This window comes from Coregonus lavaretus, assembly GCF_964263955.1.
Source record: "Coregonus lavaretus genome assembly, chromosome: 7".
NCBI classification, from domain to species: Eukaryota; Metazoa; Chordata; class Actinopteri; order Salmoniformes; family Salmonidae; genus Coregonus; species Coregonus lavaretus.
The window spans coordinates 10,742,894-10,814,982 of record NC_139994.1 but is presented as its reverse complement, the minus strand read 5'-3'; the positions used below and the strand labels follow the sequence as shown (position 1 = coordinate 10,814,982).

The 72,089-nt window shown below is 44.4% G+C and overlaps 1 protein-coding gene across 1 annotated transcript; it reads right to left on the bottom strand.

Annotated features, from left to right (window-relative positions):
- Nucleotides 1-45,284: 45,284 nt before the first annotated feature.
- On the bottom strand, nt 45,285-55,807 carry LOC311132046 (chloride channel CLIC-like protein 1). Its single transcript, XM_084165212.1, has 9 exons — nt 55,221-55,807; nt 54,907-55,014; nt 54,704-54,814; nt 54,305-54,529; nt 51,795-51,935; nt 51,105-51,204; nt 50,684-50,781; nt 48,527-48,673; nt 45,285-48,288 (listed from the first exon to the last, which is right to left on the bottom strand). Exons 1-9 carry the CDS (start codon nt 55,389-55,391, stop codon nt 47,686-47,688), a joined length of 1,704 nt encoding a protein of 567 aa, XP_084021338.1. The 5' UTR covers nt 55,392-55,807; the 3' UTR covers nt 45,285-47,685.
- Nucleotides 55,808-72,089: the final 16,282 nt, after the last annotated feature.

The window sequence follows — 72,089 nt, the reverse complement described above, 5'->3', positions numbered from 1 at the left end:
GACTAGAGTTTAGTGTACACTAGGCTATAGAGACTAGAGTTTAGTGTACACTAGGCTATAGAGACTAGAGTTTAGTGTACACTAGGCTATAGAGACTAGAGTTTAGTGTACACTAGGCTATAGAGACTAGAGTTTAGTGTACACTAGGCTATAGAGACTAGAGTTTAGTGTACACTAGGCTATAGAGACTAGAGTTTAGTGTACACTAGGCTATAGAGACTAGAGTTTAGTGTACACTAGGCTATAGAGACTAGAGTTTAGTGTACACTAGGCTATAGAGACTAGAGTTTAGTGTACAGTAGGCTACAGCCATCTGGAGAAGGATTTTCATTCATCCATTATCCTGTGTTAATTTGTGTGGTGGAATGAATTCTGGTGCTATGCAGTTGGGCTAAAACCACCACTATAGTATTAGAGAGCAATGTATAGCCTAGCCCTAGCATAGTGATCCAACATAATTATCATCAGCTTCTTCTTCTCTACTAGTATACCACTTAGAATGTATTTGGCATGCATTCTCAAAGTGGTTATGCAGGTATGGACATTGGAATGTAGCCAATGCAATGTCTTCATCTGTAACAGCTAAGGAGAAGAAAAACCCCCCTGACATTGACAGCGAGCTAGAGTAATCTACAAGGATGTTAATAAGGTACAACCATGGAACAGGGCTGCGCTTTTGCTGTGACATCCCCATCTCAGAGACCAATCAAACAAGTTGCTCTGACGACAGTAACTGTAACTCAGAAAATAGGTGTCAGTACATTCCTACACACTACTCTGCTGTGTGGTTGTATCTGTGTCACTGAATGGTTTACTGAATGGTACACTGATTGGATTGGTATACTGCAGATGAACAGCTGGCCAACCTGAAACATGAGGGGCAATATGTGAGAGTTTACTTGCTGTTTCCATTTTACATGTTTAGATTTTTAGATTTTTTTTTTGTCATTTAGCAGACGCTCTTATCCAGAGCGACCTACAGTTAGTACATATATTTTTTTTTTTTACCCCCCATACTGGCCCCCCGTGGGAATCGAACCCACAACCCTGGCGTTGCAAACGCCATGCTCTACCAACTGAGCTACATCCCTGCTGGCCATTCCCTCCCCTACCCTGGACGACGCTGGGCCAATTGTGCGCCGCCCCATGGGTCTCCCGGTCGTGGCCGGCTACGACAGAGCCTGGATTCGAACCAGGATCGCTAGTGGCACAGCTTATTTCCACAATGGTAAACAACTTTTTTGTGATATCCCTGTCACGTTTTTTTAAATGTATGTACTGTGTGTATGTGTTTTTTCAGCACTGAAAATCCCCTCCCCCCCAAGTTTTGTCACGCATATAGTATGTGGCCCTTCAATTGATTTCAAAAACTCAATGTGGCCCTTGAGCCAAAAGGTTTGCCCACCCCTGCTATAGAGACTATAGAGTTTAGTGTACAGTAGGCTATAAAGCATGGGGGGGGCAAAGTACGGCCCTTATCCGCCTTCCACTTCAATCCGGCCCGCGAGACATAGTACTTTGTGTATTTTACCATAATGTTATCTGTGTCACTGAATGGTGTAGGTTAAAGTTGCCCCCCCGCCGCTGATCTTGGGTCTGTTTTGCATTTACCTCCACTAATGGTTACGGTTACAATTGGGGGAGGGGATGCTGATCCTAGATCTGTACCTAGGGGAAACTCCCCCCTCCCCCCCGGAGTGTCACTGAATGGTACACCAGAGAGGAACAGCTGGCCAGCTTCAACTACGAGTGCCAACAGGCCTATGTGAGCGTTTACTCAGTGTAAACATTCAGCACTGAAAAACCTCCCTCAACGACACAAACAACTCTTCAGTGATTACACTAGACCTAAACACTATAGTAAGACCGACCGGCTGGCCGTATCAAACTGTATCAGGAGGTTGATAAGTGTTATACAAAATGTATTTCACAGAACTCCATCACACTGATTGTAATCCAATCTTTCTTTTTAATAGACTTGATGCATTTTTCCTGCTGTTGACCCAAACTGTAAAATGATAACTGATGTCTTCTTGTATGTTGACAGGTTTAGTTTAAAAGACTTTGAGGGAAACTTTTGGAAAGTTATTGTTTTCCCTGATGTTTAGGTTGTGGTTGTGGTCTGAGTGCAGGGAGTGAGCAGAAGATCCATCTTCAGCATTACTACCTTTTGTTCCAACAGACTACAAATCATCTGCTAGTTCATGGAACTTGACATGCTTCAATTATAGACAATACAGAATATCTTATCACTGTAATGCAAATATGCTGAGAATGTTAAAAGTGCAGAGAACCTAGAGCCTCTTCAGTTCAGAGGAGACCAGGCTTAATGTGACTGTAATAACTCGCTTATAGCTGGGACTGAGAAGGATTTAAAAGCATTGGAGCTTTAAAATGAATACCAGTATCCATGTAAAATCAGAGAATACAAACCACTCTTGCTAAATCAATGTTGTTATACAAACTATTTGTTACAAAATAACATTAGTAAAATGTATTTGCATAGACATGGGTTAGGTTAGCCTAGTTCAGCTGTCAAGACAGACGTTCTAAAGTTAACTAACTAGCTAAATTAAGTACCTATCAGATCTGAGAGATGGAGTCTCTTTGATTAGATCGCTAACTAGCTAACGTTAGCTTGTTAGATACTTAACTATCTTATTACTCACTGGGAGCTGGATGCCCAGTCAGTAATCTTCGGGAACAAGAGATTTAAACATCAACTAACGTTAGCCACGTTTAGCAAAACGTCCTATAGCAAAAGATAAATCTATCTGCTACAATAGCTTGCTGACTGACCTGCTTGATAGTTAGCTCTGGTCCAGAGCTATTTGGTGCTAGCTAAATTACCTTGCTAGCTAGATTACACCTGATTAGCCAAGTGTCCAAATTAATATAATCCTTACCTTAACATTCCACTACATTCCGTGTTCTTAGAAGCTGCTCAGCGTTTTCTCTTTGACTCAACCTCTGGCTTGCATCTGTCTTCTCGCTCAAGCTCTGACTGCAGCTGTCAGTCAGCACAAGGCACAACCACATCCTCTCCACGTTGATGATTGTCTCTAGCGCTGGCTAGCTGGGGCTGTCACTTTCTGTTCTGGAATTTAAGTAGCCAGCTCTTGTTTTCACTCGATTTCAATTGAATTCTTGAAGCTGTGTAATCAATTACATACCAGACTAAATGTATGTGTACTGGAAAATATGTTTTACATTAAATGTATGTGTACTGGAAAATATGTTTTACATTAAAACCGCTTGTTATTACAGAAATGCAAGTTTGCTGACTAAGCAAGTGTAGTTTGTTGGTCACTAGGAAGTCTGAAAAAAAGAAGATAAAAAAGAACACGTGACCAAAGCATTGCGGGGGAAATTTTCAAAATTTTATACAACGTGGTGTTCACTTGTAACACTTTTTCTGTCACAAATAATACAATAATAACAATGTAGCTAATTGATCTATATTGTGTGTGTGTGTTTGCACGTATGCGTGTGTGTGTGTTTGTTTGTTTGGCCTTATGTGACACTTTACAGGTTAATCCATACCTCTTTAATAATATATACAGTACCAGTCAAAAGTTTGGACACACCTACTCATTCAAGGGTTTTTCTTTATTTTTACTATTTCCTACATTGTAGAGTAACAGTGAAGACATCAAAACTATGAAATAACACATATGGAATCATGTAGTAACCAAAAAAGTGTTAAACAAATCAAAACATATTGTAACGACCCGGTATTGTGTTCTGTGTTCGTGGGTGTGTTATCGTTCTCATGGGTGCTAGCAGGGGTTAAATATGCCAGGACAGATGGAAAGGTTGGGGGGGTATGATGGGTAATCCCGCGGCGTTTTGGAATGCTTAAATAGGGGTTACGGTCTCATCTCTCTCTCTTCTGTTTTGGGACCCTTGACTTGACATGTTATATTTGTGTATGTTCGAGGTTTAGCGGCGTGGGCTGTGGCCTGAACAATAGCCCATTCAGGAATAAACCTGTGTTCTGCCTGTACACCTGGTGCCCGTCTCTCTTTTACTTTATGACCCAGCTGGGTCATTACATTGGTGTCAGAAGTGCTTTCGAACGACGGGATAGATCGAGATTAGGCGAGTTAGCTGTTTCAGTATAGGCCGTGGTTAGCTTTAGCGTGACTCGCATCTACGGTCATGATGATCGGGGCGAGGCGGAAAGTTAAGGAAGAGTCGGACAAAGTGTCCGTTGTGGGCTCGGGTGTACCCGGTCGGGAGGGTCAGGCGATGACGGCTGTAGAAGAGCTGGAGAGCCACATGGCGGAAGTTAAATTGTCAGTCAGCAAGATGGCAGAACGGGCGGGTTTTCCTTCAAACCGCTCGACCAGAACAGACGTCACGGCGACGGAGATATCGACGTCACCGCGTGCGGAAATGGCTGGGCCTCCTTATGTAAACAGAGATGGCAGCGCCCTATTGCCATTAGCCACGGTAGCGGCTAAACTTCCAAAGTTCAATGGACAAGGTAAATGGGAAGTTTTTTTCACTCAATTCGAGTTGTTGTCTAGAGCCGGGAGGTGGTCTGACGAGACGAAAGGGTTACAGCTTGCCCTGAGCCTGGCAGAGGAGGCGTCGGAATGCCTGCTAACGCTAGCCCCGGACGAGAGGGGCGACGACGGTGCGCTAGTGGAGGCATTGGGGGGCCGTTTCGGCAGCGATGCACAGCCCAACATGCTGCGGATTGAACTGAGTAACAAAAAGAGACTTCAGGGGGAATCATTAAAGGCGTTGGCAAGTGATATTCTGAGCCTGACCAGGCAGGCTTATGCAACTATGCCGATTGGGGTGCAAGACGAGCTGGCACGGGACAGTTTTATTAGAGCGCTCTCCCCCACCGAACTGGGTAAGCATGTTCAGATGTCGGACCCAGCATCTCTGCGGGCTGCAGTGGAGATAGCCAGGAAGAGGGAGCTGATCTGGGGTGAGGGATTGAGAGTGGAGGTATCCAGTCAACCAGAGGTGAGAGCAGCGGCGGCCGGGGTGCCGGGGGTCACCAAACCAGAGTGGGTCGACGAGTTGGGCGGGTTAGTCAAGACCGCTTCGCTTGTCATTGAGAGGGGCTCCAGACAACATCGCAGTGTCAGCTCAACTCCCATTGTCTGCTGGGGTTGTGGCCAGCCTGGCCACATTCAGCGGGAGTGTGGCAGATTCTCCCGTCACCAGGGAAACGACAGCGGGTTCTCGCGCAGGGGGAAGCGCGGGCCCACCCCTCCGCCCCCGAACCCACAGTAAGCAGAAGAGGTACCCAGCAGCGCAGGCAAGAGGGTGGGGACCTGCTTCCCCAGGGTGTAGCTGCCACCGTGTTTCCTAGTCCGGTAGTTGTGGTGGGACGTACCACCATTGGGGACTTCTGCAATGTCATCGTCAAGGTAGAGGGGGTGGAATGTTTGGCCCTGGTCGACACGGGCTCTACAGTAACCCTGGTGAGACCAGACATACTACCTGTTGGGGTGCGGGTGGAGCCGACCCTTGTCCAGCTACGGACTGTCACGGGGGAGCTAGCCCCCATGTTAGGGAAGTGTCGGTTGTCTGTGACTGTGGGGGGGAGAACTGTGGGGTGTCCGGTAGCAGCGGTACAGGACCCCTGTATACTGGGAATGGACTTTTTGAAAAACTGTGGGGCTCAGTTGGACTTAGCTTCGGGCACTTTGAGGCTGTCGGGGGGGCCCACAGTGGGAATGTCGCCTTCGGGAGGGCCAGCAGGGGGCAGGGCTGTCCCTCCGTCTTCCTCCAAGCTTGCCGAAACTCCACTGGTCGTCCCGGCTGCTCCCTTGGTCATTGTGCCATCCCAGCAGCTGTCTCCGGCGGCAACGACATTCACTCCCCATAATGGTGCAAGCACAGGCATCCCAGTAGCCCAAAACACACTGGCTCCTTCACCCCATCAGCCCGACGAGGGGAAGGAGGAAGTTATCGACGCCGTTGAGGCTGTGTGGCTGAAAAACTGTCAAGGTCTGGATGAGAGACAACAGAGACAGTTAAAGCAGCTGCTGTTTGACTTTAAAGATAGCTTCGCTTGGGGGGAAGATGAGGTAGGGAAAACGCACCTGGTTCAGCACGACATCGACACTGGGGACAACCAACCCATTAAAATTCGGCCCCGTCGCATTCCCCTTGCCAAGAGGGAAGCAGCAGCCACAGCTATTGCTGACATGTTGCGGGCTGATTTCATTGAGCCATCAGATAGCCCATGGTCCGCGCCGGTCGTCATGGTGCCTAAGAAAGGGGGTAAACTTAGGTTTTGTGCGGACTACAGGGGCCTAAATTCTGTCACCACTAAAGACTCTTACCCCATACCGAGGATCGATGAGTCGCTAGACCACGTCAGAGGGTCCTCGTGGTTCTCTTCCCTTGATCTGCGCAGTGGCTACTGGCAGGTGCCCCTCTCACCTGGGGCACGTGAAAAAACGGCCTTCTCCACGGATAGGGGCCATTGGCAGTTCCAGGTGCTGTGCTTCGGGCTTTGTAATGCTCCTGCCACCTTTTAGAGGCTCATGGACAGAGTGCTGGCGGGGGTTCCGAGAGACGAGTGTGTCGTGTACCTAGACGACATATTGGTGCACGGCACATCGTTTGAGGGGGCACTGGGGGCACTTAGGTGAGTGCTGGAGAGGATCTCGGGGGCGGGGCTAAAATTACACCCGGAAAAGTGCCATTTCATGCAAAGGGAGGTGGCGTTCCTGGGTCATCAGCTGGGTGGTGAGGGTATCAGCACGATGCCAGACAAAGTGGAGGCTGTGAGGGGGTGGCCAATTCCAAGGGGGAAAAAAGAGGTTAAGAGCTTCCTGGGTCTGGCATCCTACTATCGTAGGTTTGTGAAAGGGTTTGCGGGGATAGCAGCTCATTTGAACCACCTTCTCAAGAAGGACACTGTTTTTCAGTGGACCGAAGAGCACCAGCGGGCGTTTGAGGCCCTCAAACGTGCCCTGGTGGAGGCCCATGTCCTGTCCTCACCAGACCCGAACCGTCCGTTTATCCTGGACACCGACGCAAGCAATGAGGGCTTGGGGGTTGTGCTGGCTCAGCGTGGTTCTGACGGGGAGCACGTAGTAGCTTATTACAGCAGAACTTTTGATAAGGCTGAAAAACGCTACTGAGTGACAAGGAGGGAGCTTTTGGCTGTCGTGGCAGCAGTTCGCCATTTCAAGTACTACCTGGGGGGCCTGCCGTTTGTGGTGCGGACGGATCACTCCGCCCTGCAGTGGCTTCTCTCCTTCAAGGAGCCAGAGGGTCAGATCGCCCGCTGGTTGGAGGAGCTGCAACCCTACGACTTCCAGGTGGAGCACAGGGCCGGCCTTCGCCACAGCAATGCAGACACCTTGTCCCGCCGCCCGTGTGCTGAGGACGGCTGTGGGTACTGCGCCAAACAGGTGGAGCGAGAGAGGGAACTGTGCATGGAGGAGGGAGTCACCGCCACGGTGAATCAGCTGAGGGTGACAGAGTGCCGGGAGCTTGAGGCTGTGGACGTCGGGGAGTGGCGGCGTCGCCAGGAGGAGGACGCAGAGCTGCGTCCTGTGCTGGGGTGGGTGGAAGAGAGAAGACGACCGCCGTGGGGGGAAGTAGCCCCTCTATCACCAGTCACCAAAGGACTCTGGGCTAAATTCTCAGTCCTTAGAGTGGCTGAGGGAGTGCTCCAGAGGGGGTGGAAAAAAAAAATAATAATAATAATAATATGCCATTTAGCAGACGCTTTTATCCAAAGCGACTTACAGTCATGCGTGCATACATTTTTTTTGTGTATGGGTGGTCCCGGGGATCGAACCCACTACCTTGGCGTTACAAGCGCCGTGCTCTACCAGCTGAGCTACAGAGGACCACAAAAAGCCAGCTACTGGAGAAATGACGTGGCAGGTAGTGGTTCCCAAAAGGCTGCAAGGGAGCGTGTTACAGCAGCTTCACGGGGGAGTAGGCGCAGGGCATTTTGGGGTCTCCAAAACGTTAAAGCGCGTACGTAAAGGCTTCTATTGGGCCAGGCACAGGAGGGATGTGGAGGACTTTTGCAGGCAGTGCGACGAGTGTGCTGCTAAGAAAGGACCTCCAGGTCAGTCACACGCCCTCCTACAACAATTCCCAGTAGGGGAGCCCATGGAGAGACTGGGGGTAGACATAGTTGGACCGTTTCCAACCACAGACAGCGGTAACAGGTGGATTCTAACTGCTATGGACTACTTCACCAAGTGGCCAGAGGCTTACGCTCTCCCAGACCAGGAGGCAGAAACAGTAGCTGATGCGTTGGTAGGGGGAATAATCAGTCGGTTTGGGGTGCCACAGTCTATACACAGCGACCAGGGGAGAAACTTTGAGTCACGGGTGTTCTCAGAGTTGTGTAGACGGTTAGGCGCGGAGGAGACGCGCACTACTCCGCTTCACCCCCAGAGTGATGGGCTGGTGGAAAGATTTAACAGAACATTAGCACAACAGCTGGCTATCGTTACCTCAAAACACCAGAAAGATTGGGACACCCACTTACCGTTTATTCTTATGGCATGTAGGTCGGCTGTTCAAGAATCGACTGCGTGCTCCCCAACGCTACTAATGTTAGGTCGTGAGTTGCGCACCCCAGCCGAACTGACGTTTGGCCACCCTCCTGATAACGACGACGGGGTTTTGCCTGGCCCGAACTATGTTCGTCGTCTGCAGAACCGGTTAGAAGCGGCTCACACCTTCGCAAGAGAGCAACTCGAGAACGCAGGAATGCGCCAAAAGCGCCACTATGACTCACGCGCTAGGGGGAGGCACTTTGGAGCGGGAGAACGAGTGTGGCTTCACAACCCCACGCGCAAGAAGGGGCGGTGCCCAAAGCTGGACAGTGCCTGGGTGGGGCTGTGCCTGGTGATAGAGAGAGTGGGGGAGGTGACGTACCGGGTGGAGGTTCACCCACGGAGCAGGAAGGTGGTGGTCCACCGGGACCGATTGGCGCCCTACAGAGGGAGGAAAACGGTAGGGAATGGAAGTGAGGACTCTGATGTGAGCACACGGGGACAGTCTAGCGAGGAGACTCTAGCGCAACCTGAGCCTGGAACGGGGGCTGCCTCTTCGGAGGGCGCTGGAAATGACATTGGGGCAGATGAGTGTTCTGGGGGTCCACCAGTGAGAGTCAAGGGGAGGCACAAGAGACTGATGCGACCTCCGGGTCGTTTTAAGGATTTTGTTTTGTAACCCTAGGGGCTAGGGTTTAGAAAGGGGGGGGCTATGTAACGACCCGGTATTGTGTTCTGTGTTCGTGGGTGTGCTATCGTTCTCATGGGTGCTAGCAGGGGTTAAATATGCCAGGACAGATGGAAAGGTTGGGGGGGTATGATGGGTAATCCCGCGGGGTTTTGGAATGCTTAAATAGGGGTTACGGTCTCATCTCTCTCTCTTCTGTTTTGGGACCCTTGACTTGACATGTTATATTTGTGTATGTCCGAGGTTTAGCGGCGTGGGCTGTGGCCTGAACAATAGCCCATTCAGGAATAAACCTGTGTTCTGCCTGTACACCTGGTGCCCGTCTCTCTTTTACTTTATGACCCAGCTGGGTCATTACAATATTTTATATTTCTTCAATGTAGCCACCTTTTGCCTTGATGAAAGCTTTGTACACTCTTGGCATTCTCTCAACCAGCTTCATGAGGTAGTCACCTGGAACGCGTTTCAATTAACAGGTGTGCCTTGTTAAAAGTTAATTTGTGGAATTTCTTTCCTTCTTAATGCGTTTGAGCCAATCAGTTGTATTGTGACAAGGTGGGGGGGGTATACAGAAGAGAACCCTATTTGGTAAATAGGGGACTGCGTGAATCAGGCCTTCATGGTCGAATTGCTGCAAATAAACCACTACTAAAGGACACCAATAAGAAGAAGAGACTTGCTTGGGCCAAGAAACACAGGCAATGGACATTAGACCGGTGGAAATCTGTCCTTTGGTCTGATGAGTCCAAATTTGAGATTTTTGGTTCCAACCGCCGTGTCTTTGTGAAACGCAAAGTAGGTGAATGGATGCTCTCCGCATGTGTGGTTGCCACCGTGAAGCATGGAGGAGGAGGTGTGATGGTGGGGGTGCTTTGCTGGTGACACTGTGTGTGATTTATTTAGAATTCAAGGCACACTTAACCAGCATGGCTACCACAGCATTCTGCAGCGATATGCCATCCCATCTGGTTTGGGCTTAGTGGGACTATCACTTGTTTTTCAATAGGACAATGACCCAAAACACACCTCCAGGCTGTGTAAGGGCTATTTGACCAAGAAGGAGAGTGATGGAGTGCTGCATCAGATGACCTGGCCTCCACCCTCACCCGCCCTCAACCCAATTGGAATGGTTTGGGATGAGTTGGACCACAGAGTGAAGGAAAAGCAGCCAGCAAGTGCTCAGCATATGTGGGAACTCCTTCAATACTGTTGGAAAAGCATTCCTCATGAAGCTGGTTGAGAGAATGCCAAGAGTGTGCAAAGCTGTCATCAAGGCAAAGGGTGGCTATTTTAAGAATCTCAAATATAAAATATATTTTGATTTGTTTAACACTTTTTTGGTTACTATATGATTCCATGTGTTATTTCATAGTTTTGATGTCTTCAGTATTATTCTACAATGTAAAAAATTGTAAAAAATAAAGAAAAACCCTTAAATGAGTAGGTGTGTCCAAACTTTTGACTGGTAGTATATACAGTGGCGAGAACAAGTATTTGATACACTGCCGATTTTGCAGGTTTTCCTACTTACAAAGCATGTAGAGGTCTGTAATTTTTTATCATAGATACACTTCAACTGTGAGAGACGGAATCAAAAATCCAGAAAATCACATTGTATGGTAATTAATTTGCATTTTACTCCTCCTCCAGTTGTTCACCATGGGGGTTGGGTTCCGACGCCCCCTCGGACTCCGACTCCGGACCTGTAGATACGGGTTTGTCAACCGCTTGCTTCCGGGTCATCCTCGCTCTCGTCTCCTGCCGGCTCGTACCTTTTTCCTAAGCTCATGCCTCCACATTGCCGGGAACAGCGGACAATCTTGTCCCACGAGGAGGGGTACCAGCAACTCGGGTACGGCACCCACCATCATCTGGCAGCTCCCTTGTGACGTCACGATGTTGGCCTGTACGGTCGGATACCGCTTGGTGTCACAGTGAACACAGGAAACGGACATCTCCCCACCACGTTCGGTCCCCTGGGCTAGCAGGCTCATGGCTATGAGCGTAACCACACTCCTGGAGTCCAATAGAGCTTCGGTGTCGTGTCCGTCGACTTTGCGGTGCGCCCAACAGGAGGTGACGTAGTTCACTGCGTGGCCCACCTCGCCTCCGGGGCTCACTGATGGCATCGACTCCTCTCGAGCCGGGCAATTCAATGCAAGGTGCCCCCGGGCACCACACTCAAAACACCTATTTTGGTCTCCATCTACCTGGGGTCGTCGGCGGCGGGTCGGCTCTCCCCCGGCCGTCTCTCCACGGGTCTGCGGACCTTTGGCCCCGGTGACTGTCGGTTCGGGGTATACGGCATTGGGGTTGTCCTTCCGTCCCCTCGGACGGGTCCCCGACTCGGCCCGGCTCCCCTTCAGCAGGGCCTCTGTGTTCTGATGCATCTCCACTGCCCCCAGGAGGTCCTCCAAGGTCTGAGTTGCACATAGACTCGCTGCCCGTAAGAAGCGATCCATGACCACTTTGTCTATGATGGAGAGGGTGGATACGTCGGTTAGGAACCATGCCCTGGTGATGCGCAGTAGGTCGCTCATCTGGGCTCGGGGGGAGGTGTCGGCCACGAACCTCCAGTCGTGGACCAGTTGGGCCCGATGGGCCAGGCTGTACCCGTAGCGGCTGAGTATCTCCCGTTTGAAACCGTCGTTGTTAGCCGCCTGTTCATTGTTAAGGTCACTTTTGGGCGTTCCCGGACAGGAACGGGGCCAGCAAACTTGCCCACTTTGGCCTTGGCCATCCTTCCCATAGCGCTGTCCGTTCAAACATGCAGAGGTATGTTTCGATGTTGTCGTCCTCCGTTAGCTTGATTAAAAACTGGTTTGGATGCGATTCAGTAGGCGCTCCTTCTTGTGGCTTCCTGATTTCCTCAACGAGGCGGACATTTTGTAGCCGCTGTTCCTCCAGCATTCGTTCCTGCACCGCCTGTTGTGTTTGTTGGGCCCAGACGAACTGAGCTATCAACTCGTCCATGCTGATGCTGCGTAAACGTCAACCCTGATCTAACCATGCTATCAGAATGCCCGCATTCTCCACCACTTGTGGCAGACCAGGGGGTTTGGTCAAAACGTTTACACAGATCAGACATGGTCAGAATTGTATTAGCTCAGTTTCAAGGGTGTTTATTTTAATAATAAACAAAGAGAAAAGAATAGATATCCTCCAGGATACTGTCTTCTGGGCTCCGGGGTCTTGCTGTATCCTGTGGAGAACAAAACCGAGCTCCCTCCATTATCTCTGGTACTGAGCACGACTATACGGGAGTAACCTCTCTTCCCCAGTCCCCACCCCTGTGTGCTGACCTTCTGACAGCTTTATGGGACTCGTCCAGCTGGTGAGCCAACCACAATCAGCCCCAATTAGTCCTGGCCGTAGAGCCCGTTGAGACCTGGCACATACAGCAGAGGGAGCCATCGCTGCGTGATGTAGACTCCGTCTGTCACCAGACCTCGATGACTCTACCCCTGGTGGCTAACCTGCGGTATGCCACAATATATATAAATATATATATATATATATATATATATCCATGGATGAGACTCAAATAGGTGTGGTTTACAGGTTAGAGCATGCATTTATCAATGAGATTTTCATGGGTCACAGTCTGAACTCTTAATATGTCTGTCTGTAAGTTTGCATGCTTCTGAATACTAAAATCATATTTGACAACTTCTTAAAATTGACAAATAAAAAAGAATGATGTTGAATACTTGTGGGAATAAACCAAAGGTCCATATCTGCATAAATGTAAAAGGATGTGAAACACCCCCTTAAATGTGCTTGGGAAAGGAGGAGTTAACTGCACCAAACCTTGGGACCATAACTGTTTGGCCTTTGAGTTTTTTGTGGTCAGTGTTTCACAAGTGTTGGTTAAAGGAATCCCCCAAGGAACTTGTTATTTGAAAAGCCTTTCTTTCACATCCTACAGAACATTGTTGTACCCAGCCTTTATTGCCTGGTAAATATCCATCTATTGTCTACATCCCGGTGTTTCAAAGCCTGAAGTAGCCTAGATACACTGGACTTCAACCCCACCGACTTTATTGCAAAGGGCAGCCCAGGTGTGGCATATATCAACAGTATACCAAAGGCTAGGCCTACTCTGTGTAACTGATTACATAGGCATTGCAATGTCAACAAATGTATGGCATGAGAACAAGTGAAAAAGTCATTCATTTTCTCATTTTGACAGGTTTCTTTAACCAGAGAGCTATCAGTCAGTTCAAGTTCAAGTTTATTTGCCAAATAAAAACATTGGAAATCTGACTTACAGTAAAAGGAGAGGAACTACATGAATGTGACTTGAGAACACTTGTGGCCACGTGTCAGTTCAGTGCTACAGCTATTGTGGACGACTGAGACTGGATCACTGAAACTCTAAGCACTGAAAATATGGAACAAATTAAATTCCAATAGATTAAATTCACAGCCAGCTGTCAGGAAAAGTGTTCTGTGTGAAACATTTATTTGCCTTCTCATTTCACAGTGTCAAGACAACTTTGCTTATGTCTGATCAATACCAACACATGGTTTATGGTTTCATAACTTTAAACAGGGTTTAGGTTTCAATCTGATATCCCAGGCTGTGGAATGAGTTATGGGCTGAAGTTAGCCTATTAGTTCAATGCACTGATAAGAAAATAAATGCAATACTGGAATGCACAGGAGGTTGGTGGTACCTTAATTGGGGAGGACAGGCTTGTGGTAATGGCTGGAGCAGAATCAGTGGAATGGCATCTAACACATCAAACACATGGTTTCCAGGTGTTTGATGCCATTCTATGTGCTCCGTTCCAGCCATTATTATGAGCCGTCCTCCCCTCAGCAGCCTCCACTGCTGGAATGTTGTCAATATTTGATTCAAATGCTGAAGATATTCAATGAAGCCAGCTATGATTTTTGTAAATAACTCAAGTTCACAATCATTCTCACAAGACTGTGAATCGTGTGTCACAGTGTAATAACATAATTTTAATAGGGAAAGAGTATAGGCCACACCTGTTATCTTTTATGGCATATTAACAAATGACAGCTACAAATTACCCCATAAATGATTTATTAACTGTTTAACGTCTGGGCCTGTCGGGAAAATGCTATGCATAGTTGCACACAACTCCCTTCCCTCTCAGCATTTTTGGCTTTATATATAATCCCCATAGGGATTGGTTTGGTGTCTTTTCCTCTAGGGGTCCTGTTCATATCGGACCAGGCCTGGCTGGGCAGCAGTGTGCCAGGCTGCCAACCACCATTGTACTGGCCGATTGTTCGGAAGACACCTGTGACTATTGGTAGCCTGCCAGGGAACTTTTCTTTTATCTTCCATCTCTTTCTCCTCCCCTCTCTTTCTCCTGTTGAAACCAATCGACACTTCTTTCTCTCCCAGGAGCCCCCAGCCGGAACCAGAGGGGTCCCGTTTCCCTGATATCTTCTGAGATCTCAAGCAACTAAACAGGAGGGAATCTTGTATAGAGTCTTACGTTTCAACCTTTCCTGAATCCAAATGCTTAATTAGTTGCAGCCTCTGAATTGTACAAGTTCGCTTACCCATGTGTCCCTAAATAAATAAAAAATTTCATTCAATTCATTGATTAGAATTAAACATTCTACTAAACATACAATGTGTTGACAACTATGGTATCAATGTGAGATCACATGACATGACAGTGGTAGGCCTATATACAAAGACTAGCAAATTGTGCTTGTTCTATGGAAAGTATTAAAGGACCAATGAAGTTGATTCAGATCAATAATAATAATCTGTATAATATATTCCAATAATAAATTGTTTCTTAAACAACATTAAACTTGTAAACTGTGTTTAAACAGGCCAGAAGGGCTTTTTTTCTGATTGGCCTGATTAAGCCCATTAGAACACTGTCTGACTCTAGCATCTTATTGCTATCTGGAGGGTCGTTTCAGGTCAAACACAGTTCAAGTTGAACAGGTCTCTCATCTTGGGACCTTATTAACCATACAGTTATGTTGAATTGGATATGGATTTCGAGTGCTGAAATCAAGTAGTCATTAGAGAAGTCGGGGGCCAGTACAAAAAAATATGTATTCACTAACTGTAAATCGCTCTGGATAAGAGCGTCTGCTAAATGACTAAAATGTAAATGTAAATGTCGAAGTCGAAAATGATGCTCAATGGGAAAACAATTACAAAGTGTGCATCGCCATCTAGTGGCTTTGTTAAATAGTACATCACATTACAGCTATTCCAGTGGCACAATAATCATATCTGCAAGGACAGGTCACACAGTAGTAAACTCATCTGAAATGTTGATCGACTGCCTTCTTCTTACTCTTACACCACCTTCATGCACCTCAGCAGTACATTCCACAGAGGAACTATACCGGAGCAAGCCAACGACATCTCATCGAATCCCATCCATAAACATGTGAACTTTTTCCACCATATCTGCAATCTGTAGAGCACTGTTCAGGGATATGCCATTTATGCAAAGGAGAGAGAACTGATCAGAAAACTGTACGCCCCAAAACCATGAAGTGTCACTGTTGCATTTCCAACACCGTCGCCAATAACTACATTTTCAAGTGTGGCAGGGTGATGTAATTACTCCAGTGTCCCCACACACTGCACTTGTTTTTCATTTGGTTCGGCCATGCAATAAATCCCAGTGAATAAAGGTATATTGGAAGGTCCCGACTCCTTAATTGAGATGAATTCTGGCCCACATTCCATTCCTGGGTTCAAATACTATTTGAAATCTTTTAAATACTTTGAGCATTTGCTTTGGCCTGCCTGTAGTGCAAGATGGGTTTGCTCATTTGCGACTATTCTGTTAATTCCATTTAGCCAGGTAAGCTCAATCAAGTCAACCTATGTATGTGAAATGATTTTGAATAGTATTTGAACCCAGGTTATGAAATTCAGCCATTAGAAAGGAATAGTAAGGGTGACCTTCAGGGACCAGGACTGGCAAGGCTAGTCAATTAGTGAACGCACTAATGGGGCTTTTGACCCGTTTTTTGACCTTGGTTGGTCCAGTGAGTGACTCATAATTACCTGAGTCTACCCTCAGACCTTCGCTCTCCCAAATGAATGTGTCAGAGTATATTTTCGTCAATTACAGATGATACGCTACTATGTGCCAGGGAGGGAGGGAGGGGGTGAGTGAGTGAGTGAGTGAGGGAGGGGGTGAGTGAGTGAAGGAGGGCGGGAGGGAGGGAAATACAGACAATGACAGCGAGTGTTGTTTGAGTTTACTGTGCTGTCATTGGGGGAGCTAGAGAGGTCACAACAAGGAAGTGTCTCTCACCCTCCAGGCTGACTCTGTGCCAGGGTCTGCTGCTACTGTGTGCTCCGGTGGTGAGTGACTGTGCCAAGGTTGCAAGAGGCAGGGTGCCATCCGCTGTTTCTGCAGCCAAATCAGACCTGAGCCAGAACCTGAGTCCTCTAAGTGATACTGTGTGAGAGAGAAGGGCATCGATCCAAATAGCACTCTCTGCTCCACTCCATTTCCTTCCAGCCACGGGGCCCGCTGGGAGCCTCTGTAAAACAAAGCTCCTCCATGGCACACAAACACACCACCCCATTTCCTTATACCTCCAAAACTCCCATCTCACATACACACTCTCTCCAAAAACTCCCTCCCCTCACCTGCACCAAACTCACCAAGGCTCTCATCCCGTCCTGGCAACACATCAAAGTCTGTGAGCTGTTTGTGTCATTTATAAGAGACAAAAAGGGGGTAGGAGGAGAGAAGGAGGTGTGAAGCTTGTGGGGAAGCTGTTTAGCAAGACTGTGCCTCAAAGAAAGTTTGACAGTAAGTAAGACTCCTTTGGAAGAAAGGTAGGCAAATGGCCAGCTTTCTTCTTTTTGGATCTCCTGGGATCTATGCAGAGATGTGAGAGCTAGTTCTATTGCTGCCTACAACTGGCTCTTTCTCAATTGCATTTGACAGACTCTGCTGGAAGGTATGAGAGCTTTTTGAAGTGGTACTTGTTTACCATTTATGGTTGTCTTAGACCTGAAGGAACTGGCACACATAAGGTAAAGAGGCATCCGTGCATTTTGAATACACTTTAGTTAAACTACACTCTTAACATATCTCAGTGCAGTGGTGGAAAAAGTACCCAATTGTCATACTTGAGTAAAGTAAAGATACCTTGATATACTGAACAAGAATATAAACGCAACATGCAACAATTTCAAAGATTTTACTGAGTTACAGTTCATATAAGGAAATCAGTCAATTTAAATGAATTCATTAGGCCCTAATCTATGGACTGGGATACAGATATGCGTCTGTTGGTCACAGATACCTTTAAAAAAAAGAAGGGCCGTGGATCAGAAAACCAGTCAGTATCTGGTATGATCACCATTTACCTCATGCAACGCAACACATCTCCTTTGCATTGAGATGATCAGGCTGTTGATTGTGGCCTGTGGAATGTTGTCCCACTCCTCTTCAATGGCTGTGCAAAGTTGCTGGATATTGGCGGGAACTGGAACACGCTGTTGTACACGTTGACCCAGAGCATCCCAAACATGCTCAATGGGTGACATGTCTGGTGAGTATGCAGGCCATGGAAGAACTGGGACATTTTCAGCTTCCAGGAATTGTGTACAGATCATTGTGACATGTGGCCATGCATTATCATGCTGAAACATGAGGTGGTGGCTGCGAATGAATGGCACGACAATGAGTCTAAGGATCTCATCACGGTATCTCTGTGCATTTAAATTCCCATCGATAAAATGCAATTGTGTTCGTTGTCTGTGGCTTATGCCTGCCCATACCATAACCCCACCACCACCATGTCTCTTGTCACGTCTCCTCCTGTTGCTCCCCTCCGGCGCGCTGATTCGCTGGTCTACTGAGCCACCGGTCTGAGCGCACCACCTCGGCAACACCGGAATGGAAACCCAACGCACCCTTATCACCTTCAGCGCACCTGCACCTCATCATCTCATCACCACCCCTATTTTGCCCGGGACTGTTCTGTATTGTGTTGTGTGTGATTGTTTAGCGTCGTGTCGTTTACGCTCTCTTTGTTATTCTCGTTATCATTATTAAGTAAACCTTGACCTTGTTGATTCCTGTGTCTGCCTCTTCGTATATCAGTACTCGTCACAACTCTGTTCACAATGTTGACATCAGCAAACCACTCGCCCACACGACCCCATTCTCTAAAACGACGTTGGAGGAGACTTATGGTAGAGAAATTAACATTCAAATTCTCTGGCAACAGCTCTGGTGGACATTGCTGCAGTCAGCATGCCAATTGCCCGCTCCCTCAAAACTTGAGACATCTGTGGCATTGTGTTGTGTGACAAAACTTCACATTTTAGAGAATAATTGTATTATCCCCAGCACAAGGTGCCCCTGTGTAATGACCATGCTGTTTAATCAGCTTCTTGATATTCCACACCTGTCAGGTGGATGGAGTATCTTGGCAAAGAAATGCTCACTAACAGGGATGTGTACAAAATTTGAGAGAAATAAGCTTTTAGTGCATATGGCCAATTTCTGGGATCTTTTATTTCAGCTCATGAAACATGGGACCAACAATTTACATTTTACATTTTTGTTCAGTGTAGAAAACTTACTCCAGTAAAGTGAAGTCACCCAGTAAAATACTACAGTCGTGGTCAAAAGTTTTGAGAATGACACAAATACTAATTTACACAAAGTCTGCTGCCTCAGTTTTGATGATGGCAATTTGCATATACTCCAGAATGTCATGAGTGATCAGATGAATTGCAATTAATTGCAAAGTCCCCCTTTGCCATGAAAATTAACTTAATCCCCAAAAAACATTTCCACTGCATTTCAGCCCTGCCACAAAAGGACCAGCTGCCATCATGTCAGTGATTCTCTCGTTAACACAGGTGAGAGTGTTGACGAGGACAAGGCTGGAGATCACTCTGTCATGCTGATTGAGTTAGAATAACAGACTGGAAGCTTTAAAAGGAGGGTGGTGCTTGAAATCATTGTTCTTCCTCTGTTAACCATGGTTACCTGCAAGGAAACACGTGCCGTCATCATTGCTTTGCACAAAAAGGGCTTCACAGGCAAGGATATTGCTGCTAGTAAGATTGCACCTAAATCAACCATTTATCGGATCATCAAGAACTTCAAGGAGAGAGGTTCAATTGTTGTGAAGAAGACGTCAGGGCGCCCAAGAAAGTCCAGCAAGCGCCAGGACCGTCTCCTAAAGTTGATTCAGCTGCGAGATCGGGGCACCACCAGTGCAGAGCTTGCTCAGGAATGGCAGCAGGCAGGTGCGAGTGCATCTGCACGCACAGTGAGGCGAAGACTTTTGGAGGATGGCCTCGTGTCAAGAAGGGCAGCAAAGAAGCCACTTCTCTCCAGGAAAAACATCAGGGACAGACTGATATTCTGCAAAAGGTACAGGGATTGGACTGCTGAGGACTGGGGTAAAGTCATTTTCTCTGATGAATCCCCTTTCCGATTGTTTGGGGCATCCGGAAAACACCTTGTCCAGAGAAGACAAGGTGAGCGCTACCATCAATCATGTGTCATACCAACAGTAAAGCATCCTGAGACCATTCATGTGTGGGGTTGCTTCTCAGCCAAGGGAGTGGGCTCATTCACAATTTTGCCTAAGAACACAGCCAGAAAATAAAGAATGGTACCAACACATCCTCCGAGAGCAACTTCTTCCAACCATCCAAGAACAGTTTGGTGACAACCAATGCCTTTTCCAGCATGATGGAGCACCTTGCCATAAGGCAAAAGTGATAACTAAGTGGCTCGGGGAACAAAACATCGGAATTTTGGGTCCATGGCCAGGAAACTCCCCAGACCTTAATCCCATTGAGAACTTGTGGTCGATCCTCAAGAGGCGGGTGGACAAACAAAACCCCACAAATTCTGACAAAGTCCAAGCATTGATTATGCAAGAATGGGCTGCCATCAGTCAGGATGTGGCCCAGAAGTTAATTGACAGCATGCCAGGGCAGATTGCAGAGGTCTTGAAAAAGAAGGGTCAACACTGCAAATATTGGCTCTTTGCATAAACTTAATGTATTTGTCAATAAAAGCCTTTGACACTTATGGAATGCTTGTAATTATACTTCAGTATACCATAGTAACATCTGACAAAAATATCTAAAAACACTGAAGCAGCAAACTTTGTGAAGACCAATACTTGTGTCATTCTCAAAACTTTTGTCCACGCCTGTACTTGAGTAAAAGTATTTGGTTTTAAATATACTTAAGTATAAAAAGAAATGTAATTGCTAAAATATCCAAAGTAACAGTAAATGCTATAAATAATTTCAAATTCCTTATATTAAGCAAACCAGATGGCACTAATATTTTTTATTTCTTTAAATTTACAGATAGCCAGGGGCACACTCCAACACTCTGACATCATTTACAAATGAAGCATTATTTTGTGTTTAGTGAGTCTGCCAGATCAGAGGCAGTAGGGATGACCACATGTTGTCTTGATAAGTGCATGAATTGGACCATTAAGTAAAAGTTTTCAAAAATATAAATAGTAAAGTACTGATACCCAAAAAAAACGACTTGAAAGTAGACTCAGCGAAATGATGTTGCCATGAACAGCACTGCAGATATTGAGATGAGCAAGATTGAGCAAGACTGAGCTCTCACACAGTCACACACAGTATCTGTGCATGTGCACGGGTTCGCTTCACGTGGTAACCAGGGCTCCAAAATCAACTGGGCCCGGTGGACGTGCCCAGTAAGTAATTAGGTCATGATTACTACAAGTTTAGATAACTGGCTAGACTAACTAGACTAATTTACCAATCTAAATTTTTTTTACTGACATAGGCTAATCAGTGCTTGACTTGGCAAGGAGCTCACCAGAGCCCAGTACCTAAAATGTTCTACTGCTTGAGCTCCTGTTCCTCTTATTGAATTATTAGCTCAAAAGTATTGTGTAGCTCCTGCACCTAAATTTAACAGTAGCGGCACCCAAAGTGAGTACCAGCACCTATTTCAGTCCAAGTCAAGCACTGGGGCTAATTGAGTGACTGTCAGTGAGTGACATACAAATATAATAAAATAAAATGTTATTAGTCACATGCTTCGTAAACAACAGTGGTAGACAAACAGTGAAATGTTTACTTAGGGGCCCTTCCCAACAACGCAAAGAGAAAGAAAATAGACAATTATAGAAAAGTAAAACAGGTAATAATAAAAGTAATAATAAATACACAATGAGTAACGATAACATGGCTATATACACGGGCGACCAGTACCGAGTTGAGCTATTTGGTGAACTATTTAACAAAATATTTAGCAGTCTTATGGCTTGGGGATAGAAGCTTTTCAGGGTCCTGTTGGTTCCAGTCTTGATGCATCTGTACTGCTTGCAGTGCGGTAGCAGAGAGAACAGTCTATGACTTGGGTGGCTGGAGTCTTCGACAATTTTTAGGGCCTTCCTCTGACACAGCCTGGTATAGAGGTCCTGGATGGCAGGAAGCTCGGCCCCAGTGATGTACTGGGCTGTCTGCACTACCCTCTGTAGTGGCTTGCGGTCGGATGCCAAGCAGTTGCCATACCAAGCAGTGACGCATATATATAATGTTTTCTTGAAACAATTACCGAGGTACGGACCTCGGTGGCCTTATATGTAGTTACGCCCCCGGGTACTAGAGGAACATTCGATCCGGAGTCAAGCGCCGTTTCTCTCTACCGACCTCGCACACCGGGGAGCACATCATCGTCAATGCCAACTGGATGAGTCACGGCCCGGGGGCGGTGACGCGGGAACCGGGAAGCGTGCACCCTCTGATGTCTTGCTCCTGTGGATCCGGATATCCTGACTCCTTCTGTTTGCACCTGATAACACTGCTGGAAGTGTTCCTACCGCTTCCCTCACTCGTCGCATTTACCAAAACACGGGGACAATAAAATTGTTCAGAGCAAGCTCTCACTGAAGTGCTTTAATAGCCGCTGCCTACATCCTCCGCCCACTGGCAAATATCAATCCGATGCGCTGCGATTTTTACTCCCTCGAACAGGCAACTGAACTGTCTGCCAGTGCATGACTGAAAAGCTTTTTTTATATCTGACTTTTCCAGTATGATAATCCTAACGCAGTTGAAACAGCTCAACCCATTGTAGAATAAGATTTGACAGTGGCCACCTCTAAATCTTGCCAGTAGGCTTTGAGTTATTATTTCTTCCCATTTGTGAAGCAAGCTGTTTGCGTGCAATCATTTGGTTACAGTTGGACGATACAAATTCCTACTGCTGAATATTATAATCCTCTCATTTGGTTCCCGACAGATGGGCGTGTGGCAAAACCAAACTGCCAGTGTCTTGACAGTGTGTCTTAGTTTGTCTCTAAATATAGCCTATTCCCTCTCCACAAGAAAAACAACACATTCATTTCACAATTCACTGATCTATTAAGTTGACACCATTTTATCTTCCTCTTCATAGTGAAAGAAGCCTTCTCCCCTCCAGGCTGTCAGTCCACATTTCCTTGTTACCTGCCTTTGACCCCATATGAAGGTCTCCACATTTCCTTGTTACCTGCCTTTGACCCCATATGAAGGTCTTGTCCAAAATTGCACCCTATTCCCTATGTAGTGTACTACTTTTGACCAGGGCCCATAGGGAATAAGGTGCACTTTTAGGATGCACCCCAAGATAAATAAACCATGAAATTGAACATACCTGTCAAGATGAATAAACCATGAAAGTGAATATACCTGTCACTGTCAGCAGTACAGTGTTGCAGCAGCAACCGTCACAAAGGGTCACCTTGTGTCTTAGCGATCTGACCCCATAACATTTTAGTCATTTAGCAGACGCTCTTATCCAGAGCGACTTACAGGAGCAATTAGGGTTAAGTGCCTTGCTCAAGGGCACATCGACAGATTTTTCACCTAGTCGGCTGGGGGATTAGAACCAGCGACCTTTCGGGTACTGGCACAACGCTCTTAACCACTAAGCTATCTGCCGCCTATAACTCATCACTCAGCTCAACTCCTCCGTGGAGGGAGGGAGGGAGGCTGAGCTGAGGGGGGAGGCTGAGGGGCCACTGTCATCCCCTCCCATACTCTTTCTCCCCTGGGCCCCTCCACCGGAAAAGTGGCAGTAATTGGAACTGAAACCTTGAGGGAGAGCAAGGGGCCACAGTATCCGTTGGGAGATGAGTAAGGACATTTATTTGGATTTTAGTGGTAGTGGTTTTCCTCTCTGTTAAGAGATGGTGACAGTTGTTCAAACATGATATTTAAAAGATAAGTTCCTAAACACATACATTTTGTCTGTGCAATATCAAACGTGTGTTGTATCCCCCTCAAAGTACCAAAATAGATTTGCTGTTTGCCCTATTGAAAACCTGTTTTATCGTTCCACATTGTCATTTTTCAAAGCATTTTGCATTTCATTATTACCTTTAATGATGTAAAATAGATTTTAGGTCTATCCTAAAGGTATATCACTGAACCTCATGATGGCAGGAGGTTTCATTAAAATCTTGGGAGCATAACTTCCCCAAACGGCAGACATCAACTTCATGGAGCGTAGCATATGGTGATGTATACATGATTAAAGTCACATTCCTAAACTCCACGAAGACGGACTGTTTCCAGGGGACAGCGCAGAAATGTCTGTCTATCTGTCTGCCTGCTTGTTTCCGGACATGGCTGGTTTTGCAGGAACTCTGCTACTCTTTCACATCAACAACTGGCCTGCGTCCCAAATGGCATCTTATCAGAGCTCTGGTCAAAAGTAGTGCACTCTATAGGGAGCCATTTGGGACGCAGTCCTGGAGTCTTTCAAGGGCAGTCACATCCTAGAAGGTCCCTCACATTTTATTCAATACTTTTTCACATAATATTTGTAGGCATTTTTTTCCCTTTCTGAATAATTTACATTTTAGTCATTTAGCAGACGCTCTTATCCAGAGCGACTTACAGTTAGTGGCTGCATACATTTTCATACTGGCCCCTCATGGGAAACAAACCCACAACCCTGGTGTTGCAAGCGCCATGCTCTACCAACTGAGCTACAGGGGAATAATCTGTCCAACCCCACATGGTTGGTCTTAAACACTGTGACAAGTCACAGCTGTCTCCGAAGCGCATGCCTGCTTGGGCTCAATTTTAATAAAGCATCTCTTTAGACAGACAGTCGTCTTTCTTTCTTTCTCTCTCTCTCTCTCGCTCATAATTTCAATGAGCGAGAGAGAGAGAGAGGGGGGGGGGGGGGGGGGGGGGGGGATGACATGGAAACAATGTTGATTCATTCACTTTTTGCCCAGTGGTGCTGTTCCTCTCTGGAGAGAGTTGAGTTATATCAAGCCTGCATTTAAAACCTGAGACTCCTTTAAATACATAAAACGAACACAGGCCTGAATGGCTGTAGATGTACTGCAGTTCACTCCAATCTGTAAGTGTACATTGCAGATAGAGGCAAGTGCACTGGTATGGAAAACTCCTAAAAGATGCAGCACTGTCAGGAGATGAGCAATCTGTCAGATCTGTCTTAGCAGCTCCATCTCCCAGATATCTTTGATGACTTTTCTTAAAGTGGAACTGCCCAAGGTTATTCAAGTCTAATTGCTATCATGTACACAGCCTCAAGGGGAAAGTACCTCAATTAAGTATAGATTCACATGGGGGTGGTGAATGGGCAATCTTGTATTAATTTTCTAAACATAGTAGGGGGCAGATAGATACCAGTGACCATAGTACCTGGAGATGCAATCACAACCTCTTTCTTCCAGACAACAATAAGTATTTGTATGAAAACATGCAGCCCTATGAATACTGAGTGTTTTCAAGGAACTCATGGCATGCCATAAAGTGTTTCTGAAAAGTCATAACTCACTGCGCAAAAACTGGTTGAATCAATGTTGTTTCCACATAATTTCAACCCCCAAAAAATCAATGTGATGACGTTGAATCAACGTGGAAAACTGATTGGATTTGCAAAAAGTCATCAGCGTAAGGGCATTTCGTCTTTTTTTAACTGCTTTTAACCTTTATCCAATAACAGGTTAATTTTTTTGTTGATTTCACGTTGAATTCACATTAGTTGACAACTCAACCAAATGTAAATCGAAACTAGATGTTTAACTGACGTCTGTACCAGTGGGAATACTCTCCTAGCATCACTGGTGTTGAGAAGAAAACACACGGCTGCCAGAGACCAATATATAATAGTCATCCTGCTGCATTCACTGCACAGCCTCTTTACAATCCCTGCTTTGACACAACACAATTTAGGACATAGATTGAAAACAGCGGACGACCTGCCCACTGGATTTACCTTCCAATCAGGTGACACCCCTGTCAGAAAATTTAAATTATGCCCCCTTCTCCCCCGTCTTGCCGTGGTCACCAGACAAGGCTCAGTCAGGCGCGGAGCAGAGCGGGAACATGAGCTGAATATTTACACCGGTGTGCCCCACCCTGCCCCCCTCTCCTCTGTCTCTCTCGCCGCCCCTGTTTGCTGGGAGCAAAAGCAATCTCGTGCCTCTTCCTCTTGTGCTGTTCATCTGTAACCTTGGGGGAGATAAAGGATCATTAATACTATCTCGTGGTCCTCTGTAGCTCAATTGGTCGAGCATGGCGCTTGTAATGCCAGGGTAGTGGGTTTGATCCACGGGACCACCCATACGAAAAAATGTATGCACGCATGACTGTAAGTCGCTTTGGATAAAAGCGTCTGCTAAATGGCATATTATTATTATATTATATATTATTATCCCAGACAGCTAGGCAGTGCATGCCATGCAGCTCGCCTCACATCAGAGGTGCGTCATGGTTGACCTTGTTTAATTCCATTGCCTCACAATCGTTTTTGCCTTATTGTTGGCAGAAAGAGAGAGAGAAGCGCTGTTTCATCATCTGATTCTGCAGGTGCCCCCCAACTCATTAAAATCACTCCTCCCGTTTAAACAGCTCCCTCAAAAAACAAACATTAAAAGTCAATGCAACATATTGTTCAGCAGCTTGGCTCTTCTTTTCACTCCCAAACCTGACACACATGGCCTATCTTAAAACTGCTGCTATTGAACATACAAAACAAGAGAAAGGACCCTGATGTTGCTTGGTAACACCTCGTTGGAGAGAGGAGCGGAGAGAAAACCAGAGGTGTCCATGGCTGACTTGATCCATGGTCTCTTCGGCGTCTCTTCGTGGTGTTAAGCAGTGCCACTGTTCCACTGGCTGCAACACAAGACACGAGCGGGAGGGGCAGGTAGCTCCCATGTCCTGTGTTGCAGCCCCTGGCCCAGCCACAGGTCACCTTCAGCCTTCAGATATACCCCTTCAACTGCTGCTGCACTGTAGAGAAAAAAGAGAGATAGAGAACAACGGAGAGAGAGAGAGAGAGAGAGAGAGAGAGAGAGAGAGAGAGAGAGAGAGAGAGAGAGAGAGAGAGAGCAGAGAGAGAGAGAGAGAGAGAGAGAGAGAGAGAGAGAGAGAGAGAGAGAGAGAGAGAGAGAAGAGAGAGAGAAGGGATGGAATAGATAGAGAATGTAAGGAAAGGGAACGGGAAGATTGAGAGTGGGGGAAAAGAGTGTGAGAAAAGGAGAAACACTGTTCTGTGTGGCACAGACACATCATTCATCACCTTGCAATGAAAATAGCTTGTTTCTGCTCCTAGCCCTACCACATTCACACTCTGACAGCCAGAAAAAATATTATGTGGCCCAAATTGCTGAACTATTGCTGATGACTGACTGTTCTAGTTTTTCATAGAGAAGAAGTAGAAGAAAAAAACATGAGTCTCACGTCTGACTTGTCCCATGGCAGAATTGGAGCGTATCATTGGGAATCAAAATGATTATCGTTCAATTATATTTTTCAGAAAATAACGACTCCTCTTTTCCTGTCTCGCAGCTTGCATGGGTTACCAAGGAGGAAATAAGCAGTGTTCTGTCAGAGAGAGAGAGAGCAATAGAGAGACAACCACGTAGTGCATTTTAAAAGGTCACAGAAGTGTGAACCTCTATTACACTAAAGATCTCTAAATGTCAGGCCTTCATTAAAAACAGCCAAATATTCAACAATACCAATTAAGCATCCGTTTACTGCAATATCTTCCAATTCTTACATCATCTTCTGCTCTTTCCTTCAGAACAAAACAGTCCTCTCTTTCCACCACACCTTTCCCCAGTGTAATCCTCCCACGTAGAGCGAGGGAATTTCTCTCTCTCAGCTCCCCGTGTGGAAATGGGTCCAACCTAGTTTTGTGAGACTGCAGGGATATGAGCTCACTGAGGACAGCAAGCCGAAGGGCGAAGAGGAAGTTTCAAGGAGAAAGACAGGCAAGAGCCAAGGGGGAAATTCAATGTCCACCTTTCTATTGAGACAAAACGAGCTGAGACCAGACAAAATTAGAAAGAGGTAATGAGGAAACTCTGAATGTGGCCAGAATTTGTTTGATTAGGTGGAGGTGAAAGGAACAACTGTCGTAGAGGATCAGACAGATATTTTGTCAGGAGAGACAGGAGAAGTTCCAAAGGGTTTGGATGATTCTATGAAGTCTCTCGGCCAGCCTCAGACCATATTTGACCTTTCTGCTTTAAGGAGCAGATGGAAGTAGCCACCTACATTTAAAACCGAACACTGAAATCCTTTGACTCCTCCACATTAAAAAATAACAAAAGATTATATTGGAAAGAGTACTATCGGAAACTGCTTGGGGCAACTTGGCTCTGTTGTGAAAGAGGCCACCCATTTTCTTCATTTAAATAACGTTATCTGATCTGCCGTTCATTAGTCAAGCAACAATGGAATGATGGAATTGAAATGAGTTCGCACCCAAGATACACCACATGCAATTAATGAGACTGGTAATTTGGGTATTGATGTACGTTAATACATACAGTGAGGGAAAAAAGTATTTGATCACCTGCTGATTTTGTATGTTTGCCCACTGACAAAGACATGATCAGTCTATAATTTTAATGGTAGGTTTATTTGAACAGTGAGAGACAGAATAACAACAAAATAATCCAGAAAAACGCATGTCAAAAATGTTAGAAATTGATTTGCATTTTAATGAGGGAAATAAGTATTTGACCCCCTCTCAATCAGAAAGAACATATACATTTACATTTTAGTCATTTAGCAGACGCTCTTACAGTTAGTGAGTAGAACCCCACGTTTCTATTGTTCCACACTTAGAATGCATTCCAAATGACACCCTATTCCCTATATAATGCACCCTGGTCAAAAGTAGTGCACTATAAAGGGAATAGGGTGCCATTTGGGAAACAGACTTAGTTCTGCCCAACACAAAACAATGACACTCCAGTGTTCTAGGTTCCTATCCGGCCCGCTCCCTTCTTGTTTCAGTTCCAGCTCCTCCCATTTCCTCTCTATGGTCCCAGGGTGTGGGCATCAATCCTACAGGATGCTGCTAGCGTCAATAACAAGATGTGTGTGTGAGTTATTTCAGCCTAAACGGAGACACTTTGCCACAGAAAATGAGTTAGCTGTCTGGGTTTTGACTTAAGGGGAGAGCCAATGCCTTAGGTTATGTCCCAAATGACATTCCCTATGTAGTGCACTACTTTTGACAAGGGTCGTATCGAGAATAGGGAGCCAATTGGGACACATCCTTAGCTGGGCTGGCAACCACCTGTGGTGTGAACCCATTCATCTTGACTGGTTGGTGGAGCAGCAGACAAGCTACATGTCTTTACAAAGGATGATGATGACTTCTAGTAGACTTAATCTTTACAGTGGAATGCAATGAGAGCCCTGGGACAGAGGATAACATGCAAATCTGTACAATGATCATATTACAGGATGTCCTATATATGTAAAAGGCTCGTCTTTCAATCCACATCTGACACAATACAAGGAAAATAAGCATTGAAGGGTTCAAAGCGGGCCTTTTTAATCATGGTCTGCTTGGTAGGCTACACACTGAAAGAGCCTTTGTTCTGCTGGGTGCTGAACCAAACAACCACTGTTTGTAAAGCTGGGAATCTTTGTTCTCTTAAACCTGATTATGCATGGCACAGGCATTAGGGTATTTCTGCACTCTCTCTCTCTCTCTCCTCTCTCTCTCTCTCTCTCTCTCTGCTCTTCTCTGTCTCTCTGTCTCTCTCTCTCTCTCTCTCTCTCTCTCTGTCTCTCTCTCTCTCTCTCTCTCTCTCTCTCTCTCTCTCTCTCTCTCTCTCTCTCTCTCTCTCTCTCTCTCTTCTCTCTCTCTCTCTCTCTCTCTCTCTCTCTCTCTCTCTTCTCTCTCTCTCTCTCTCTCTCTCTCTCTCTCTCTCTCTCTCTCTCTCTCTCTCTCTCTCTCTCTCTCTCTCTCTCTCTCTCTCTCTCTCTCTCTCTCATGAAGCTGACTGAATTCTCAAAGCAGGGCCACGTTGTGAAATGTTGTAGGTAGACATTGCTTGAATAGAGCTGATGTGACTTCTAATTACCTGCCAGAGAGGCATGTTTGTTTTAATCTATATAATACATTTCTATCTGAATGTTGGCCAATGTTGCCATGCTGAACGTGACCCATGTTTGGCCTTGGTTACTGTTTTCATTTTGATATTCAGTCTTGAAAACATAAAATCATTACCGCTAGCCTTAGTTCAGAGAGGATGACTATGGTGAATGCATCCCTGCAAGTAGGGGAGGAGTAAATACCTGACTTGCTTTCTAACTAATGCATTGAACGGATAAATGTATTCCACAGCCCTAAGAGGAGGTATGTAAGCAGGAGTCAGGAAAATCACATACAGAACACCCTCCAAATCAAGATGGACTGGCTGCCTGGCAAGAAGCTGAAATGGGCAATGTGTCTTTTCGTAATGGTATTAGGGTAAAAATGTGTAGCGCTCGAATAGCAAGACAGGCACCACTCTGAGAGGAAAAGATTGGATGGACGATGGAATAAACGAAGTGGACTTGGCATTGGAGATGCTCATCGAGCGTCCTTATTGCTGTTTACTGTTGACTGAAGATGACCAATTACAAAACCATTACACTGCTCTAGTCTATTCGGCTGTGCCAGCATTAGGGTTCAGGCCAGTGATGGAAAAACTACACAATTATCATATTTTAGTCAAAGTAAAGATACCTTAATAGAAAATGACTCAAGTAAAAGTGAAAGTCACCCAATAAAGTACCACTTGAGTAAAAGTCAAAAAGTATTTGGTTATTAAATATACTTAACTATCAAAGTAGTTAAATGTATGCACTCACTAACTGTAAGTCGCTCTGGATAAGAGTGTCTGCTAAATGACTCAAATGTAAATGTAAAAGTAAATATAATTGCTAAAATATACTTATGTCAAAAGTAAAAGTAAAAGTATAAATCATTTCACATTCATTATATTAAGCAAACGCCACGATTTTCTTGTTTCTTAAATTTACGGATAGCCAGGGTCACACTCCAACATTCAGACATAATTTACAAACGAAGTTTCCTGAGTCAGCCAGATCAGAGGCAGTATGGATGACCAGGGACTTTCTCTTGATAAGTGTGTGAATTGGACCATTTTCCTGTCCTGCTAAGTATTCTAAATGTAAGGAGTTCCTTTGGGTGTCAGGGAAAATGTATGGAGTAAAAAGTACATTATTTTCTTTAGGAATGTAGTGGAGTAAAAGTAAAAGTTGTCAAAACTATAAATAGTAAAGTAAAGTACATATACCCAAAAAACTACTTAAGTAGTATTTAAAGTATTTTTACTTAATTACTTTACACCACTGGTTCAGGCCAGGGTAATTTAACTTAATTCAGAAAGAATCGCGTTATAATCATGAACTGAGGCAATCTTTATATGATTAGTCTAAGCAAGTCAAAATATTAATTGATTAAAGTATTAAGTAGTAATTGCTGAATGAACTCTGTGAGTTTGAACTGGTGTAATGTCCTCACCACATCTCTCCATATCATTATTTCAGTAGCCTAAGCTCTGTCTTGATTTCCTTGTCTCAGTCAGCACTATCAGAATTGGTGTTGCATAACAACGCTGATAGCCTAGCTGGCTCTTTGGTTTACATTTCCTTTCCTCTTCAAGCTGACAGAACACTTCGGGTGTCTCCTCTCTCCTCTCCTGTAATGTCCTTTAGAGAGAGGAAAGACAGAACTCTTGGCACCGCGTGCGTCCCTAGAGGCCTGAGCAAGGTGGCATAAGGTATTTTTTAATCTCTTCAAAGTGCTGGCTCAGAGGACTCACGCCATTAATTCCACATGCGCGCGTCAGGTGGATGCATCAGTTTGATAGGATGCAATACCTCTACTTATTCTTCATCCAGTTCCATTATATACAGCAATTTTATAAAAGTTAGTTTTAATCAATGTAGGCCTACAGTAGCCCTTTACATTCGTACCCGTATAAGGGTTGAAAATCGTATCTAAATTGGAAAAAGGTGGCTGTACAGTAACATGCTATACAGTACATGACATCAGAGTTCAGGGTCTCTGCTTCACAGACTTGTATGGGTTTTGACTAATGATGTACTGTATATAAACACTGGATTGCTGATGCTATGTATTGGCCATTGAGAGGCTTTGAAGCCACTGGTCGGCCATATTGGCTCCCCAGTAGGAGTAGTCCTCCATAGGAATGAATGGAATTCTACAGTATTTCAATTAAATGTTTCAAGGACAAAATGACATGTATTGAAGTATTTTTTGTTGTTGTAGTGGGGACAGTAACATTAGTACTCAAAAATTATATATACTTAAAAGGAACATTTTAAATATATTATTAAATGTTTTATTTGTATGTTTAGCTCAATTAATATAATTTAAAAGTACGCATTAAGGTGTCTGTAATAGAATAAGTCATTAGTACATGCATTTGTATAGATTCCCAAATAAAACATTTACCAAGGGAGCAAGCCAAGTACAAGCAAGCCAAACACCTGGGAGTCCAAATGTGCACTTCACATTTCCATCCATTTCATAAAACTCATGTAATATACATTGTCAACGTTTATGATCACTATATTTGATGTATAGTTACAAGATGACATGGTGTTATACCCTGGGTTGTCCTGAAGAAAATGAGCCTGTTTGTTTTATTGTGAAGAAAATTTGCCGTGGACGACGCACTTGAATGCACGCATGACTCCATTCTATGCGCATCAAAATTACGTTCCGCTTCTCTGAATTGCCTTGTGAAAGCCTAACACTAAGATCCTATTTTATCATTTAGCTAGTCATGTTGACAATAGAACAAGCTTTCAAATGATGCTCACCTGACCCAGATTCTGATTTATAATGGACTGTTTTTGGATTGCGTAAACAACACTAATTGTGTGATAGCAGGGATGCAGGGCTGTGTTCCAAACAAAACAACTACAAGCTCTAGTTCCTCAATGGCAAAGCTTGGAGAGCTCAAAAAAGCACCTTATAATGGAAGACTCTTCTTTGAGTCATAAAAGTGCATGGACATTTCTTAGGAACTGTGCACACTTTGGAGAGGTGTGTGGCCACTTGGAGACACCAGTCAGTCCTTTCACTCAAACCCTTGTAATTCCTTTGTCTAATGTCGCACCTACCCCAAATTTTCCAAGAATATTCGTATCCAGAGAATTTTCAGATTTTTTTATCAACAAATGCGGCAAAAAGTACAATAAATGTAAAATGCACAAAATCAACAGTGTAAGGTTTGTATTCAGACTTGAGTCAGGTGAAATGTTGCGTCCTCAGCTTTAGTCTAATAACTTTCCCATAATCTCCTAACTGTTCCCTTTTAATTGCTACCATGGTTATGCATACTTTCCATATTTCTTCTGTAAGAACCATTTCAATGTAGCCCTAACATATAGGCCAATTCCCACAAGTGTAAAGGGTTAATGAAGGTAATTCCTTGGTAACAGTATTTTCAATCTTCAGAATTTGGGGGGGTTTAATATAACCACGTGGTGCCAAGATATGTAGCCTGTCTTCATAACATGAATGCCCCTATCATTCATTCAAGAGCACCTTCAGTCCTTCATTATCAGTAGGTGAATGATTGGTGAGACTATTTTGTGATGTTTAGCAAACAGAATAACCTTTTTGGATATGCAATGGTGCTCTCTCTCTCACACACTCACACACCATTGTCTAAATGAAATGGAACTCTGCAATCCAATTTATCATTTGAAGTAAGAGAAAAGCCAGAGAAGGCTACAGTCTATTTGGTCTGCGGTAACACACAACTGCTCTACTGGGCTGTTTCAATCTATTTTAGGGTGGGTCCACACATGTCTGACAGCACCAGATTAAGTGGAAGATTTACTGTCCCACAAAGTGAGGCCATCACTCACACTTTAGACTTCTCTATGCATTACCGATCACTGTCACGTTCACATAGGCTAGCCTCCATGGTGTCTTTAAGCCATAACTATGACTAAAAAGAGAAGACAAAACACAATAGTTACATTGTTAGGTGGCATTCATTATGCGTATGCCCTACACAACCGTTTTAGGCTACTATTATAAATAATAGGCTAATGGGATAACATAATGATAGCCTACACTGATCGTTTTGGAGACAACATCACATCATATCCGACGATCTTAATCCGAAGGAACTGAAAAATATAATAAATGAAATAGCACATAGGCTTATAATAAACAATGTGTAATAATATGCACATCATTACCAGTAATCTGAGCGGATCGATAAATTCCTGTAGTCCGTGAGAAGATGCGTGTAAAAGGGACCTCTCTCTGCTCATACTGCTTCACGGACACCGTCTGAAAGTGTCTCACTTCATGCACTCGGGACGGGGGTAGTCTCTCTAGCCTGCCTCATCATGTCCCATAGAATCTCATTCGTGTTTAACAATGCCCCACTAATTTATTCTGTCCACTCACGTATCTGCGCCCCACGGGTGACGGGTTACGTAGCCTATTCTAGCAGGTCCATTACAAAGACAGTGTTGCTTGCTTACTGTTATATCCGCCGCGCAACTCTGAGCGCGCGCGCTGTTCCCGGTCGCTTTAAAATATCTAATTTTATAGCCACTGCTCCTGGGGCATTTTTCTACTGGAGTCAATGTGATCATTTCGCAGGATCCATCAAGAGTTGGGCTAGTAAGCTAGTTAGACCAGGGAGGTCTGTCATTATGTGATCTCAAATGGAGTCCAGGGGGTATAATTGGTCATGTCTTGATGCGATACAGTTTATGTCAAATTGATGTCAAATGTACTGTAGATTGTTGTGCATTTTAGCAATCCTTAACCCTTTTCCTAACCTTAACTTAATTCTCCAAACCTGCGATGTTCATTCTCCAAACATGCTGCATAAGTTCTCCTTACCTGCTACAAAAAGTCAATTCTGGTCAATTCTGACAAACTGTAGCCTATCCCTTCTAGTCAAAACCGGTATAATTTCAACCCAACAGCGCCAGTAATTGCGCTGCAGCTCAGCTACTTCTAATGGCAGTAATGATGTCCCATCTTTCATTTGTTTCAATGAGAGCAATCATCATTTAAGTGTTTATTTTGGTACTTTTTACCACTTTTTCTCCCCAATTTCGTGATATCCAATTGGTAGTTACAGTCTTGTCCCATCACTGCAACTCCCATACAGACTCGGGTTGAGGTTGCCAGGATCAGAGTAGTGCAGAAGGTGACATGCTGAGGCAGTGAAGAAAGTAGTAGAGGAAGATGGGTCCAGGTTGAGGGATCCTAAGAGTATCCCTGTGAGAAGGCTGAGGTCAATAGAGAGTGATAGAAATAGCATGCGCTTCAGTAAGGTCAATTTTTTGGCGTTCACGGCCATGGTTGTCCACTGTCCCGCAGGAATCTAACGTAAATCACAGAGGATAGATGTTGTGGTGGCAGCTGCAGAGAAGTACTTGGGTGTACAAGATTTTACTGCAGAAGAGTTACAAGGTGTTTTGAACAATAGTGTCCTGTCCTCCCAGGCTGATGGCCTGGTAGGATCAGATAGGGCCAAAGTAGTGGAATAATGATGAGGTTTTAATGGGTGTAATTTTTTCAAAGTGTAATAAATTCATGCTACAGAATCGTAGGCTGATACACAGCCAAAACATTAGGTTGCGACATGCACCTATAACATTTGTTTGCAGACCACCATAATACCAAAGAGGAAGAAGAAGACGGTGCTGAGTCCCAATATCTACAGTATGTCCACAGATGATATTAAAGAAAATGTGAAGAGGGCCTCCCAAGTGGCGCAGCGGTCTAAGGCCCGGAATCACAGTGCTAGAGGTGTCACTACAGACCCGGGTTTGATCCCGGGCTGTATCACAACCGGCCGTGATCGGGAGTCCCATAGGGCGGCGCACAATTGACCCAGCGTCGTCCGGGTTAGGGGAGGGTTTGGCCAAGGGGGCTTTACTTGGCTCATCGCGCTCTAGCGACTCCTTGTGGAAGGCCGGGCGCCTGCAGGCTGACCTCGGTCGTCAGGTGAACGGTGTTTCCTCCGACACATTGGAGCAGCTGGCTTCCGGGTTAAGTGGGCGGGTGTTAAGAAGCGTGGTTTGGCGGGTCATGTTTCGGAGGACCCATGACTTGCCCTTCGCCTCCCAGGCCTGTTTGGGAGTTGCAGCGATGAGACAAACTCGAAAATGGGGAGAAAAAGGGGGTAAAAAAAAGTATTATTATTATAATAAGACAATGTGATGGGAGGCTGAGTGATTGAGGCAAAAAGGTTGATCAGTAGGAAAGAGGGTCAGATACAGAACAGCGCCGGAGAAGATGGCTGCCGTTTTACAGCCCTCTAACCAATTGTACTATTATGTGTGTTTTTCCGCGTTATTTGTAATTTATTTTGTACATAATGTTTCTGCCATCGTCTCTTATAACCAAAAAGAGCTTCTGGATATCAGGACAGCGATTACTCACCTCGCATTGGACGAAGATTTTTTCTTCAACGAGGCGGTCGCGAAGGATATCCTACAGACACCCGACAAGGCCCAGATCCCCGTCATTCGCGTGAGGAAGAGACGGAGATATCGCGGACGCAGATCCGGGTGCCTTGTAAGGATCCGACGGCGAGCGAGTAAACTGCCTCTCCCATCAATCCTATTAGCCAACGTTCAATCTTTTGAGAATAAAATGGACGATTTAAGATTACGGTTATCCTACCAACGGGACATTAAAAACTGTAATATCTTATGTTTCACCGAGTCGTGGCTGAACGACAACAATGATAACATTCAGCTAGCGGGCTATACGCTACATCGGCAGGACAGAACGTCTGACTCTGCTAAGACAAGGGGTGGCGGTCTCTGTATATTTGTAAACAACAGCTGGTGCACAAAATCAAATACTAAAGGAAGTCTCGAGGTTTTGCTCGCCTGAGGTAGAGTATCTTATGATAAGCTGTAGACCACACTATTTACCAAGAGAGTTTTCATCTATATTTTTCATAGCTGTCTATTTACCACCACAAACCAATGCTGGCATTAAGATTGCACTGAATGAGTTGTACAAGGCCATTAATCAACAGGAAAACGCTCATCCAGATGCAGCGCTCCTAGTGGCCGGGGACTTTAATGCAGGGAAACTTAAATCCGTTCTACCTAATTTCTACCAGCATGTTAAATGTGCAACCAGAGGGAAAAAAACTCTAGACCACCTTTACTCCACACACAGAGACGCATACAAAGCTCTCCCTCGCCCTCCATTTGGCAAATCTGACCATAACTCTATCCTCCTGATTCCTGCTTATAAGCAAAAACTGAAGCAGGAAGCACCAGTGATTCAGTTAATAAAAAAGTGGTCAGATGACGCAGATGCTAAGCTACAGGACTGTTTTGCTAGCACAGACTGGAACATGTTCCGGGATTCTTCAGATAGCATTGAGGAGTACACCACATCAGTCACTGGCTTCATCAATAAGTGCATCGATGATGTCGTCCCCACAGTGACCGTACGTACATACCCCAACCAGAAGCCATGGATTACAGGAAACATCCGCACTGAGCTAAAGGGTAGAGCTGCCGCTTTCAAGGAACGGGACTCTAACCCGGACGCTTATAAGAAATCCCGCTATGACCTCCGACGAACCATCAAACAGGCAAAGAGTCAATACAGGTCTAAGATTGAATCATACTACACTGGCTCTGACGCTCGTCGGATGTGGCAGGGCTTGAAAACTATTACAGACTACAAAGGGAAGCACAGCCGCGAGCTGCCCAGTGACACAAGCCTACCAGACGAGCTAAACCACTTCTATGCTCGCTTCGAGGCAAGCAACACTGAAGCATGCATGAGAGCACCAGCTGTTCCGGATGACTATGTGATCACGCTCTCCGTAGCCGATGTGAGTAAGACTTTTAAGCAGGTCAACATTCACAAGGCCGCAGGGCCAGACGGATTACCAGGACGTGTACTCCGAGCATGTGCTGACCAACTGGCAAGTGTCTTCACTGACATTTTCAACATGTCCCTGACTGAGTCTGTAATACCAACATGTTTCAAGCAGACCACCATAGTCCCCGTGCCCAAGAACTCTAAGATAACCTGCCTAAATGACTACCGACCCGTAGCACTGACGTCTGTAGCCATGAAGTGCTTTGAAAGACTGGTCATGGCTCACATCAACAGCATAATCCCAGAAACCCTAGACCCACTCCAATTTGCATACCGCCCCAACAGATCCACAGATGATGCAATCTCTATCGCACTCCACACTGCCCTTTCCCACCTGGACAAGAGGAACACCTACGTGAGAATGCTATTCATTGACTACAGCTCAGCATTCAACACCATAGTGCCCTCTAAGCTCATCACTAAGCTAAGGATCCTGGGACTAAACACCTCCCTCTGCAACTGGATCCTGGACTTCCTGACGGGCCGCCCCCAGGTGGTAAGGGTAGGTAACAACACATCTGCCACACTGATCCTCAACACGGGGGCCCCTCAGGGGTGCGTGCTCAGTCCCCTCCTGTACTCTCTGTTCACCCATGACTGCATGGCCAGGCACGACTCCAACACCATCATTAAGTTTGCCGACGACACAACAGTGGTAGGCCTGATCACCGACAACGATGAGACAGCCTATAGGGAGGAGGTCAGAGATCTGGCCGTGTGGTGCCAGGACAACAACCTCTCCCTCAACGTGACCAAGACAAAGGAGATGATTGTGGACTACAGGAAAAAAAAGAGGACTGAGCACGCCCCCATTCTCATCGACGGGGCTGTAGTGGAACAGGTTGAGAGCTTCAAGTTCCTTGGTGTCCACATCACCAACGAACTATCATGGTCCAAACACACCAAGACAGTCGTGAAGAGGGCACGACAAAGCCTATTCCCCCTCAGGAGACTAAAAAGATTTGGCATGGGTCCTCAGATCCTCAAAAAATTCTACAGCTGCACCATCGAGAGCATCCTGACTGGTTGCATCACCGCCTGGTATGGCAACTGCTTGGCCTCTGACCGCAAGGCACTACAGAGGGTAGTGCGTACGGCCCAGTACATCACTGGGGCAAAGCTCCCTGCCATCCAGGACCTCTATACCAGGCGGTGTCAGAGGAAGGCCCTCAAAATTGTCAAAGACTCCAGCCACCCTAGTCATAGACTGTTCTCTCTGCTACCGCACGGCAAGCGGTACCGGAGTGCCAAGTCTAGGTCCAAAAGACTTCTCAACAGCTTCTACCCCCAAGCCATAAGACTCCTGAACAGCTAATCATGGCTACCCGGACTATTTGCACTGCCCCCCCACCCCATCCTTTTTACGCTGCTGCTACTCTGTTAAGTATTTATGCATAGTCACTTTAACTCTACCCACATGTACATATTACCTCAACTACCTCAACTAGCCGGTGCCCCCGCACATTGACTCTGCAACGGTACCCCCCTGTATATATAGCCTCCCTACTGTCACTTTATTTTACTGTATATATAGCCTCCCTACTGTCACTTTATTTTACTTCTGCTCTTTTTTTCTCAACACTTTTTTTGTTGTTGTTTTATTCTTACTTTTTTTGTTTAAAATAAATGCACTGTTGGTTAAGGGCTGTAATTGTGGGGGAGAACACAGTGCAGCATTTGGTGGATGCCAGGTACAGAGAGACTCTAGAGAGGCTCAGAGATACAGGATCAGTCATGATGCATCATATGCAGAGGCCGTAAAACAGATTGGTAGAACTACAGTGCGGACTGATGTACCTGTAGTAAGTGGACCTACTGTCGGGGCTGGTGCTTCTGATGGTCCTGTTCAGAAATCTTGTGCTCATGAATGTGCGGTGTCAAAGGACACTTTGATAATGAATAAAGTTGACTTCATAGCTTTTATTGGTAAGGTTATCAATACGACTCGGGTTGTGGAAAGCAGAAATGCCAGGTTGAAGGTTATTGTGGAGACTGCAAAAGAGATATTGGAGGTAACAGATGTGACTGTTGAAATGGTTTCAGCATGATATAGATAAAGTTGAATGGGGTTGGGGGGGGGGGGGGGGTTAGGAGGGGGGAGGGTGTGGTAGAATTTAGGGATTTATTTGGTTTTGAATTTTAGTACAGAATTGGCCAGATAATGACTGATCGTACATTCCAGCACAGTAGGTGGCGGCATGCACTTTAAACGTTTGTTTGCGGACCGCCATGATATCATCTGCTGAGAGAAGGAAATGCTATAAAATGGCGGATACGGCTGTTCTGTCCAAAACTGATGATGGTCGGGTGAAGATGAGAGTACAGAGAGTGAGAACGAGTTGGCTACATTCGTGAAAAAGAAAGGAAACAAAAATAAAATTGTGATGGAAACTAAGGAATCCCTAGATTATTTTATAGTCGGAGTGAGGGATCCGTTCAAAGTCACGAGGGGTACAATGGAGGCGTCGGTGAGAGTCACAAGATCTGGTTTTATTCCGATTTTTTGTGTGTCCGTGGAACAGAATAAGCGTGATTTGCGCCTCATAGCTTTCTGAATGGAATGTTTTGTGTATGGATTTACGAATTATGGCGCCTGTCAAGGGGGTTATTTATGGGGTTGTGCTAACCTTTCATCTAGCTCTCAAACTCTAGCCGGCATGCTGCCTTGTCCCTACAGTTCTCAGCATTCTGCCTTCTCCCAACAGTTCTCAGCCATTAGCTTCACCCACGACCAATGTTCCCTCTAAACTGCGCGCTTGCAGTTGGCCGGAACTGCCGCGCATAAATATCAGCCCACAGGTAGAAGCATGAGATTGAACTTCACTCAATTTTCTAGAGCATTGGTCACCGATCTCAAAGGTATTCCTAGTCGATCGCCAAACATTTCTGTAAAAAATCCAATGTAAAGCCTTCTGCTCCTTTTTTTTCTTTCGTCTCGGGCTGTTGGCGGTAGTTGCACCTGATTCAGCTGCCCTGTAGGCGAACTGTTGCCATTTTGAACCATTTAATGTGTCTGAAGTACAAACTGTGCCTTCCTGGCGGGCAAAGAGAGCAAATCAAGTGCACTATATGACTACCGCTGGCCAATCGGATGGCTCAGATTACCGTGTCTGCAGTAGCGTAGCAGGCATAAAACAGAGCAACAGCGAAATATATATTTCAAAACCATGACTAGAGACTGTCAACGAATACAGCAAAGAGCTACTGTTTTTTATGATTTGAGTTCTTGTTTAAGTTCTTACTCAGAACTGTCAACACTTTGTATTCAACACTTTTATACGCCATAAAATGCGCGTTCTTCCCATTTCCACTCAGCACTACAAGCAGTGCAGCAGTAATGAATGAGGAGTAAAGTGTATCTACAGGCTTGCGTTATTATTAGCGGTTTGGGTATTTTTCATTCAGCTGTGCCTCACAAGTAATACAACAACGGAACTATTACCGGTGTGATCATATAGCCTACCTCAAATTTTGAAATATATTTTTAAATGTCCCGAACAACAATGCATTGGCAGGGCAATTCAAGCAAAGCCAATATGCGGTGATAATGTATTAGGCCTATAGCTTACTGCACAAACCTCATTGCTACAGTACTGTTTTTAATTGGTTAATGCTGCATAGGCTTACGTTTTTAAAAGACCAGTTTGACAAAAATCTGAGCGGTAGATCTCGACTTGCATTTTGACTCTGTGATCTTGACTCAGAAAAAAGTTGGTGACCACTGTTCTACAGTTTTCCCTGTTAACACTATCAACGCAATATTAGCCACTTTCAATGCAACATACCAAAACAAAACGAACTGTGCAAGAGATTTTGTTGTAGGCAGAACACATCGGAGTAGGATTCTATTGCATTGACAGGCACTACTCAGCCCATACTCTACACAGACCGGTGAGGCTTAAACAATCAGAGCTGCAGTAGGCCTATATGCAAATAGACCATTGCCATATGTGGATCTGTGCCATTTACTTTAAACAGGACTGTGTTTACAGCATGAGCGGTTGAGTAGATGTGCTTGTTTTGAGATCAAAGGGAGAGCTGCATGTAGCCACTTGTGCACATTTTGTTCATATCCTTTGCTAGTTAGGGAGTTATTATCCCAGTTATAGATCATTTGTAGGTAGCTATAGGGGAGTGATTGCTTCCTACAAGAGCACAAAAGGTGTATATTTCTAGGCATCTTTGAAAAGCGATAAAGAGCTTTTTTTTGTCATAAAGGGGCAGTGTTGTATTTTGAGACAGGCTTGAATAAGCTAAGTAGCCAATAGGGAGAGGGCAGCATAATTTGTCTGATTCTCTAATAATGGTATGGTAATAATAATGCATTTTATTTTGTAAAGTGGTGTCTTGCATCAAACAACATTTTCAGTCACCTCCTTGTCTGAAGGACAAGTGGATAAACAGGTTAATGTCAAGCCCTGCATGTTTTTTGCAAAAGTCTCATGGAATGTAGGCCTACATTGAACACCACACATTGGCTGCTACTGTAGGCTGAACGATAGAACATCTATTTCCATGTTCAAATGTTATGGGATGCATTTTCTCAATTTTTCTTGATGGTAGGCTACTCTGGTAGGCCTACATTATGATCAAATAGCTTCAGTGGCCTACATACATTTTACATTGACATTTTAGTCATTTAGCAGACGCTCTTATCCAGAGCGACTTACAGGAGCAATCAGGGTTAAGTGCCTTGCTCAAGGGCACAGACAGATTTTTCACTTAGTCGGCTTGGGGATTAGAACCAGCGACCTTTCGGTTACTGGCACAACGCTCTTAACCACTAAGCTACCTGCTGCCCCATGGCCACTTAACATTAACTTAAAGCCTGTACAGCCTCAGTGTTCAAATCAAATAATTTTGTCACATGCGCCGAATACAACAGGTGTAGACCTTACCGTGAAATGCTTACTTACAAGCCCTTAACCAACAATGCCATTCAAAGCGATAAGAAAATATTAAATAAATAAACTAAGGTAAAAAGTAACACAAAATAACAACAACGAGGCTATATACAGGGGGTACCGGTACCGAGTCAATGTGAGTCTGACAATTTCTTTGGGCCTTCCTCTGACACCGCTTCGTATAAAGGTCCTGGATGGCAGGAAGCTTGGCCCCAGTGATGTACTGGGCTGTACGCACTACCCTCTGTAGCGCCTTACGGTCAGATGCCGAGCAGTTGCCATACCAGGCGGTGATGCAACCGGTCAGGATGCTCTTGATGGTGCAGCTGTATAACTTTAAGGATCTGGGGACCCATGCCAAATATTTTCAGTCTCCTGAGGGGGAAAAGGTGTTGTCGTGCCCTCTTCACAACTCTCTTGGTGTGTTTTGACCATGATAGTTTGTTGGTGATATGGACACCAAGGAACTTGAAACTCTCGACCCGTCAATGTTAATGATGGCCTGTTCGGCCCGCCTTTTCCTGTAATTCACAAATCGGCTCCAAGGTCTTGCTGACATCGGCTACCGAGAGCGTGATCACACAGTCGTCTGGAACAGCTGGTGCTCTCATGCATGCTTCAGTGTTGCTTGCCTCAAAGTGAGCATAAAAGGCATTTAGCTCGTCTGGTAGGCTTGCGTCACTGGGCAGCTCGCAGCTAGGTTTCCCTTTGTAGTCCATAATAGTTTAAGCCCTGCCACATCCGACGAGCGTCAGAGCCGGTGTAGTAGGATTAAATCTTAATCCTGTATTGATGCTTTGCCTGTTTGATGGTTCATCTGAGGGCGTAGCGGGATTTCTTATTAGTGTCCCGCTCCTTGAAAGCGGCAGCTCTAGCCTTTAGCTCGATGCGGATGTTGCCTGTAATCCATGGCTTCTGGTTGGGATATGTACGTACGGTCACTGTGCGGACCGTACGTTCCAGTCTGTGCTAGCAAAACAGTCCTGTAGTGTAGCATCCGCGTCATCTGACCACTTCCGTATTGAGCGAGTCACTGGTACTTCCTGCTTTAGTTTTTGCTTGTAAGCAGGAATCAGGTGGATAGAATTATGGTCAGATTTGCCAAATGTAGGGCGAGGGAGAGCTTTGTGTGCGGTCTTAGTGCCAGCATCGGTTTGTGGTGGTAAATAGACGGCTACGAATAATATAGATGGTGTGATCTACAGCTTTTCATGAGGTACTCTACCTCAGGCGAGCAATACCTCGAGACTTCTTTAGTATTAGAAATCGCGCACCAGCTGTTATTGACAAATAGACACACACCCACCCCTCGTCTTACCAGACATAGCTTCTCTGTACTGCCGATGCACAGAAAACCCAGCCAGCTCTATATTATCCGTGTCGTCGTTCAGCCACGACTCGGTGAAACATAACATATTTAATGTCCCGTTGGTAGGATAGTCTTAATCGAAGATCATCCATTTTGTTTTCCAATGATTGCACGTTGGCCAATAGAACGGATGGTAGTGGAGGTTTACTCACTCGCCTACGAATTCTCAGAAGGCAGCCCGACCTCCGCCCCCTTTTTCACACAAATGACGGGGATTTGGGCCTGTTCTCGAGAAAGCAGTATATCCTTCGACGGGCTTGTTAAATAATTGATTTTCGTCCAGTTCGAGGTGAGTAATTGCTGTTCTGATGTCCAGAAGCTCTTTTCGGTCATGAGAGAGTAGCAGCAACATTATGAACAAAATAAGTTACAAACAACGCAAAAAAACAAACAAAATAGGTTGGTTAGGAGCCTGTAAAACGGCAGCCATCCCCTCCGGCGCCATTACTATCAGTGAACGCATGCTGGAAGTTGCACAGAATTTGTGCTCAGCAGACCTGAAATTTGCTAAGTGCCTAAAGAAGGCAGTCGAGGGAACATTACCCACGACTGCCTCATGAACTAGTCCGGACGCTTCGTTTTAACTTTTAGAAACGTCAATAATCATTGCTTGCGATATGGCTTCTTCACTTTCATCAGTGAGAAATAATCATTTAAATAAAAAACATACACTGACTATAGCAGGTTGAAGGCGTCTTCTGTAGGGGGAGTTTTGTTAAGAGCCGTTAGAAATTGTTGCATGCTGCGTTTATTTTTGTTCAGTATAGTATCGATTCCTATTGCTTTTGAACGTAATTTGCACAGTAATTTGACTTCTCGTTTCTCTTGTCAACGCTCCAAAAGAGGTAAAGCAAGATCGGGAAGTGACCAGCCTTCTCACACACGGATCGGACCGAGTCGGTGGCAAAGAGAAACATGGCATTTTCAGACCCCACAGGTTCAAGTCTCAAAACGGCCAACTTTTGAATATAGCTTTGAGTGAGATTTCCTATTGTGAATTGTCTACACCCCCATGATTTAGAAAACATGTTTTAAAGCTCAATTCTACATATTTTCACATTGCTTAGACACATGACCAGGGTGGAATAAAAATGTTTTAAAAAGTCACAGGTCAGGTGTATTCAGGATTCTTTTAAAATTCATACTCAAAACTCAACAACTTGGTTTGAAGTTATTTTGAGATTATCTGGGCATGAAATTTTGAGTATGCTAACTGGGGGGCATTGAATTACATTGGTTTTTGGTTAGAAAATGCTAATATTAACAGTTGGTGGCAGTGGTCATTTCAGCATATTGTTTTGTAGTTGTACAGTGTAATTTTATAACTAAGACATAAGTTCACTGCACTTAAGTTGAATTACATTTTCTACCAACGTTTCATGTTAGGCTTATTGATTTTGAGAGCTTCTGAAAGTCTTAACTCTTACTAGAAATGGAAACATTTATAACCATAGTTGAAACATTTTATATTAAAAGTACAAAAACAACATTCTGCAGGAATATTCGACAACTTTTTGTTTAAAAAAAAAAAACTCACCCAAGAGGCCCAACTGACTCGCTCCCGGAAAGATAATTGATTTGTCCAGCGAGAGGATAATAACTGTTTATTATCATATCACTTATCTGAGCAGAATGAAAGAAGTTACAATAGCAGATTAAAGTTCAAATGTGAGTCACTGGAACCGCTGCTGGCGGACTACATGCAGACATCGAATCCAATGTAGGATTCAGCCAGTTGATACTGTACTGTGATTTGCCAAGTACCTCCACAGAGTTGAGCGCAGACTAAAGTTAATCAAATACAATCACTGAATGTTTCCTTAATGCTGTTGCTCTAGGATCACAACCCAGCGCAAATGCACATGTGCCAATTGAATCTCAACAAGGAAACAGTCGGTAGTTGTATTTGATTAACGTTTTATAAAAAAGTATGGATTTCATCAAACAAAGAAAGGCACGCAACAACAGGGGACAAACATGGGTTTTCATCAGACCAGAGAATCTTGTTTCTCATAGTCTGAGAGTCCTTTAGGTGCCTTTTGGCAAACTCCAAGTGGGCTGTCATGTGCCTTTTACTGAGAAGTGGCTTCCGTCTGGCCACTACCATAAATGCCTGATTGGTGGAGTGCTGCAGAGATGGTTGTCCTTCTGGAAGGTTCTTCCATCTCCACAGAGGAACTCTGGAGAGCTGTCAGAGTGACCATTGGGTTCTTCGTCACCTGCCTGACCAAGGCCCTTCTCCCCCGATTGCTCAGTTTGGCCGGGCGGCCAGCTCTAGGAAGAGTATTGGTGGTTTCAAACTTCTTCCATTTAAGAATGATGAAGGCCACGGTGTTCTTGGGGACCTTCAATGTTGCAGAAATATGTTGGTACCCTTCCCCAGATCTGTGCCGACACAATCCTGTCTCGGAGCTCTACGGACAATTCCTTTTTTTGCTCTGACATGCACTGTGAACTGTGGGACCTTATATAGACAGGTGTGCCTTTCCAAATCATGTCCAATCAAATCATGGAGCTCAATTTCGAGTCTCATAGCAAAGGGTCTGAATACTTATTTACATAAGGTATTTCAGCTTTGTCACTATGGGGTATTGTGGGTAGATTGATGAGGGAAACAATTAATTTAATCCATTTTAGAATAAGGCTGTAACGTAACAAAATGTGGAAAAAGTAAAGGGATCTGAATACTTTCTGAATGCACTGTAGTTAACTACAGAAATAACTAGCCAGGCTACACGATGTGTGTTTAATTGGCTATCTAGTTAGTCTTGTCATTATTTTGGAGGCCTACCTGCTGCAATGTCTCCCTCTCTCCCGGCCCACTCGCACACATGCAGCCAATGCGCAAACCATGACTTTTCCAGGATTTTCATGACCGTACGAAGCCTGTTTGCTGACCAGAAATGTTCTATAACTATGCAAATAACTCACTAATTAGCAAGGAATATCAACAAAAGTGCACACGTGGCTACACACAGATCTAAATCTCACAACCAGGGATGATTGAAAGACCGCTCTGCCTGTCAATGCAATACAATCCTAAACAGATATTGGGAGAACAGCAATACATAGCATCCAGACGACACTGATCCTATTCTGATCAGCGTAACTGTTTGATATTGTGATGTGTGAACTCAGCTATATTCTTCTTGTCCCGAATAAAGGTTAATGTCGAGCCCTAAACATACAGAACATAATTCACATCATTTCAGAAGGCGAGTTGCCACAAAACAGTGACAGGATTATTGCACAACATACTTTCGTCATTCATAAACGTGGGTGTTATTCATGCGTTAACAGTACATGCACATTGACCAGGCAGGCAAACAAAAGCACAATAAAGCACAGTGGTGGTAAAAAAAAAAAAACCGTGAAAGAGACGGCAAAAGGAAAATTGGGATAAAAGATTTATAAAAACACTGGATCAGCTGATTTAAGAGAAGGTACTATTTACCAATTGATGTAGAATCTGAATCATCCCATTAACGCATGTAAGATGCTGTGGTTGGCATTTAAACATACAAGGCCTCCTGCAGCTCAGTTGGTAGAGCATGGCGCTTGCAACGCCAGGGTTGTGGGTTCGATTCCCATGGGGGGCCAGTATGAAAAATGTATGCATAAATATAGGTTACTTTCCATTAGCCTACCGCTTAGAATGAAGACTATGTATTGGCATAACAGACCTGCTACACTGGATGTGTTATTTAGGCCGGGCATGAGCAGCGAGTGACCCGCTCCCATTGTTGTCAATTAAACCTGCTACACTGGCAGGGTGGGTCTGAAGCGTAAAATTACTCTCTGGTTCGAGTTTCAAGAATGTGTTGTGTAGTTCGCACCCAAGACCACTTGCTGGAGTGGCTTGCACTCTGCTGGCGCGATCTACAGTATACGCTTCCAGTGTAGCTGCTCAAAACCTACAATGACAGGCTGCTTTTGATAAGCCCCCAGTGCCCCCAGGTTCATAAGGGAACACCTTTGCATCTATAACTCAGTGGAGGTCAACACAAACCACTCCGATTATTCCCTGTGTAGTTGGTGAGGGCTGCCTCTCAGCCTGGCTGTCAGCTACCCCCTTAGATTCAGACGCCACGTACACCTCATTTGGTTTGGCTTTCACTGGAGAGGGTTTAGCTTTTTGCGAGTTATTGCCTTCAGTTGTGGATCCAACTACCACTGGTTCTTGTTGTATCTCTTCCTGGATGTCGGTATTACCCTCTAACGGTAGAGAGTCGGTATCCTCTGCGTCAGTGAAATCCTCCCACCCCTCAGAGACGATCTTGTCCTCGCTGTACCGCCGGTCGGCGTTCCTCAGAGTCTCCACGGTCGGCTCCTTTCGCGCCCTGTGGGGGGGACTCCTGACCTGGTCCTGAACCCCCTGGTTGGCTGCTGGTCCTAGTCGGCGTCTGAGCGGGGGAGGGGAGCGTTGAGGGGCGTCCCCCCCTGCCAGTGGGTCGTGGTCTGTCCCTCTCAGACGGGCCTTGGGCATGGGCTGGTCCAAGGCTGGGGGAGAGGGGTCCCTGGGCCCACCGACACACAGCGGTCTGGTGATGCCATGCTGGATGGCAGCCTGGGCGCTGCCGTACATGAAGACCTGAGGAAGATGAGGAATTGATTTACTGCTTCAGGGACAGGCAGGAAATTGGCTATGGAAACAGTATGACTGCTGTGTGACAGTCAGGGTTGGGGTCAATTCCATTTCAGCACAGGAAGTAAATCGAAATTGTCGTTCAAGAATTTAACACCAATTCGCTTCCTGAATTGACTGAATTTAAATGGAATTGACCCCAGACCTTGTGACAGTGCTTCTTTGATTGTGTGTTTGTCCTTACCAGGATGGAGAACACGATGGTGAGGAGCACAGGGATCTGCAAGGTGATTGGTAGGTCCTTGAGGAGGGCTCGTAGGAACTCGCTGATCCCCTGACCAATGTGCTTCAGAGGCTCCGTGAAGAAGGTGGTGATGGTCATAGTGATAGCCTTCAGAGACAAAGAGATAATACATTATCACACGGCATCCTACAGGTCCAGGAAATAGGCTAAATGTTAGAGTTTAGTCGGGTTGGGGTCAATTCCCTTTCTAGTTGAAGTTTTTTAATAAAACCCACATGGAGTCACTGAATTACATTGAAATTCAATTGTTAAATAGACAAAAGTTTAAGTTTGAATACAAGTGAAAAACATTGCACTATTTGCATTTGGGGATACTCAAATAGTTGTTAATTGCATGGCAAGAGTAAGGTATGAGTGACTCTTTCAGTCCTGGCCTGTGGAATAGGTTAGCCGTCAACAGGGTTGGGGTCAATTCTACACTGCTCAAAAAAATAAAGGGAACAACACAATGTAACTCCAAGTCAATCACACTTATGTGAAATCAAACTGTCCACTTAGGAAGCAACACTGATTTACAATAAATTTCACATGCTGTTGTGCAAATGGAATAGAGGTGGAAATTATAGGCAATTAGCAAGACACCCCCAATAAAAGGACTGGTTTTGCAGGTGGTGACCACAGACCACTTCTCAGTTCCTATGCTTCCTGGCTGATGTTTTGGTCACTTTTGAATGCTGGCGGTGCTTTCACTCTAGTGGTAGTATGAGACGGAGTCTACAACCCACACAAGTGGCTCAGGTAGTGCAGCTCATCCAGGATGGCACATCAATGCGAGCTGTGGCAAGAAGGTTTGCTGTGTCTGTCAGCGTAGTGTCCAGTGCATGGAGGCGCTACCAGGAGACAGGCCAGTACATCAGGAGATGTGGAGGAGGCCGTAGGAGGGCAACAACCCAGCAGCAGGACTGCTACCTCCGCCTTTGTGCAAGGAGGAGCAGGAGGAGCACTGCCAGAGCCCTGCAAAATGACCTCCAGCAGGCCACAAATGTGCATGTGTCTGCTCAAACGGTCAGAAACAGACTCCATGAGGGTGGTATGAGGGCCCGATGTCCACAGGTGGGGGTTGTGCTTACAGCCCAACACCGTGCAGGACGTTTAGCATTTGCCAGAGAACACCAAGATTGGCAAATTCGCCACTGGCGCCCTGTGCTCTTCACAGATGAAAGAAGGTTCACACTGAGCACGTGACAGACGTGAGAGTCTGGAGACGCCGTGGAGAACGTTCTGCTGCCTGCAACATCCTCCAGCATGACCGGTTTGGCGGTGGGTCAGTCATGGTGTGGGGTGGCATTTCTTTGGGGGGCCGCACAGCCCTCCATGTGCTCGCCAGAGGTAGCCTGACTGCCATTAGGTACCGAGGTGAGATCCTCAGACCCCTTGTGAGACCATATGCTGGTGCGGTTGGCCCTGGGTTCCTCCTAATGCAAGACAATGCTAGACCTCATGTGGCTGGAGTGTGTCAGCAGTTCCTGCAAGAGGAAGGCATTGATGCTATGGACTGGCCCGCCCGTTCCCCAGACCTGAATCCAATTGAGCACATCTGGGACATCATGTCTCACTCCATCCACCAACGCCACGTTGCACCACAGACTGTCCAGGAGTTGGCGGATGCTTTAGTCCAGGTCTGGGAGGAGATCCCTCAGGAGACCATCCGCCACCTCATCAGGAGCATGCCCAGGCGTTGTAGGGAGGTCATACAGGCACGTGGAGGCCACACACACTACTGAGCCTCATTTTGACTTGTTTTAAGGACATTACATCAAAGTTGGATCAGCCTGTAGTGTGGTTTTCCACTTTAATTTTGAGGGTGACTCCAAATCCAGACCTCCATGGGTTGATAAATTTGATTTCCATTGATTATTTTTGTGTGATTTTGTTGTCAGCACATTCAACTATGTAAAGAGAAAAGTATTTAATAAGATTATTTCATTCATTCAGATCTAGGATGTGTTATTTTAGTGTTCCCTTTATTTTTTTGAGCAGTGTATTTCAATGCAGTCATTTCCGGAAGTAGACTGAAAACTGGAGGTGGAATGTCAGTTTACTTCCTGAATTGACTAAATGGAAATGGACTTTCCCTGGTCGCCAAAAATAGGTTACCTTAGTTGGTGGTACAAGAAGGATGGGGTTGACCATGAGGACTTCGTAGTACATCTTACAGGGATCGTCTTGGAGAGTCATGGCACCTCTGTACCAATCTGTGGTACAGGCAGGGAGGAGTACACCACAGTAAGCTTCACGACAACAAACCGATGTGCATTTCCACAGTAAACTTAATGCAACAAAATGGTCAAAATGTATAAGCCCATGTGTCTTAAGTTCTTTTCTTAAACGGCATTACATTATTTGCCAGAAACGAGTGAGAAGTAATGTGTACTTTGTGTCTTCATGCACCAATGATTATGAAAGTATGACGCATTCAATAAAATGTACTTTCACTTATATTTCTGAGATTAGGAAAATCTGATCCCCCGTGGAAAGATATGTGATGCCATGCTCAAGTGTTATTTTTACATCTCACCCTTCAAGTTATCCCACCAGTCGATTTTCTTCCTTCCAGTGCATTTTGCGTCGACGCCCTCCATCTTCACCATTTTGTTTTGGTGCTCGGCAAAGGCAATCTGACAGGTCGAGAAAATCCAATAATATATGGTGGATTAACTGTCATTGGTGTGCTGGAGGCTGGTGTAGCGGTAGTGCTGCCATCCCCGGGACCAGTTAGAACCCCAGGACTACGACTGCTTTTATCCCTCTCATCGATCTCCCAATCAAATATAATCTGTCACAGTCTAGCTCTCCTCGTAACACATTTCGTTTTTCTCAAGATATTCCTTGGTGGTGTTCCTTAAATTTAGTTGGCTTTGAGTTTTGAAGAATAGAGACGGCATATTAGAAATACCTGAAATAACTTTGTGCTATTTCCTTACCTGCTTATAAACCCACCCAAAAACATTATTTGCAGAGACCTGCAATATTGTTGTAGTGTTTAGCCTACATTTTTACCCTCGGAGAACATGAACCAATCCTGAATCAGGAAAACCCTACACTGAAGGCTGCCAGAATGGCCACTGGCAGTAAAGGAGCTTTGTACCTATTCTTTCAGATAATTATATTAATTTACTACTAAACATAAAGCACCATAGACAGTAAGGGGTAATTAGCATGTGGAAATGTTATGAAATGCATGGAAGTGTGTATATTGGTAATTTACCTTGTAGAGATAGAACCAATTCCAGACCAGACTGATGAGAAAGCAGATGGCAAAGATTCGCTTGAATTGGACAAACCAGGAGACTATAGACCACATCTCGCTGCAGATGATGACCACTATGATTAAGACACACACAGACACCTGGAAGAGAGAGAAGGTCCTTTACATACAGTACCTTCAGAAAGTATTCACACCCCTTGACTTATTCCACATGTGCTGTGTTACAGCCTGAATTCAAAATGGATTCAAATAAAATCTCAACCATCTACACAATGACAAAGTGAAAACATGTTTAGAAATCTTTGCACATTTATTGAAAATGAAATACAGAAATATCTAGTTTACATAAGTATTCACAACCCTGAGTCAATACATGTTAATCACCTTTGGCAGCGATTACAGCTTTCTGGATAAGTCTCTAAAGAGCTTTGCACACCTGGATTGTACTCTATTTGCCCATTATTATTAAAACAATTCTTCAAGCTCTGTCAAATTGGTTGTTAATCATTGCTAGACAACCATTTTCAAGTTTTGCCATATATTTTCAAACAGATTTAAGTCAAAACTGTAACTCAGCCACTTGGGAACATTCACTCTTGGTAAGAAACTCCAGTGTAGATTTGGCCTTGTGTTTTAGGTTATTGTCCTGCTGAAAGGTGAATTCATCTCCCAGTGTCTGTGGAAAGCAGACTGAACCAGCTTTTCCTCTAGGATTTTGCATGTGCTTAGCTTTCAGTTTCTTTTTTTATACCGAAAAACTCCCTAGTCCTTAACGATGACAAGCATACCCATAACATGATGCAGCCACCACTATGCTTGAAAATATGGAGAGTGGTACTCAGTAATGTGTTGTCTTGGATTTGCCCCAAACAAAACACTTAGTATTCAGGACAAAAAGTGAATTGTTTTGCCACATTTTTTGCAGTTTTACTTGTTGCAAATAGGATGCATGTTTTGGAATATTGTTATTCTGTGCAGGCTTCCCTTTCACTCTGTCAATTAGGTTAGTATTGTGGCGTAACTACAATGTTGTTGATCCATCCTCAGTTTTCTCCTATCACAGCCCTTAAACTCTAACTGTTTTAAAGTCACCATTGGCACATGGTGAAATCCCTGAGTGGTTTCCTTCCTCACCGGCAACTGAGTTAGGAAGGACGCCTGTATCTTTGTACTGACTGGGTGTATTGATACACCATCCAAAGTGTAATTAATAACTTCAACATGCTGAATCTATCAGCACTTCACTCAGAGCGCACAGCTCTCCTGCCAGGCAGTATTGCTGCGTGAGGTGGGATATAGGATTCGTATTTCTTTGTGCGATTAGCAGCTATGAAACAAAACAGCAGAAATACACAGCCAATGTGTATGGTGAAATAGACGTCTTACCCGCCAATACTTAAATCTACCCGCATTTGGCGGGTGTAAATGTTATGCCCTGATTGGAAAACCTCCCTGGTGTGTGTGGTTGAATCTGTGTTTGAAATTCACTGCTTGACTGAGGGACCTTACAGATAATTGTATGTGTGGGGTACAGAGGTGAGGTAGTCATTCAAAAATCATGTTAAACACTATTGCACACAGAGTGAGTCCAACTTATTAACCACATTTTTACTCCTGAACTTATTTAGGCTTGCCTCAACAAAGGGTTTGAATACTTATTGATGCATTTGTAAAAATGTCTAAAAACATAACATCTTGGGGTATTGTCTGTAGGACACTGAGAAATAATCTCAATTGAATTAATTTTAAATTCAGGCTGTAACACAACAACATTTTGAAAAAGTAAAGGGGTGTGAATACATTCTGAAGGCAGTGTAATTTCAATGATAAATATTCCTGCTGCTGGAATGCCAACGAGTGGTGTCAGTTCTGTCTCTTGTTTGTCTTGAATTGAGTTTAAAATGACTGTGCTCTGAATCGGAGTGGTTTATTTCTACTAATGATGACACAAATGTGCCATTTAGCTTTATGTGCTTCTCAGTCAGTCATTACGTACCTGAGTCAATTGAGTAGATCAAGCAAAGATCAGACAGGCCAGCCAGCGCAGTATTTTAAGTTTTGTTTTTATATCCTGTTGCTTTTTTATAGGCTAGTCCTAGCCTACTGTTTTCTTGTATGAAGGTCAAAAGATGTTTCCTCACGTTAAAAGAAAAGTTAAACAAATGATTTCATCCTCACTGCCCGTGTAGACTACTTTACAAACAGTCTAATCATCAATTCCTTTTGATCAAGGATGGGCAACTCCAGTCCTCTGGGGCCTGATTGGTGTCACTTTTGCCCCAGCCCAAGCTATCACACCTGACTCCAATAATCAACTAACCATGATCTTCAGTTTAGAATGCAATTAGTTTAAAATCAGCTGTGTTTGCTAGGCATGGGGAATAAGTGTGATACCACTCGTGCCCTGAGGACTGGAGTTGCCCATCCCTGCTTTAGGCAAACCACATTATAAAACATGGTGTGTGCGGTGGTAAATCCATGTAGTTTTCAGCAATGCTACGCATTCTCACCTTCATGACCATGTCGATCTCCACACCAAAGGTGTCCTCAAAGTGCCATCTCCAGGCCTCGAAGTCATGTGGTTTGAGATCCACCAGGATCTGGCTGAGGGCATCGTCCAGAGCCCCCGTTCTCCAGGTGTCCATTCCCTCCAGAAGCTTCCGGATCTCTGCCACTGCTTGCCGAGAAAGTCTCACTTTGGCGTCGTAGTGGATATCGTTCTTGAGATCGGTGGGCTGGTGGTTAGACAAGGAATGGAATAGAATAGTACATAAAGTATATGCACTTGGCATACAGACAGCATACTACATTCCAAGGTGGTAACATACATTTAAAATTGTTTTACATAAAGAGAATAAGATACATCGATTGTCGGCATTCATAAGAGTTGAGAGAATGCCAAAACATACCAGGCCAACTTTTTCAATCTCCTTCAGAAGCTTGGTGAGGAATCGCTTGAACACTGGGTTGCATGACGGCTGCTGTGCAATATGCGTAATCTTCTTCTTGTACCCTTCAATCTAAAAAAAAAAAAAGAAAAGTGACTCTTTGCCACTGTTTCATAAATAAGCATTTAAGAGAGGTTGTCCAAAATAATGTTTCCAAAACGAACCTCTCTTTGTAACCCTTCCACTTTGTTGTTGCACTCCTTTACTTCCACTTGATCTGAGTCCTGGCTGTATTCCCTTCTTTTGGTGGGTACATTAGGGTAATTACTCAGCTGTGAAGATGAATTTCATTTAGTTATCCGATTACATTAATATCACGAGACAAGACAGTTTGCTGTATTTTCACACTTCAGCATTTTGTTTCATATAGTTACTATAATATGAAACATGGCAAAGGAAAAACACAAACAACAAAGCAATAGAATGATTTTAACTCATGGCACGGAAACATGCATTGCACAGCTGCTTCGTAATGTACCTCAACCGGTTGAGCAGGCTTTCTCATGGTCTTTGAGCTTGGATCGTAGTTCAGCATATCATGCGGATCAAGCCATTCGTCGTCGTCCATCTGCCCTTGAGCAACCAGCACTAGGCTGCATACAGCAACAGTGATGGTATGCATCATGATAGCACTTGTTGACTTCTTCATGTTAAAATGGCTATTGAGGCTACTCTGGCTAACAAACTACAGAGAACTCTGGGCTTATAAGCCAGACACAGACACCCTCAATAAACCCAACAGAGCAATAAACGTCAATGACAACATAGCTGCATATTTTCTTCTAGCTGAGCCTGTGTGACTGAACAACAGTAACGTTAGGCTAGCTACACTGAAACTATAACTAGCTCCTGTAGCTAGCTGCTATCAAATCAACAATTGGAGAGTTAAATAACAACTAGGTAACAGGCTAACATAGAATTGACCATAAATAATAGACCAAATAGATACTGTACTAAACGTAGAATAGGCTTGTTCAGGCTAGCGGCTGACAAAGTATTTGCTGTTAGCTAACGCAGGGCTCACAACTTTTGAAGATAGCTTGGAGTGAGTTTCTTAGTGTACATTTCCGGCAGACTAGTCTTCTTCTCCTGTGGGTTTTATGGCGGACTACAACCCAAAAAGGTGTATTGCTGCCACCAGCTGGACGAGTTGAAAACCAAAACAAGGTAAAAAAGAAAATCCATATGTGATAGGGAAACTAACTTAATCCACCCAAATCAAAATAGTACATTAAAAATCTCCATATCTCCCTTCTCAGGCTCTAGGGCCTGAGAGGGTGGTACGGCTTGTGCCAATATTCCATGTAACTCCTCTGCAGAGAAATCTTTCAGTCGTAGGAACTGCTCCGCCACATCCACAATGATATATATCTTACTGGACCTTCTCTCACCTTGGCAGTGCCATTAATCACCATAGCTATAAAGGCCACAAAGTCCACCTTCTTAACCTTTATAATGTCAGGGTCCTGCTGGTGAAACGCAAACCCTGCAGTCTGCAGTGAAGGCCTATCCACCACCATGGACTCTTCAGGAGCACCATTCAAACCCTCAACCCTTTTAACAGCTGCTGCATATGAAATGCTCTGTACAGCCCTGACTTTGGCCGCCTCATTCTCTTTCACCCTTGTCGGGCAATCGAAAGATGTAGCTTCATGGTTCCTACCACAATTGCAACATGTCACATTTTCCTCACTTTTAAAACACATGATATGATCTTTTCCACAACTTGGAAATCTCGGCTTCTCCCTTCTGCAAACACTTGAAACATGACCAAAAGCTTTACAATGATGACACTGCATTGGTCTTGGGATAAATGCTCTGACTCTGTAGTTAATATACCCTAACTGCACTTGAGTAGGGAGAGACTCCATATAAAAAATAAAAGGTCAGATAGACTCTTCACTTTTTCACCATTCACCACAAGATTCATCTGACGTGCATCAATCACACACACTTCAAAATCAACTTCCCACGAGACGCCAGACATAACCCCCTTAAGGGGTGCCCTATTCCGACAAGACACACGCAACACTTCTAACTTAACAAATTGGGTGAGACGCAACAAACGTTCCTTCTGATCCGCAGAAGCACAAAAAATCTAAACAAGCCCGCCTCTCGTGATCCTCACAACCTTCACTTTACCCAGCACTCTCTCCACCAGTTTGGATATCTCAAATGGTTTCTTCAAGATTGGTAATCTGCTCAGCTGCTCCTCAATAACAAACCGTACTCCTACTAGATACGAAGGGACATTCTCATCGCTGTACTCTACTTTGCTCCGTTTTCCATTCTTTTGGACAATACTCCAATTCTCCTTGATTCTACTGCAATTGGATTCAGAATCCACTTCATCGTCCGCTTCCGCCATTTTTTTCCAGCCTGTTCTTCCGCCAACTAGACGCTGTATTGCTTATTGAGTGGCGCAGTGGTCTAAGGCACTGCATCGCAGTGCTAACTGTGCCACTAGAGATCCTGGTTAGAATCCAGGCTCTGTCGCAGCCGGCCACGACCGGGAGACTCATGGGCGGCGCACAATTGGCCCAGCGTCGTCCAGGGTAGGGGAGGGAATGGCCGGCAGGGATGTAGCTCAGTTGATAGAGCATGGCGTTTGCAATGCCAGGGTTGTGGGTTCGATTCCCACGGGGGGCCAGTATAAAATAAAAAAATGTACTCACTAACTGTAAGTCGCTCTGGATAAGAGTGTCTGCTAAATGACTAAAATGTAAACGTAATTGCTGCCTTTCGCAGGTCGGAGGGCGGATTGCACATTTTGGTCACCCCAAAAAAATGAAAAGGGGAATGGGGAAAACTGAAATTGCACCATCATCTAACCCTGCACCTATACACTATCCCCAGTGCTTGACTTGGACTGAAATAGGTGCCGGTACTAATTTTGGGTGCCGGTACTGTTTACATTTAGGTGCAGGAGCGCCGCAATACTTTTCAGTTAATATTCTATAAGAGGAACAGGAGCTCAAGCAGTAGAACATTTGAGGTGCTGGTACTCACCTTGGGTGAGCTCCTGCCCAAGTCAAGCACTGACTGTCCCCCAAAACACCCATCCCACTATTCTGGGAGAATGGAACCCTTTCTCTCAAAACTTCCTATAGATCTTCTGCACTAAAATCTCTCACACCCAAATATTTCTCAGTTGCTGCAACTACCACACTTCTGTGATTTCTGCTCCATCAGTGCAGTGCAGTTGATCACCATGGCTATAAACGCAAGAAATCCAACTTTACTAAAACTCATCCTCACTCTCTCTTCAGGCCTACTCACTGGGGTCCTCCCAGTCGACACACTCACCCTTGGGCTATCCTCTTCTCTCTTCACTGTCTCAGCATAGGAAATGTTCTGCCCCACTTGAACTCTGGCAATCTCAACCTGTCTCTCTCTTAAAGGGCATTTCGGATCCCCAGTTGCATGGGCACCCCCACAGATTTAGGCTTTCAATCTTCAATAGCTCTTACACAAAGTGTGCCATGACTATAAAAAATGATATATTCTGAATCGGGGCAGGATGGACAGAAATCCACTGCTTTTCTTGTTGAAATTACGGGGGTATTTTTCTTTCGGCTTTGATCTTCAATACCGCTTAGACAAAACGTGCCTGACTATGGAAATTATGTATTCCATATTATTTTTGAAAAAGGTGTGGAATGTTCTCCATCAACCCCTGATTTGGGATATACCATATTCATAGTCATGGCATGTTTGGTTCAATAGCTATTGACGAGAGAAAACCAAATCCACCAAGGCTACTCCCGCCTCCCTGATCTAGAAGTGTTGGAGAGACTACAGAAAGATAGGGAGGGTGTTGATCCATCTGATTTGTTTAAGAGACGTCTGGATACTGTGTATAAGGATTTTGTGGCCATTTACACAGATGGTTCAAAACATCAAGGACATACTTGGTCAGCATTTGTAGTGCAGGAATGTGGGGTGGCAGTCAGGAAAAGTATTACAGATCATCTGGCTGTATATACGGCAGAGCTTATGGCCATACTGTTGGCCTTGCAGTTGGTGGAGGAAGTCAAGCCAGACAGAGTAGTTATTTGCTCTGATTCATGTGCAGTGTTGATGAGTCTCCAGTCCTTTAGCTCACGTCGCAGAGAAGACCTGCTTTATGAGGTGCTACAAACCCATGGCAGGATTAGACAGATGGGTATACAGATAAGTTTTACTTGGGTCCCAGCCATGTGGGGGTGGAGGGGAATGAGGCAGTTGATGTACTGGCTAAACAAGCACTTAGTAGTGGGGATGTTGATGTTGTAGTTTCAATGAGCAAGGCAGAGGCAAAAAGCCTGATAGTGACATTGATGGTGCTGAGATGGCACGAGCAGTGGAATAGAGATACTATGGGCAGGCATTTATTTCAAGTACAGAGGAAAGTCGGGGAGGGGAGGACTAGCCTCCTGTAGCTCAGTTGGTAGAGCATGGCGCTTGCAACGCTAAGGTTGTGGGTTTGATTCCCATGGGGGGCCAGTATGAAAAATGTATGCACTCACTAACTGTAAGTCGCTCTGGATAAGAGCGTCTGCTAAATGACTAAAATGTAAATGTAAAATGAGGACAGCAGGAAGGGACAAAAGAGAGGAGGCTATTTTTACAAGATTAAGGGTGGGACAAAGCCGGTTGAATAAGACCTTAAATGTGATAGGAAAGCATCCAACAGGAATGTGTGATTATTGCCAGGAAACAGAGACCGTGGAGCATGTATTGCTATGGTGTGGGCAGTATCAGAGGGAAAGAGAAAGGCTGAGATCTAGTATGAGGGAGAAGGGGATACAGGAAGTTAGTCTATATTGTATTGAGTAGAACGCCATTAGGTATAGTCTCAAATAGTTTGTTATCTTTTTTAAGAGCGACGGGGCTGGCAGGTAGGATTTAGTTTCGCCGTCTCTGGCCCACACTCCAGTACAGTAGGTGGCGGTAACGCACCATAACGTTGGATGCCAACCGCCGATAAACCCCACCGAAGAAGAAGACGAGCAAAACCGGATATCCACCGAATATTCCAACTTTACCTCAATAAGTAGTAAACTATATTATCATATGCTGTCATAAGGAAGCATTCTTCAACAGTGCCAGCAAATTAATTTGTTGACAATTATGTGTAGAAAACAGCACTACAAGTTGCCGTGCTGCTCTTTTGACAATTTAGGTTATAAACGTTGATCAGCGGAGAACGAACTTGTCTGTCCAGTCTGCAGTCTGCGCATCCAATCGCCTTGGTCCCGGACGCCTACTAAACCAATATCAAGCTTCAATCTGCCGCGGTTCATAGTACGATATAAAGAAAACGATGGCTCTACCGGATGAAGCTGCCGAGGTTAATCCTCGTGATGTAGAATTGCAGGCGCATATGCACTTATTTCAAAACGATTAGGAGGTAAAGTTGAATAGTTAACGCACTGAATATACACTAGATTAATTAGAAAATAAAATATACTAAACAAAAATATAAAAGCAACATGCAAACATTTCAACGATTTTACTGAGTTACAGTTCAGTTCATAGAAGGAAATCAGTCAATTGAAATACATTTATTAGGCCCTAATCTATGGATTTTACCTGACTGGACTGGGGCGCAGCCATGGGGTGGGTCTGGGAGGGCATCGGCCCACCCACTTGGGAGACTGGCCCACCCACTGTGGAGCAAGGCCCAGCCAATCAGTTTTTCCCCACAAAAGGGTATTATTACAGACAGAAAGATGGTTTGTTAAAGAAGAATGGTATAACGTATAAGCAGAGTGAGCTGAAGTCAGGAGGAGAAATGGAAGTGAATGAGGGTGAAGGATCGGAGGTGGTAGGTGTGGTGAAGTTCTTGGAACCCGAGGATTGCACCGAGGGTCAGGATGAAGATGAGTCTGTGACAGTAGCAGGGACGTTTTTGGAAAAAGTGGAACCTTGTCTTTTGGCTGATCCATTTGTGGTTTCAGGGTGGGTGAAAACAGAGTTGAGTGCTGTGGAATCGGTGAGGGTAACCAGAAGTGGTCTTGTGATAATTGTTTTGTGTTTCTGCTCATCAGAGGGAGCAGGCGCTCTGCGTTAAACGAATGGGGGCAAGAGATGTGAATTGTTTTACGCTTAAGAAAAGGGAGCCTTTGAAAGGAGTGATTACTAAAAGTTGACCAACTGAAGGGGAAGATTCCCAGTATTGGTGATGCTTGTCGCTTGGTGCGATGCAGACAGGGTGATGTGAGTGGTGAAATAGAGTCATTGTCTGTTCTTTTGATTTTTGATGTTGAGTCTTTGCCCGACAAAGTGATGTTAGGATATATAAGTTATCCTGTATGAGCTTTTGTGCCGAATACATTACGTTGTTACAGGTGTCAAGCTTATCGGCATGCAGTGTGTAGGAGGGAGGTTCCTAGGTGTGAGAAGTGTGCAGAGGGGCATGAGACAAAGGAATGTGTAGCATTGGGGAAGGTAGTGGTATGGGTTGAGTATGAAAAAATAAAAATGACTAAAATGTAAATGTGTTAATTGTAGGGGTGCCAATGGGCCTGGGGATCTGAAATGTCCGGTGCGAGAGAGGCAGGTTGAGGTTTCCAGGGTTAGAGTAGTGCAGAAGTTGTCATATGCTGAGGCAGTGAAGAAAGTAGAGGAAGATGGGTCAAGGGGGAGGGATCCTGAGAGGAGTGGTGTGAGTAGTAGATATGTACCAGTACAGAGGGATAGGCCAACAAGTGATATGTTTAAGTAAGATTGGATTTGTAGCATTTATAGCAATGGTTATCAACTGTACTGCAGGGATGGAACGTAAGTCGCAGAAAATTGAGGTTGTGGTGGCAGCTGTAGGTAATGCAACATTTATTGGATGCCAACCGCCGTTAAATCTCATCGAAGAAGAAGAGTGCCAAATGCGTGAGAGTTGGCAGCACTGAATAGTCACAAGTTTTTAATGGAGGCTTCACTACTCTATTATGTAAGTCTCCCCTCTCTCTAATTAGTACTCTAGCTAGCTAAATCTATTTTTCCCCTCATTTGTTGATGTAATGATCATATAGTGACACTAGGTGACAGAGTAGCTAAGTGCAATGCGGTTGAAGTTATACCTTTAGACAAGGAAATACTGTATCTGAGTTTATTTGTTCCGTTTTGGTATTGTTCTTTTTGAGTCTATTTTTGAGAGCCGATGTCATTGGTATCAATTTTGGTCTTGAAACAACGTAATGAATTTTGTAACCACATACTGTATCTGAGTTTTTATTTTACCTTTATTTAACTAGGCAAGTCAGTTAAGAACAAATTCTTATTTACAATGACGGCCTACACCGGCCAAACCCGGACGACGCTGGGACAATTGTGCGCCGCCCTATGGGACTCCCAATCACGGCCGGTTGTGATACAGCCTGGAATCGAACCAGGGGGTCTGCAGTGACACCTCAAGCACTGAGATGCAGTGCCTTAGACCACTGCGCCACTCGGGAGCCTAACCAGGTCTGTTTTGTTGCCTACAAAATGTCTAATGTTTTGATACTCCTGTTCCTGTGTGTTTGCATACATCAATTCCAATAGCAGGCAGTCTCAATGAGCTGACAGTGAGACCCAGCTGGCAGAGACTGTGCCGTGCCATCTTAGTGCCAATGGCTGTCTGTTAGCCATCCTGAGCCAGTGAGCCCTCTGGGCGATACACAGTGCCTTCCGAAAGTATTCATACCCATCGACTTATTCCACATTTAGTTGTGTTTCAGCCTGAATTTTAAATGGATTCAATTGATTTATGATTTATTTTCTCTCCCATCTACACACAATACCCCATGAAGACAAAGTGAAAACATGTTTTTAGACATTTTTGCAAATGTATTGAATATGAAATACTGACAAATATTTACATTCATTTTCACACCCCTGAGTCAGTACTTTGTAAAATCCTATTTGACAGCAATTACTGCTGTGAGTCTTTCTGGGTAAGTCTTTAAGAGATTTCCATACCTGGATTGTGCAACATTTCCCATTATTATTTTCAAAATTCTTCAAGCTCTGTCAAATTGGTTGTGGATCAATGCTAGACAACCATTTTCAGGTCTTGCCAAAGATTTTCAACTGTCTTCTGGTAAGCAACGCCAGTGTAGATTTGGCCTTGTGTTTTCGGTCATTGTCCTGCTGAAAGGTGAATTAATCTCCCAGTGTCTGGTGAAAAACAGACTGAACCAGGTTTTCCTCAAGGATTTTGCCTGTGCTTGGCTCCATTCCGTTTCTTTTTTCCCCCTGAAGAATTCACCAGTCCTTAACGATTACAAGTATACCCATGACATGAGGCAGCCACTACTATGCTTGAAGCTTGAAAATATGGAGAGTGGTACCCAGTAATGTGTTGGATTGGATTTACCCCAAACATAACACTTTGTATTCAGGACAAAATTGCTTTGCCAATTTTCTTTGCAGTATTACTTTAGTGCCTTTTTGTAAACATGATGCATGTTTAGAAATATTTGTATTTTGTACAGGTTTACTTCTTTTCACTCTGTCAATTAGGTTAGTGTTGTGGAGTAACTATAATGTTGTTGATCCATCCTCAGTTGTCTCCTATCACAGCCATTAAACTCTGTAACTGTTTGAAAATCACGATTGGCCTCATGGTGAAATCCCTGAGCAGTTTCCTTCCTCTCCGGCAACTGAGTTAGGAAGGATGCCTGTGTCTTTGTAGTGACTGGGTATATTGATACACCATCCAAAGTGTAAATAATAACTTCATCATGCTCAAAGGGATATTCAATGTCTGCTATTATTTGATTTTTTTTACCCATCTACCAATAGGTGCCTTTCTTTGCAGTGCATTGGAAAACCTCCCTGTTCTTTGTGGTTGAATCTGTGTTTGAAATTCACTGCTCGACAGGCACCTTACAGACACAGTGAATTCAGAAAGTATTCAAACCCCTTTACTTTTTCCACATTTTGTTGTGTTACAGCCTGAATTTTAAATGGATTAAATTGAGATTGTGTGTCATTGATCTACACACAAAACCCCAATAATGTCAAAGTGGAATTTTCTGTTCTATAAACATTTTTTAAATTAATGAATAAAAACAAATATCTTGACTCAATAAGTATTACACACCTTTGTTATGGTAAGCATAAATAAGTTCAGGAGTAAAAATATGCTTTAACAAATCGCATAATAAGTTGCATGGACTCATTCCGTGTTCAATAATGGTGGTTAACATGATTTTTGAATGACTACCCCATCTCTGTACCCCACCACACCTTTCTATTTCACACAGTGACGACTGCATTATACTGTAGTTAGAGATCGAAATAATAATTGAATTTCTGGAGAAATCCTCTAAGCTAGGGGTAGACAACTAGATTCAGCCGCAGGCCTATTTTTGTCTGAGTGAAAGGTTGGGCGGCCGGTAAATAATTATAATAATTTGTACACTGCAAATTGACCAAAACCAAAAAGAGATTGTTATTTTCAAATATAATAATTTCATACCATGATTACATTGAGACACAATCACGTGATAATTTTGGACTTTTTTGACGAAAAACGAAAGTCTATACTATATATATGTTTTCTTAAAAACTTTGGGGGGCCCAAAACTGGCCTGCGAGCCGCCTGTGTCCGACCCCTGCTCTAAGCCTTGGGCCCAGTGTGCCGATGTACTTTGCGGTGCTCGTGTGGCCTGTGCTTGAGTTGGGCCTGGGCCAGTTACCTCGGAAATCCCCTGGCCTGTTTTTACTCTCAATCACCTGAGCAAGGAAATTTGTGGTAGACGTTTTAAAATGGAAATGTTTTTTTATTAAAAGGCACCGGTCGGGATGGATTTACTGATGTATTTAGGGGTCGTTACTTTTACCCGGTAAGACTTTCTCCAGATTTGTTTTGCCTCATATTGTAAAGGACTGATTATGGGAGATTCAGATTCAGAGTGTTTAATAGTCACATGTACAGGGTTGCAGGTGTGATTGCAGGATACAGTGAACATTTTAGGCTTCGAGCTCCAACATGCAGGACTAAGTCAAATAAAATAATTAAAATGGTAATAAACAACAATAGAAATAGCACTGTATAAACACATCATAACAACTGTAGCAGTGATGAATAAATAAATGTCCATTGGGGTGGAGGCAGAGTAAAGACTGATGAGGGGAGGGAGCAGCATGACCATTGAGGGGGTGTGTGCACCAAGTAAAAAAAAAAAAAAAACATTTAATAATATAGATGTCAGAGAACACAACAGCCAGCTGGTCTGCATATGCTCTGAGGGCACGGCTAGGGATGCCGTCTGGGCCGGCAGCCTTGTGAGGGTTAACACGTTTGAATGACTTACACACAGTACGTCCTCAGTGGAGACTGAGTATGTAGCCGGTGTTGTCATCAGGGGCTCTCCTCGGCAGCTCAGGTTCAGTTAGCAATGAGCAATCGGGAGGCCGGCATCCCTCCAGAGTGGTCGCACGCCGTGCAACAGCTTTTTTGCCCATCGCCTCATTCACGGGGCGATATGACGCTTTGTCAAGCGGCAGCCGTGCTCCTGCCGTTCACGATGCGGTTTTCCGCCCTTCTCCCGACCCACGAACACTACAGCTGCCAGTCGGAGACAATATGCTTTTGCAGCGTCATGGCAGCGGCATGCCTACTCCCCTTCGCCACTTATTTGCATATACTTTCATTATTTATTGGATGCCATGTCCATTTAAAAAACGGTTTGTGATTTCCTATAAGTATTTACAAGTACTGTAAATGATTGTGTGTGTGCAAAATATATCAGATAATGAGGGCCAGTCCTGGTTCCCTGGATCAACAATCGAACGCTGCTTGCACCCGCCCGCCCGACTAAAATCACTACTATCAGCGGGTCTGACTTAGAATATGTGGACAACTACAAATACCTAGGTGTCTGGTTATACCGTAAACTGTCCTTCCAGACTCACATTAAGCATCTCCAATCCAAAGTTAAATCTAGAATCGGCTTCCTGTTTCGCAACAAAGCCTCCTTCACTCATGCTGCTAAACATGCCCTCGTAAAACTGACCATCCTACCGATCCTTGACTTCGGCGATGTCATTTACAAAATAGCTTCCAACACTCAACTCAGCAAATTGGATGAAGTCTATCACAGTGCCATCCGTTTTGTCACCAAAGCCCCATATACTACCCACCATTGTGATCTGTACGCTCTCGCTGGCTGGTCCTCACTACATATTCGTCGCCAAACCCACTGGCTCCAGGTCATCTATAAATCACTTCTAGGCAAATCCCCGCCTTATCTTAGCTCACCATAGCAACACCCACCCGTAGTATGCGCTCCAGCAGGTACAGTAAGGGAAAAAAGTATTTGATCACCTGCTGATTTTGTACGTTTGCCCACTGACAAAGAAAGTATTAGTCTATAATTTTAATGGTAGGTTTATTTGAACAGTGAGAGACAGAATAACAACAACAAAAATCCAGAAAAACGCATGTCAAAAATGTTATAAATTGATTTGCATTTTAATGAGGGAAATAAGTATTTGACCCCCTCTCAATCAGAAAGATTTCTGGCTCCCAGGTGTCTTTTATACAGGTAACGAGCTGAGATTAGGAGCACACTCTTAAAGGGAGTGCTCCTAATCTCAGCTTGTTACCTGTATAAAAGACACCTGTCCACAGAAGCAATCAATCAGTCAGATTCCAAACTCTCCACCATGGCCAAGACCAAAGAGCTCTCCAAGGATGTCAGGGACAAGATTGTAGACCTACACAAGGCTGGAATGGGCTACAAGACCATCGAAAAGCAGCTTGGTGAGAAGGTGACAACAGTTGGTGCGATTATTCGCAAATGGAAGAAACACAAAATAACTGTCAGTCTCCCTCGGCCTGGGGCTCCATGCAAGATCTCACCTCGTGGAGTTGCAATGATCATGAGAACGGTGAGGAATCAGCCCGGAACTACATGGGAGGATCTTGTCAATGATCTCAAGGCAGCTGGGACCATAGTCACCAAGAAAACAATTGGTAACACATTACGCCATGAAGGACTGAAATCCTGCAGCGCCCGCAAGGTCCCCCTGCTCAAAAAAGCACATATACAGGGCGGTCTGAAGCTTGCCAATGAACATCTGAATGATTCAGAGGAGAACTGGGTGAAAGTGTTGTGGTCAGATGAGACCAAAATGGAGCTCTTTGGCATCAACTCAACTTGCCGTGTTTGGAGGAGGAGGAATGCTGCCTATGACCCCAAGAACACCATCCCCACCGTCAAACATGGAGGTGGAAACATTATGCTCTGGGGGTGTTTTTCTGCAAAGGGGACAGGACAACTTCACCGCATTAAAGGGACGATGGACGGGCCATGTACCGTCAAATCTTGGGTGAGAACCTCCTTCCCTCAGCCAGGGCATTGAAAATGGGTCGTGGATGGGTATTCCAGCATGACAATGACCCAAAACACACAGCCAAGGCAACAAAGGAGTGGCTCAAGAAGAAGCACATTAAGGTCCTGGAGTGGCCTAGCCAGTCTCCAGACCTTAATCCCATAGAAAATCTGTGGAGGGAGCTGAAGGTTCGAGTTGCCAAACGTCAGCCTCGAAACCTTAATGACTTGGAGAAGATCTGCAAAGAGGAGTGGGACAAAATCCCTCCTGAGATGTGTGCAAACCTGGTGGCCAACTACAAGAAACGTCTGACCTCTGTGATTGCCAACAAGGGTTTTGCCACCAAGTACTAAGTCATGTTTTGCAGAGGGGTCAAATACTTATTTCCCTCATTAAAATGCAAATCAATTTATAACATTTTTGACATGCGTTTTTCTGGATTTATTTGTTGTTATTCTGTCTCTCACTGTTCAAATAAACCTACCATTAAAATTATAGACTGATCATTTCTTTGTCAGTGGGCAAACGTACAAAATCAGCAAGGAATCAAATACTTTTTTCCCTGACTGGAACGAACTACAAAAATCTCTGAAGCTGGAGACACTTATCTCCCTCATTAACTTTAAGCATCAGTTGTTAGAGCAGCTTACCAATCACTGCACCTGAACACAGCTCATCTGTAATTAGCCCACCCAACTACCTTATCCCCATATTGTTGTTTACATTGTTATTTCTTTTGCTCATTTGCACCCCAGTATCTCTATTTGCACATCATCTTCTGCACATCTACAGTTGAAGTCGGAAGTTTACATACACTTAGGTTGGAGTCATTAAAACTCGTTTTTTAACCACTCCACACATTTCTTGTTAACAAACTATAGTTTTGGCAAGTCGGTTAGGACATCTACTTTGTGCATGACACAAGTAATTTTTCCAACAATTGTTTACAGACCGATTATTTCAATTATAATGTATCACAATTCCAGTGGGTCAGAAATTTACATACACTAAGTTGACTGTGCCTTTAAACAGCTTGGAAAATTCCAGAAAACGATGTCATGGCTTTAGAAGCTTCTGATAGGCTAATTGACATAATTTGAGTCAATTGGAGGTGTACCTGTGGATGTATTTCAAGGCCTACCTTCAAACTCAGTGCCTCTTTGCTTGACATCATGGGAAAATCAAAAGAAATCAGCCAAGACCTCAGAAAAAAAATTGTAGACCTCCACAAGTCCGGTTCATCCTTGGGAGCAATTTCCAAACACCTGAAGGTACCACGTTCATCTGTACAAACAATAGTACGCAAGTATAAACACCATGGGACCACGCAGCCGTCATACCGCTCAGGAAGGAGACGCATTCTGTCTCCTAGAGATGAACGTACTTTGGTGCGAAAAGTGCAAATTAATCCCAGAACAGCAGCAAAGGACCTTGTGAAGATTTAAACTCAGTTTTTCACAATTCCTGACATTTAATCCTAGTAAAAATTCCCTGTCTTAGGTCAGTTTGGATCTCGACTTTATTTTAAGAATGTGAAATGTCAGAATAATAGTAGAGAGTGATTTATTTCAGCTTTTATTTATTTCATCACATTCCCAGTGGGTCAGAAGTTTACATACACTCAATTAGTATTTGGTAGTATTGCCTTTAAATTGTTTAACTTGGGTCAAACATTTCAAGTAGCCTTCCACAAGCTTCCCACAATAAGTTGGGTGAATTTTGGCCCATTCCTCCTGACAGAGCTGGTGTAACTGAGTCAGGTTTGTAGGCCTCCTTGCTCGCACATGCTTTTTCAGTTCTGCCCACAAATATTCTATAGGTTTGAGGTCAGGGCTTTGTGACGGCCACTCCAATACCTTGACTTTGTTGTCCTTAAGCCATTTTGCCGCAACTTTGGAAGTATGCTTGGGGTCATTGTCCATTTGGAAGACTCATTTGCGACCAAGCTTTAGCTTCCTGACTGATGTCTTGAGATGTTGCTTCAATATATCCACATAATTTTCCTTCCTCATAATGCCATCTATTTTGTGAAGTGCACCAGTCCCTCCTGCAGCAAAGCACCCCCACAGCATGATGCTGCCACCCCCGTGCTTCACGGTTGGGATGGTGTTCTTCGGCTTGCAAGCACCCCCTTTTTCCTCCAAACATAACGATGGTCATTATGGCCAAACAGTTCTATTTTTCTTTCATCAGACCAGAGGACATTTCTCTAAAAAGTATGATCTTTGTCCCCATGTGCAGTTGCAAACCGTAGTCTGGCTTTTTTATGGCGGTTTTGGAGCAGTGGCTTCTTCCTTGCTGAGCGGTCTTTCAGGTTATGTCGATATACAGTGGGGGAAAAAAGTATTTAGTCAGCCACCAATTGTGCAAGTTCTCCCACTTAAAAAGATGAGAGAGGCCTGTAATTTTCATCATAGGTACACGTCAACTATGACAGACAAAATGAGAAAAAAAAATCCAGAAAATCACATTGTAGGATTCTTAATGAATTTATTGGCAAATTATGGTGGAAAATAAGTATTTGGTCAATAACAAAAGTTTCTCAATACTTTGTTATATACCCTTTGTTGGCAATGACACAGGTCAAACGTTTTCTGTAAGTCTTCACAAGGTTTTCACACACTGTTGCTGGTAATTTGGCCCATTCCTCCATGCAGATCTCCTTTAGAGCAGTGATGTTTTGGGGCTGTCACTGGGCAACACGGACTTTCAACTCCCTCCAAAGATTTTCTATGGGGTTGAGATCTGGAGACTGGCTAGGCCACTCCAGGACCTTGAAATGCTTCTTACGAAGCCACTCCTTCGTTGCCCGGGCGGTGTGTTTGGGATCATTGTCATGCTGAAAGACCCAGCCACGTTTCATCTTCAATGCCCTTGCTGATGGAAGGAGTTTTTCACTCAAAATCTCACGATACATGGCCCCATTCATTCTTTCCTTTACACGGATCAGTCGTCCTGGTCCCTTTGCAGAATAACAGCCCCAAAGCATGATGTTTCCACCCCCATGCTTCACAGTAGGTATGGTGTTCTTTGGATGCAACTCAGCATTCTTTGTCCTCCAAACACGACGAGTTGAGTTTTTACCAAAAAGTTCTATTTTGGTTTCATCTGACCATATGACATTCTCCCAATCCTCTTCTGGATCATCCAAATGCACTCTAGCAAACTTCAGACGGGCCTGGACATGTACTGGCTTAAGCAGGGGGACACGTTTGGCACTGCAGGATTTGAGTCCCTGACGGCGTAGTGTGTTACTGATGGTAGGCTTTGTTACTTTGGTCCCAGCTCTCTGCAGGTCATTCACTAGGTCCCCCCGTGTGGTTCTGGGTTTTTGCTTGTGATCATTTTGACTCCACGGGGTGAGATCTTGCATGGAGCCCCAGATCGAGGGAGATTATCAGTGGTCTTGTATGTCTTCCATTTCCTAATAATTGCTCCCACAGTTGATTTCTTCAAACCAAGCTGCTTACCTATTGCAGATTCAGTCTTCCCAGCCTGGTGCAGGTCTACAATTTTGTTTCTGGTGTCCTTTGACAGCTCTTTGGTCTTGGCCATAGTGGTGTTTGGAGTGTGACTGTTTGAGGTTGTGGACAGGTGTCTTTTATACTGATAACAAGTTCAAACAGGTGCCATTAATACAGGTAACGAGTGGAGGACAGAGGAGCCTCTTAAAGAAGAAGTTACAGGTCTGTGAGAGCCAGAAATATTGCTTGTTTGTGGGTGACCAAATACTTATTTTCCACCATAATTTGCAAATAAATTCATAAAAAATCATATAATGTGATTTTCTGGATTTTTTTTCTTCTCATTTTGTCTGTCATAGTTGACATGTACCTATGATGAAAATTACAGGCCTCTCTCATCTTTTTAAGTGGGAGAACTTGCACAATTGGTGGCTGACTAAATACTTTTTTCCCCCACTGTACCTCCATGGCTGTCCTCCACATGCTGCTGTGGTGAATATGATGCTGGGGAATATGATGCTTTGGATAGAAATGCCTTAAATGTCTGCAAGTCTGGGAATTATATCAGCTGGGCCAGTATTCCATGCACAATTCCAGAGTGGTGATATATACCACCAGAGAGTTCTGTTTTTTTTTTACATTAGGGTTCTTGGGTCTTTGGGCAGGTCTGGAGAGATCATTGGAGAGAATTGTCAATAGCTTTGAGAGTGCAATGTGAGGAATCATGTTGTCAATAGCCCACTCTGCCAATTGTGTCCTAAAGTCCTCCTCTTCACTATCTTCTCAGTGCTTGAATGTCAGATGGTGGCTCAAACTCTGCATCTACTAAACAGGGGTTGGTTCTTTCCTGTGCCACAAGGATTGCAATTTGCCCATGGCCTATTGGATCAATGTTATGATGACTTTCACTTTGAAGAGGATGCGCCCCAGTGGTACAGTCTGGAATAGCAGCAGCCAAAGCAGCATATGCAGCTGCAATCTCCTGCATGTCCCTCTGAACTCCCCTCACTATTCTCCTTCTCTTAATCCAGTCACTTTACATGGTTTAACGTACCTTTCACTTAAAGCACAAAGGTAAGGTTTGTCTGTCAAGGCAAGGCTTGTCTGTCAAGTTGTCTGTAGGAGAAACAAAATATATATTTCTTGCAAAATAGCATTGTAAAACGGTAGCAAAATAACAATTCTCAAAAGTGGATTCGATTGCATGGCAAGGTAGTTTTCCTGGTGTATTTCTGAGTCTTTCCCTTTAATGAAATCACCATAGAAACAGCCCCTCTCAACATTGATTGACCGGGGTCAATCTGGAGATGAATATTAAAAGGGTATCAAGTTGATTTTGATTGGTCCAATCTACTTCCCAACGCCGAAATATGGAAGAGATACAACCAGGAGCGGCGTAGTCTAAACTAGCAATGGTCACAACAAACTAATGCTCTTATTTAATCAACACTGTTAAGTACAAGCATATAAGGTCATAATATTGCAGAGAACAATCTAATTACTATACTGAACAAAAATATATATGCAACATGCAACAATTTCAAATATTTTACTGAGTTACAGTTCATATAAGGAAA

Bases quoted from the DNA above. Each gene is read 5' to 3' on its own strand.
- LOC311132046 (XM_084165212.1), bottom strand. From the start codon at position 55,391: ATGAAGAAGTCAACAAGTGCTATCATGATGCATACCATCACTGTTGCT. The intron at 51,205-51,794 runs GTAAATTACCAA...TCGACCTGTCAG, and splicing joins ATTGGTTCTATCTCTACAAG to ATTGCCTTTGCCGAGCACCA. The intron at 48,674-50,683 runs GTAACCTATTTT...TTGTCTCTGAAG, and splicing joins TTCTTGTACCACCAACTAAG to GCTATCACTATGACCATCAC.